The 62596-nt window shown below is 34.4% G+C and overlaps 3 protein-coding genes across 4 annotated transcripts; 2 read left to right on the top strand and 1 right to left on the bottom strand.

Moving 5' to 3' along the window:
- Positions 1–2329: 2329 nt before the first annotated feature.
- On the top strand, positions 2330–37545 carry LOC110094781 (omega-amidase, chloroplastic). Its single transcript, XM_020820107.2, has 9 exons — positions 2330–2584; positions 2677–2793; positions 4406–4630; positions 4863–4965; positions 17879–17990; positions 21551–21566; positions 36647–36727; positions 36823–36905; positions 37355–37545. Exons 1-9 carry the CDS (start codon positions 2357–2359, stop codon positions 37431–37433), a joined length of 1044 nt encoding a protein of 347 aa, XP_020675766.1. The 5' UTR covers positions 2330–2356; the 3' UTR covers positions 37434–37545.
- A 7035-nt stretch (positions 37546–44580) lies between these two features.
- On the top strand, positions 44581–46669 carry LOC110094787 (protein ELF4-LIKE 3-like). 2 transcript variants are annotated; one of them, XM_020820112.2, is made up of 2 exons: positions 44581–44738; positions 46032–46669. In XM_020820112.2, exon 2 carries the CDS (start codon positions 46082–46084, stop codon positions 46418–46420), a length of 339 nt encoding a protein of 112 aa, XP_020675771.1. In that variant the 5' UTR covers positions 44581–44738; positions 46032–46081; the 3' UTR covers positions 46421–46669. The 2 variants fall into 2 exon arrangements, with proteins under 2 accessions (XP_020675771.1, XP_020675772.1); XM_020820113.2 differs by having other exon boundaries at positions 44588–44738; positions 45941–46669.
- A 3481-nt stretch (positions 46670–50150) lies between these two features.
- Positions 50151–51694, bottom strand: LOC110094773 (growth-regulating factor 1). The gene is made up of 3 exons (XM_020820101.2): positions 51138–51694; positions 50783–51065; positions 50151–50618 (listed from the first exon to the last, which is right to left on the bottom strand). Exons 1-3 carry the CDS (start codon positions 51355–51357, stop codon positions 50348–50350), a joined length of 774 nt encoding a protein of 257 aa, XP_020675760.1. The 5' UTR covers positions 51358–51694; the 3' UTR covers positions 50151–50347.
- Positions 51695–62596: the final 10902 nt, after the last annotated feature.

Below are 62596 nucleotides of genomic sequence, written 5' to 3' on the forward strand. Positions count from 1 at the left end.
CAAAGTCTACCAAAATAAATAAATAAATAATTCAAACCAATCATAACAATTGGAATTATCTCCAGTAATCTGCTTCAGAGAATGGTTGCTAGAAATAGTGATCAGAACACTGATTAAATGAATATGAAAAATTGTGGGATAATCATTATATTTATTAGGTTTTATTTGAGACAGTTTTTTTTGCTACTTTTTAAAATAATTTTTAGTAGAAAATTTTCTAACTAACGAAATTTTTGTACTAAAAAGTTATTTTTTAGAAAATAGCAAAAAAAAAAAAAAATGTCCCAAAAAGCATTAGAAAAAAAAAAAAAATTCTTCCAAGAATTGAGATATGATAGTCTCCAACACCATAATTTTAAGCAAAAATAAAGATTGATGTTTTCATTTGGGACAACTTTCTTAATGCTTTCTAAAACAATTTTTTAGTACAAATACTTTTAGTTCAAAAAATTTTGTACTAAAAAATTACTTTAGAAAGCACGAAGAAAGCTGCCTCAAATGTAGTATAAGTTCATCATCTATTGCCTTTGGCCATCACATCCACCCATCGCTCCTGTTGCTCAGACTGCTCTTGCTAATTGCCTATCTTGGCAGGCGATCCATTAGTAAATGAAATGCCAAAATAAAGCTAAAAAAATTGCATATATAAAATAAGATACACATGATATCTTGTTAATAATGACGTGTAGTTGGAGTAATTATTGTGTCCGAACATCGAACACGTCCAGAGACCAATAACAAAGCGCCACGTCACTTGGGTGCTCGGTACCGTGCTCGGTACAACACTCGGTATTGCTCGGTATTCATCCAGATTTTTGATTTTTTGCCGGACGTAATAACTTTTCGCTGGTTGGGACCATGATATGAAAATATAACATTTAACCACTTCTAAAAATAAGTTCAATGAACATAAAATTGAATTCAGACAATATAAAAACAAGCATATTGTTTCCCTAGGCAATAATGAATTTTTTACATCTAACATCAATCATGCTAGGTAATGGAGCTCAATTTTTGTCTCATAAAAAAAAAAAAAAAATTGCCCTACATAAGTAGTTGGTATCAAGCATTATAGGCTACCTCACTAATACTCAAAGCCCCACATAGGGTCCTAGTTGGGTACCCATTGGGTATCCACGCCCACCCATGATGATTTTTAGCATGACGCACCCATCCATACTCATCCACTTTTCATGCTTTTTGAACACACTCTGCCACATATTGATGGTCTCGAGTATGTTACCCTTTATTTTAATTGCAAACTTTTAAATCGCATATTAAAATTTATCGTGGTCGCAACACAATTCAGGGTTGTGCACTGCGTAGTGAGGATTGGGATAACATTCGACATACAATGATTAGCAATGTAAATTATTTTATCTTTCGATGTTAAGGCCAGGTTGTGCACCCATACCTAGCCATGGTGCCATGGACTTACTCATATTCACCCATACCCATTGGGTATGCGTGGGTATCTGGGTAGGTGTGGGCTTTGTTAATACTTAAACTTATAATTAAATTACTTATAGTTATAATTTATTGATGATAATTTAAATTAAAATGAATGAGTAACTTGTATTTAAAATATAAATTAAATTTGAGTTTTTAATGAATAACAACCTTAAATTCTGAATTATATATCCAAATAATTTCACAAGATTTAATAGAATTTAACACTAATGTTGCCGAACAATTTTTTTAGGATTTACTAAATTTGGATTTGTTGGAGCCCCTAAAAGATTAGGTTGTGCATGATATAATTTAAAATTGAATCATATTTATAATTAAATTAAACCAAAATAAATTCTAATGCAATAATCTATATATAAATTAACATGATTTGTTAAGGCTCCGTTTGGGACGACTTTCTTAGGGCATCTCCTTTGCATTTCTTTAATCGCTCCATCGAGCGACATTTTGCCGCTATTTGACTGCCGATGCACAGTGAAAATTAGATAAAATGAAGTATGTGAAAGAATATACTAGGAATATATTTTTGTGTGTTAGAAAATGGAGTTCGGTTGGAGATAATTTACTGCATTTTTGTGTGTATTAGTGCATTTTGGAGTGAAAAATGAGTTATTCGGTTAGAGATGCCATTATACTTAAAGCAACATTTTAGTACAAAAATTAAAAATTTTGTATAATAAAGCTGAAAGCCTAAATTTTTAAAAGAGCTGAAATGGAGATTATTGGGCATATTATATTGTTCATAAACGTTAACCTTTTTTATTACCACCTTAATCTTAATTTCTAATTACAAATTTGGGCCATAGATATGTGAGGATAATTAATTAATTTCCTTTTTTTTTCAAAGGATTATTAACTGGTTTATACACCCAGTCGCTTTCAAGAAATGGGGGTCGTCCTTACCTACGCGCGCACAATCCGTCTCTTGCCGTCGTCTAAACTCCGCCTCCTATCCATTCGTCTCCCTAGAAACCCTAGCTTGCTATCGACAACTCAGCCAGTGTCGACTACTGTTCGTCGCTTTACTGCTATACCCGCCATGGCATCTGTTTTCAAGCCTGAAGAAGCTAGGCTTCCCACCGCTCTCCAGCCTCCGGTTCCTCCCGTTTCCAAGGTCACGCGTGCTTTCTTCTTGATTTGATCTAATGAGATGGAACTTGAGCAGAATTTTCAATTTTGGAGATCTTCTGCTGGTTTTGTTTGCAGTTTAAGATTGCGCTATGCCAGTTGTCAGTGACGGCGGATAAGTCAAGGAACATCGCCCATGCTCGCAGAGCGATCGAGGAGGCTGCTTCGAAGGGGGCTCAGCTCGTGCTTTTGCCTGTGAGCTATACATTGCATTTTATTTTTGTTTATTTTTTTTTTCTATTTGGATGCTAGATCCCTCGCATGCTCGGAGAATCTCTGCGTTGAACTTGTGCATTGTTGTTGATTGTATTGCGGACTTTTAAATGCTAAGATATTACATGTCACAGATTTATGTAGTCGATGTTTTCCAAAACTGTTTAGTTTGTTTTAAGATTGTGGGATTGTTGTGTGCCGGAGGCATTCCTACATGCCATAGTATGAAAAAGATACGCCTTTACCCATTGTATGAAAAGTGTCAATTCCCCTAACAACCTAAAGCACTGACCCAATTCTTCATTATTTAGCATAACTAGCATAAATAAAAGGACATGCATTTTTATTCACCCAACTTGATGCTTTCCATGTGGCAGTTTTTGAGCCATATTGGTAAATTTGATTTCTCACCTTTGTTGTGCTTCGGCTAAGAACTCTGTGGTGACTTGGTTGATTGGGTTCATATCATAATATCAATGCAAGGTTGTTTGCAAAAGAGCCTAATTTGGAAGTCATCATCATATTGTGATGATTTTGAGTTTTAGAGGCTGGAAATAGCAAAAAGCTAAGCAAGATCAATCCTCCAGAATACCAACCTTATATCATGAATGGGTCAACAAAATTTTTTATGGCAATAGTTCCTGATTGTTCATTGATGACAAAATGATTGTAGAGGAGCTTGTTTGGTCAGCATTAAGGCGAATGAGCAATGAAATTTGAGGAGGGTATGCTTGCTTAGCGGAACTTCTTTCGAGTGGAACTCATTTAGATGTGAAGAGCTCTTTGGTAGAGGTGGATTGGACTAAAAAATATGACAAAAAGGCATTGATAAGAATGGATCCACAAGTTTCCCAAAATTTTCTCTTTTAAATCTTCCATCAAGGTATCTCCCAAATGAAATCACAAATGGCCTATTTGCAGGCATTGTCTAGGTTAATTTAGGAATATCATGATGGTTGGCTGATGCTTATGCTTATCTTTAACTAATACGTGTTATTGTCCCTACATCCAAGGTAGAATTGGAAAAAATCTAATTAGTTGTAGACTTGCACATTTTTTGGATCAAATTGAATTGGATTGAACTTCAATTTGATCATTTGTAGTTGCTTCAGGATTGTTACCAGTATTAAGATTTATGAGATTATGAAATTTTTTTTAATTGTAGTGGTTAGCTCAGGTGTGAGGATTTGGTGCTTAGGTCATTATTTTTGTAATCATGAACACCATAGTGCTTGTGAGGTAACATATACATTTATGTTTCAATACATTTTGAAATGCTTGGATACTACCTTACCTTGTTATATTATATTGACCAAACCTATGAGGTTTAAAAGACTTACAAAGTACTTGGCTACTAGATTTTTTTTTCATGGTAATTTATTTTTTAACCCATGCTTCTTTGAAGTTTATGTTTAAGTTAACGTCTTAAATATTATTTATTTATTTATACCGAGAAAAAACTTTTTTTTCCTGGACTTCTCACTACTCATGAATTCAAGTTTTCAAACATAATGGCCTGAAATTCATCATGTTCTATTAGTTGACTGGCGTTCATAATGTATTTTTTGTGAGATCTTTTGATCTTTTATATTAGGAAATATGGAACAGTCCATACTCAAATGAAAGCTTTCCTGTGTATGCGGAGGATATTGAATCTGGTGATGGTGCAGCACCATCATATTCCATGCTTAGCGAAGCTGCTCGTTCCTTGAAGATTACTATTGTTGGTGGTTCAATACCAGAACGTTCTGGTGATCACTTGTATAACACATGCTGCATTTTCGGTACGGATGGAAGTCTCAAGGGTAAACATAGAAAGGTAGTGGTAATAATTTTTTTTGCTTGTTGTTTTTATATTTATCTTAGTGAATTCAGTTGAAATTCCCATATTTCTTTGTGTTGCATTAGTTGTGCTCCATTTCTTTGAAAACTATGCACCGTTTTCTATGAGAATTTTATATCTTAGATCTAGAACAATTCACGAAGAATTTAATTTGACTGATTTGCAACTCCAAAGGCAGACATATTTACATCTAGCAAATTGAATGCAGTTACATCTGTTCGACATTGATATTCCCGGGAAGATAACCTTTAAGGAGTCAAAGACCCTCACAGCTGGGCAACAACCGACCATCGTTGACACAGGTTTATCTTGTCCCTTTTGAATGAAATGCCATGTCTTGATATATATAGATCCTACTCTATTATAGCTATTTCTGAAGTTTGATATGTGATTCAAAGGTATAGTATATTTTAGCAAGTCTTTTTGCCATTCTTGGTGCAATTGCTCCATCATGGATCAAAGCATATAATTTCAAAAGCGCAACATGCAAAGCAAAGGATGTAGTGATTTATGTAACTCTGTTAACAAAGTGATGGTTTTGATAACTAAAGTGCATCCCATTTATACTCTTTCACGATAAGTATACATGTAGCTTAAATCTTGGCAAAATTTATTCTGCTAGGGTAATTGAATTGTATACAATTCCCAAGCTTGCAGTATTAAGACAAATGAAGTAAAATAGCAATATAATCACATAATATTTAACTAATTTGCTCGATACCCTAAATAGTAAATAGAACTTCAAGAATCTAAATTTAGCCTCGGGGAACATCTTAAATTCTATGTCAACACTGAGTTGGAGACCCTGCACTAAATGTGTTTCCAGTGATCTTTGAGCCATGAACAAGGCACTTGGGCTTTCTATTGTACCATATTTTCAAAAGCAAAAAATTGTGATAAATGCTGGTTTTTTGGAAAGATAAAAAAGGCAATGCGTTACTAAATGAAGCTTGAATTGTGCACTTAGAGCTCTTTGTGCTTGAGAATCAAAGTGCGGGCGCTCCGAGCTTGCTTATGCTTTGCTCAACACATCTTTGGGAAAGTGAAGTGCTTTACTTCTAAATTACACGGTTCACTACATTGTCAACGATGTTAGCAAGTATTCAGCTCACAAATGGAAATGCTTTGAAGGTTGCGTGCCTTTCATTGCTATAGATGAGCTGGAATTGTATCTTTTTTTTTTCGGAAGTGCTTGATTCTTGGACCTCTAGTTTAGAAATAGAAGTTGATAACTTAATGAGTTTAAACACATCATAATGAGTTGGACATGCTCAATTATTTATAATTTGCAGATTAAATATGCAATTGGTCTTTATATCTATCGAATTATAAATTTTGCTCTTCACCTAAATGATTGAGCATGTCCAACTAATTTTTATTTAACATTTTCACTTCTTTGGAAAAATCTTCGAAGTTATCAATCTAAATTGAAAATTTATTGAGATCATACTTTCATTGAATATAGAATTATACTTTTAAACCTTATGATTATTATGATAATTATGTTGTAATTGCCTAGAATAATTGCTTACCCAATTTTATTTAAATTGCATATTTCCTTACGTTTTAAATTAACCTAATTATTATATCATGCTTCTAATTAACACAATGATGCAACCTTAAGCTCTTATATCAAATACGATGCAAGCCATCTTAGTTTCAATTATTTTCAATTGCAAACCTATGATGAGATACACAAAATCACACAGATGAAATCAAGATTTATTGTTTACTAAATTTTAATTCAGATAAAAAAAAATTTCATTTGTATGAAAAATCATGTATAATTCATTCCAAATGATTACTTTGCGATTATGAAAATAGAAATTTTGTAAAAAATCTGAGATAAAATAAAATCATATGATGATCAAGATTCACTCCAAAACTAGAGAATCTAGAATCAGAAGAAAATTTGACTAAATTTCATTCATACATGCAAAATCAATCTCAAATTATGTAGATGCAAAGAGCAATTGATATAAATCACCGAATAGAAGATTTGTGTCTAAATTTGCGTGGAAAAAGTTTCCTCTAGAAGTTCTAATCAACATTTGCATTAAACTTGAGGAATTTAAATCCAGCTAACACACAAGTTGAGAGGAAGCAAGAATTTTAATTAAGCGATAGACTGAATTCTTAAATGTATTAATAGCTCTATTAATAATCACAAAGGGCTCAATATTGGCAGTCTCACAAAATTAGGCTAAAAATTACGAAGTCCCAGTTTCCGCAATCTCAGATTCCAGCTAAAATGGTTAGCCTAGACCTCAACAATTCCAATTATTGTTGCAATGCAAAACAGTCCCAAAATCAGAAAGCAATTGAATAGGGAAGCAATGCGGCGGCTATTTGTTAGCGATTTATGGAAACAACGCTGATTTGCGGCCTTCGACATACAATCGTAGTGATGTAATCAGTGTCTCCTTACAAGAATACCATGTAGAATGAAATGGATATACAAATGATTCCATATAATAGGAAATAGAAGATCACAAGCAGGAATCAGGGACACAACAGGTCACAACTGATGAAAATAGTTAGAAAGAGATTGGACAAAAAGTGAAGGACAAATTTTGTTAAAATCGACAATCATAAATAGTTGAACCAAGGAATCCAGTAAGCGCTGAATCAAATCATCTTATAGTCAAAGCAATAAATCAAACCAATTAAGGTTCCCAAAGCATTAGAGAACATATCTAGTTTTCGTAAGTAACATGGTTATAAACATGTTATATCCAATTGAATGAAAATTTAGAAAACTCTAAAATAAAAAGCTAAAATAATATCAGAATTCAGAATGCTGATTACCTTATCTTAACTCATCATGCTTTTTTTTTTTATGAGTACAATATTTGGATTGACATCACCATGTGTCTAATAAAAATATGCTGGTGATTATATTTCCGTTTCACAATTAATAAAAAAATTCGGTATCCTTTATAACCGGTCTGATGGAAGGCTTTGAAGTGTCTCAAATTGAATGTGACGCTGGTCATTTCCATTTTCTTAACTTATATTTTCTACATATTATTTATATTGTTATATATTCAGATATTTATATCATTATCATGCTATATTTTATTTTATATTTATATTTACTATATTTATCTTGTATTATTTTTAGAAAATACTTTATTCCAATTATTGCCACTTATGTCAGGATTACTTAATTGATTATATATTTTTACTTTATTTTTTGATTTATTACTATTTAGTTAACGATATCAATTGTAAATTATTATTGGAAAAAGGATTAAAATGGTGCTGTAACTCTTTATGAATGATCAAAATGATTCTCAACTATATTAAAAGATTATTTTGGTTCCTTGAGTCCTTAAAAAGGAACCAAACTAGTCCCATGGTGAGACTATTTTGGTTTCTCTTTAAATAATTGAGGGACCAAAATTATTTTTTAATATAGCTGACGACCATTTTGATTCTTTTCTCAATTATTATTATTTGATTTCTCATCTTGGTTAGAATAATAAGCTTAATTGTCGTATTACCTATTGTTTTCTCAATTTTTTTTTTAAAATTTTAATTTGTAATAATATGATTTCTCTTTTTTGTCAGATCTAACTAGAGGTGTCAAAACAGGTCAATGGGTGGGTTTCATGTCCGACTTGAAATTTACTCTACCCGAATTTAGTCAACACGAACCCGACCCGTTTAATAAACGGGTCAAATATGTGGACCCAAACTTGACCTGCTAGAAAACATTTTAATAAAAAAATATTTTATTAACATTTTAACCATAAAATTTTGATTAATTAATTAAAAATACAAACAAATAAAAGAATTTATTAAAAAATATTAAACAGGTCATGTTCGGCTCAAAATTGAGTTGGCGGGAGAAACCGACTAATGGGTCGGAATGCACAACCCGAACCAACCTGTTAATTAAAAGGCTCTACCTAATATCGATTTTTTGATCATGTTGGTGGATCGGGTTATTTATTGACACTCCTAGATCTAGCTCTTTTCAGATTTTGTGCTTGTCTATTTAGCTTTTTTTGGTACATGCATGTTTATCTTGAATTTATTTTAGTATATATTATATAAGTGATATTAAACTTCATTGTTTGATTCCTTTTTCTTAGAATTTATTCTATTATTTTTCTATTCTATCTATATTCTTATTTAATAGGAAGTAGAATATATAATTTTTTAGATTTTGAACTAGTCATTCATATTGGACCTGATGATATTTCAATAGAGATGTGAAAATACTTAGGAGATGAAGGAATTTCTTGGCTTATTAAAATTTTAAATATTATTTTGAATCCTAAAAAGATGCCATAAGCCCATATCTTTTTGCTTTAGTCATGGATGTTCTCACTAGACATTTGCAAGAGGATGTACCTTGGTGTATGCTTTTTGCTGATGATATTCTTCTTGTTGATAAGACTAGAGAGGGAGTTGAAAGTAAACTTGAATTATGGAGGTCAACATTAGAGACTAAAGGTTTTCGCTTGAGTAGATCTAAAACGGAATATATGGAGTGTAATTTTAGTAGTAATAGACCTAGTGAGGGGATTGTGACTTTGGGCGATCAAGTCATTAATAAGCGTACACGTTTTAGATATCTTGGATCTATTGTTCAGAGTGATGGTGAAATAGATGTGGATATTATCAGCAGAATTCAAGTTGGATGGTTGAAGAGGAGGAATGCATCGGGCTTGTTATGTGATAGAAATGTACCCCTCAAACTTAAGGGAAAATTCTATAAGATGGTAGTGAGGCCTGCAATGCTTTATGGTGCCGAATGTTGGCCATTAAAAGAGAAGCATAATAATAAGTTAAGTGTGGCAGAGATGAGGATGCTCAGGTGGATGAGTGGCTTTACCCTTAGAGAAAGGATACGAAATGAGCATATACGTGAAAAGGTTGGAGTAGCTCCAATAGAAGATAAGATTAAAGAAAGTCGCCTTAGTAATAAATATTAAACATATTTGATAATATTAATATGATAATATAATAATTCTAATGACTGTAACAGCCCTCCAAACTCATGATGCTACAATAAGAAGTATCAATAGTCTGAGTGCAAAAACTTTTCCTAACCGATTGATGCTAGAATGAAATGTTACTAGAGAAATCGAGGACAACTGAGAGATTGATGTTGGGCTATCCATTGCCAAGATTGAAGGTTAACTAAAATGGCAGAGAAGATTTTCACAAGATACTCGAGGCATTTTTGGAACAGGAGATGAACTAGAGAGAGTGGCGCATGCTAGATCTTCAGATTTGAATGTGAGATCTGAGTGGTTATAAGACCTTTGAACAATAAAGCAACGAACCTAAGTGCTCATAGAACAGCCAACTAGAGAGTGCCCAAACAGATCAACAAGCGGATCAATAAACTACAGAGCCCTTGTGTAGAGCAATGAGTGCATATGCGGACCAGGGATCCCTCATACAGAGCAACTAGTGAGATCTACACTTGGGGATGTGATCATCAGGAATGAGAAAAAAAAATGAGAATGTCGAGAACATAGAAGAATGAGAACAAGTTATGTGCTTGGGAAAAAGACGATAGAAATGAAAAGCATCAAACTAGAGAAAACTGCAAGGACGCGCCGAAGATGATTGCAAGTGAACTGGAGAAAGCCATGATTAATGAGCTCAATATTGAACAAGCTAGATTGTGATGATCAAAAAGCTTGCGGGTGAGCATTCTCGAGTATGACTATGTTCTCAAGCAATTAGACAAAACATATGATCATGGCTTTAAAACAATGTCAGAAATCATAAAAAGATTACATCCTTGATTATAATGCTAATATAAACATGCCTATATAAAGATAAGACAATAGAGCAATAAAGAAAGTGTACTATGAATGTCCTATAGAATGAGGATATATAAAATAATATATATTTATAATAAATATTAAACATATTTGATAATATTAATATGATAATATAATAATTCTAATGACTGTAACAGCCCTCCAAACTCATGATGCTACAATAAGAAGTATCAATAGTCTGAGTGCAAAAACTTTTCCTAACCGATTGATGCTAGAATGAAATGTTACTAGAGAAATCGAGGACAACTGAGAGATTGATGTTGGGCTATCCATTGCCAAGATTGAAGGTTAACTAAAATGGCAGAGAAGATTTTCACAAGATACTCGAGGCATTTTTGGAACAGGAGATGAACTAGAGAGAGTGGCGCATGCTAGATCTTCAGATTTGAATGCGAGATTTGAGTGGTTATAAGACCTTTGAACAATAAAGCAACGAACCTAAGTGCTCATAGAACAGCCAACTAGAGAGTGCCCAAACAGATCAACAAGCGGATCAATAAACTACAGAGCCCTTGTGTAGAGCAATGAGTGCATATGCGGACCAGGGATCCCTCATACAGAGCAACTAGTGAGATCTACACTTGGGGATGTGATCATCAGGAATGAGAAAAAAAAATGAGAATGTCGAGAACATAGAAGAATGAGAACAAGTTATGTGCTTGGGAAAAAGACGATAGAAATGAAAAGCATCAAACTAGAGAAAACTGCAAGGACGCGCCGAAGATGATTGCAAGTGAACTGGAGAAAGCCATGATTAATGAGCTCAATATTGAACAAGCTAGATTGTGATGATCAAAAAGCTTGCGGGTGAGCATTCTCGAGTATGACTATGTTCTCAAGCAATTAGACAAAACATATGATCATGGCTTTAAAACAATGTCAGAAATCATAAAAAGATTACATCCTTGATTATAATGCTAATATAAACATGCCTATATAAAGATAAGACAATAGAGCAATAAAGAAAGTGTACTATGAATGTCCTATAGAATGAGGATATATAAAATAATATATATTTATAATAAATATTAAACATATTTGATAATATTAATATGATAATATAATAATTCTAATGACTGTAACAGCCCTCCAAACTCATGATGCTACAATAAGAAGTATCAATAGTCTGAGTGCAAAAACTTTTCCTAACCGATTGATGCTAGAATGAAATGTTACTAGAGAAATCGAGGACAACTGAGAGATTGATGTTGGGCTATCCATTGCCAAGATTGAAGGTTAACTAAAATGGCAGAGAAGATTTTCACAAGATACTCGAGGCATTTTTGGAACAGGAGATGAACTAGAGAGAGTGGCGCATGCTAGATCTTCAGATTTGAATGTGAGATCTGAGTGGTTATAAGACCTTTGAACAATAAAGCAACGAACCTAATTGCTCATAGAACAGCCAACTAGAGAGTGCCCAAACAGATCAACAAGCGGATCAATAAACTACAGAGCCCTTGTGTAGAGCAATGAGTGCATATGCGGACCAGGGATCCCTCATACAGAGCAACTAGTGAGATCTACACTTGGGGATGTGATCATCAGGAATGAGAAAAAAAAATGAGAATGTCGAGAACATAGAAGAATGAGAACAAGTTATGTGCTTGGGAAAAAGACGATAGAAATGAAAAGCATCAAACTAGAGAAAACTGCAAGGACGCGCCGAAGATGATTGCAAGTGAACTGGAGAAAGCCATGATTAATGAGCTCAATATTGAACAAGCTAGATTGTGATGATCAAAAAGCTTGCGGGTGAGCATTCTCGAGTATGACTATGTTCTCAAGCAATTAGACAAAACATATGATCATGGCTTTAAAACAATGTCAGAAATCATAAAAAGATTACATCCTTGATTATAATGCTAATATAAACATGCCTATATAAAGATAAGACAATAGAGCAATAAAGAAAGTGTACTATGAATGTCCTATAGAATGAGGATATATAAAATAATATATATTTATAATAAATATTAAACATATTTGATAATATTAATATGATAATATAATAATTCTAATGACTGTAACAGCCCTCCAAACTCATGATGCTACAATAAGAAGTATCAATAGTCTGAGTGCAAAAACTTTTCCTAACCGATTGATGCTAGAATGAAATGTTACTAGAGAAATCGAGGACAACTGAGAGATTGATGTTGGGCTATCCATTGCCAAGATTGAAGGTTAACTAAAATGGCAGAGAAGATTTTCACAAGATACTCGAGGCATTTTTGGAACAGGAGATGAACTAGAGAGAGTGGCGCATGCTAGATCTTCAGATTTGAATGCGAGATCTGAGTGGTTATAAGACCTTTGAACAATAAAGCAACGAACCTAAGTGCTCATAGAACAGCCAACTAGAGAGTGCCCAAACAGATCAACAAGCGGATCAATAAACTACAGAGCCCTTGTGTAGAGCAATGAGTGCATATGCGGACCAGGGATCCCTCATACAGAGCAACTAGTGAGATCTACACTTGGGGATGTGATCATCAGGAATGAGAAAAAAAAATGAGAATGTCGAGAACATAGAAGAATGAGAACAAGTTATGTGCTTGGGAAAAAGACGATAGAAATGAAAAGCATCAAACTAGAGAAAACTGCAAGGACGCGCCGAAGATGATTGCAAGTGAACTGGAGAAAGCCATGATTAATGAGCTCAATATTGAACAAGCTAGATTGTGATGATCAAAAAGCTTGCGGGTGAGCATTCTCGAGTATGACTATGTTCTCAAGCAATTAGACAAAACATATGATCATGGCTTTAAAACAATGTCAGAAATCATAAAAAGATTACATCCTTGATTATAATGCTAATATAAACATGCCTATATAAAGATAAGACAATAGAGCAATAAAGAAAGTGTACTATGAATGTCCTATAGAATGAGGATATATAAAATAATATATATTTATAATAAATATTAAACATATTTGATAATATTAATATGATAATATAATAATTCTAATGACTGTAACAGCCCTCCAAACTCATGATGCTACAATAAGAAGTATCAATAGTCTGAGTGCAAAAACTTTTCCTAACCGATTGATGCTAGAATGAAATGTTACTAGAGAAATCGAGGACAACTGAGAGATTGATGTTGGGCTATCCATTGCCAAGATTGAAGGTTGACTAAAATGGCAGAGAAGATTTTCACAAGATACTCGAGGCATTTTTGGGACAGGAGATGAACTAGAGAGAGTGGCGCATGCTAGATCTTCAGATTTGAATGCGAGATTTGAGTGGTTATAAGACCTTTGAACAATAAAGCAACGAACCTAAGTGCTCATAGAACAGCCAACTAGAGAGTGCCCAAACAGATCAACAAGCGGATCAATAAACTACAGAGCCCTTGTGTAGAGCAATGAGTGTATATGCGAACCAGGGATCCCTCATACAGAGCAACTAGTGAGATCTACACTTGGGGATGTGATCATCAGGAATGAGAAAAAAAAATGAGAATGTCGAGAACATAGAAGAATGAGAACAAGTTATGTGCTTGGGAAAAAGACGATAGAAATGAAAAGCATCAAACTAGAGAAAACTGCAAGGACGAGCCGAAGATGATTGCAAGTGAACTGGAGAAAGCCATGATTAATGAGCTCAATATTGAACAAGCTATATTGTGATGATCAAAAAGTTTGCGGGTGCGAATTCTCTAGTATGACTATGTTCTCAAGCAATGAGACAAAACATAAGATCATGGCTTTAAAACAATGTCAGAAATCATAAAAAGATTACATCCTTACTTGATTAAAATGCTAATATAAACATGCCTATATAAAGATAAGACAATAGAGCAATAAAGAAAGTGTACTATGAATGCCCTATAGAATGAGGATATATAAAATAATATATATTTATAATAAATATTAAACATATGTTATAATATTAATATGATAATATATTAATTCTATTAACTCTAACATATATCATTCTCATATAAGGTGGTACTGGAAAACCTCACTCAAATTCCACCATTTCTTATATTACCTGCATGATTAGCCTTTAAAAGTAGGAATGCCTAGGCGGATGGATGGGTATGGTTCGGGTCTAAACTGAAGTTGACAAGCTTTGAATATGCTTGACCCAAACCCAACTCTTTTATTATACGAATCAAACTATTCGACCCAAACATGCTTTGACTTGAATCTGATTGGTCTAACTTGTTTGTTATATAGGTTTGTTGAACCTGAACTCGAACCCAAATAGTAATTATGTCAGTTTTGAATTGATTTTGGATTGTTTGAGTCAAACAAAGCCTATCTAGATTAATAATTGGGTCTATAATTTAGACCCGAACCCAATTCTAATATTAATCGTATCGACATAAGTTTGGATTTCTTCAGTTGGATTCGGGTCAGGTTGTCAGATCGGTACATTGATTGACTCCGCTACTTCAAAGTACTTTATGAGACACATACATCATGTATTTTGGGCAATAATCTTGGTATCCTATTTGGGATCAAATCTTGCATGATATGACAAAACCATTATTGCCTATGCTCCTTGGTGACTATCACTAGAATATATATATTTAAATGCATGTATGCATCATTTATGTACATGACACTCGTGGGCATGTACATCAACATGTTGTCTTTTATGCATGCATGGATTTATGTGTATTTGTGTCTGTGATTGCACGTCCACATTTACATATGTTTGTACTTTACTGGTGGTTGCATGGATGGATGGTTGCATGAATATGCATTTGGATTTAGGGATGTTAACTATCTAATTTTGATTATATAGTGGCTCAAGGTCAACTTAGAGCCATTTGATCTAATATCGAGCTGAGCTAGACCTGATTATGAGCTTGTTTGATCTTACTTTTGATTGATCTTGAACCTTCTCATTTCCAAAATATTATTCAATTTTCCATCAAATTTTTATCTTCCAAGATAAATTGTTAGTCCTATGAGCATTCATCCAGGCTTCTTCATATTAGCATATATAGATGCTTGAATGCTGATATTCATGAATAAAATATATATGATTATATCTAGAAATGTATTAATACATGCATACTTGTATTTTTCTGTCCATGTTGAACTAGCTTTATTCCTGACTTAATTCAAGTTTGATTCTAGCTGGTCCTTGATCATTAGTTGGTTTTTGTTTTTGATTTGAGCCTAAAATTGATATGATTTTCAGGCTATTTTTAGCAAATTAAGTACTTTTTGTTTATTTGCATTATTTATTTATATATTCTATGCACTATGTGCTTTTTTCATTGTTTAATGAGCGCATGTGTTTAACCAAAAATCATGTTCTATGCTGGTCACATCTGATCGACTGATTCGGCTATGCTTGAGCTCAGTTCAACCCATCACGATCTACTTCAACAGTAATCTAAGCAGGTGTATGGACTCATGATTTCTAGTCAGAAATATGGACTTGGCATAGTGCATGCATACCATAAGCAGGTGTATATTAGTTCATATAAAAGTTTACTTATACATCTAAACTTCATAAAAAAAAAAAAAAATTACATCTAAACTTCATAGTCTGCAACTTCTATTGAAGTTGGAACTGGCCTATTTTTCCATGTGCTTGTTCAAGCCTGACCCTATTAGGCAAGGCAGTTTGGGCTTTTTTTTTTTTGACCTGGAGTTCAATTCATGTCTGCCTTTTTATCTTGATCTGGGCTGGTCCGCCCATGCTGTTTTACTAGCTGGGCTACTGTTAAGGTGGGTCCAAGTGAAGCTATCTGGTATATGCTTATTCATTGGATAGTAGACAGTGCTTGGTGCACATGCAATATACTTCCTATGTATAAATACAATTCTCATTTAGATCACCTCCCAGAACTAACCATCACTGTTGATTAGTTTCAAGGCATATGCGTTAATTATGAATATTCTAGACATTGTCCTTTGCACAGTAGCACAGTTTGATTTCAATTATGTTTTTGTTTGCAATTCAAGCTTTTTCAACTTTCAATGTGGTTTTAATTATGAATTGGAGCATTTCATTTTAATGACTAATTAATTTTAAAGATAAAATCATGGCCGGGTACAATCTTACTGAACAGTATTCTACAATCATTGTGCGGTTATTCATCTTTATATCAACGCCACATTTATATCATGTTAAAACTAATTAATTTGTAGGATTAGTCTGTGAGAATGGTTTTACTCAGATTTGGTAAGAAACTAGCCTTTTATTTTCGTGGCTTTACCAATATTTCGAAATTTTTGGGTGATTTGTTTTGTATGGTGTAGGAAAAAATAGAGTCGAAAACCTTAATAATTTATGGGGATTGATTACAGCTTTTGGCTACTCCAGGGGAAGGGCAACAAGTACAAATTTAGCTAGAAAAAAGAGGGCTGACAATATATCAGCTATCAGCAAAAAATAAATCATAGAGTAGAAAATAATAAACCCTATTACCCTCTCACACAGCTTAATTGTTGGATCTAAAGTTTGAAATACTTAGTTTGATATGAAACCTGTTCTTGTAAACATTAATTGTGTTGGCCAGTTCAGAATTATTGCGTGTCTTTGACCTAGTATGGAAGCAACATCAAAGTCTTAAGATGATGTTATCTTAACTTAATGTCATTTGACATTACTTTTTCTTGACATCATGAACTTTCATATCTTGGGCATTATTACATTATATATGTCTGAGTCTATATATTCCATCATCCATGACACCAGCCACTAACATGAATGTTTACCACTTTTTTGACTCTCATAACTCTCTAATTTTATCAGCATACTTTGAATATTTTGAAATTCTTTTATCTCTTAAGCCCTTGAAAGAAACATCAGAAATTGTCAAACCTAAATGAGAAACTGAAAATTAAATTTCTTATACCACAAAAAATAATGCTCCAGTACAAAACTTGAAAGTGAAATAAACCATAGTTTAAAACCCTGTTCATTGGAAAAAAATGTCCATTAGCTCATGAGAAAAAAGCCTAATAGCTATTGCTTTGCTATGGTTACTCCTTATAGTATATAGCTAAAACAGGTTGAAACCTATCCAAGAGGGAGCTGCATGTCTTATGACTAGAATGAAAAATGGGCTGGCTGATGCCTCTTTTTATTTATATATTCACATAAAGAGAAAAGGCTGAATGTGAAAGCTAACATCTGACTGGTGATCACCCGCAAGCCTGAATAATCCTTCTCGATTCATAGTTGGCCAAGCCAAAGTTGAGTACATTGGCATTGCATATTACGCTTTGTTTGTCATGATAGTTCATGTTCAACAGTTTTTTACTTTTATACTAATTTCCTTCCTTGCTATGTTTTTTTTCCCGATTTAATTGCCTTAGCATTCAGCTAAATCACTCCTTGGCTTTCATTTTGAGTGCAGAGCACTATGGTTCTAAATATTGTTCTAATGGAACTCTATTTCCATTGTTTAATATTTTTGATGATAAAATATTTTGTGAAATTCTGAATGGTTATTGATGTTTCGTGGATTAGGTGCTCATTTAATATGCTATCCTGGGGCATTTAACATGACCACTGGTCCCCTTCATTGGGAATTGCTACAGAGGGCAAGGTAATTTGATTACCACAATAGAGGTTGATGCTACATTTTCATTTTTCTCACTGGTCTTTTTATGCACCAACATGCCATCTGAAGATAATGAGCTATGAGTGGTGTAATTTTTCGTTGATTAGTGATGTTTGTGTATGGCATTTAAGTGTGTAAGATTTCTAATGCATCTTAAGGTGTTATGTAAGATTAAAATGAAAAATTATCTATTTGGATGTTGCGAATTCATAGTTTTAACAAAATTTATTACTTCTAGTGCAAGGACTCCAATTATGTTTTATTTATTTCAATGGATAGTTTAACAATCGGCTAAAATTTGAAACTCTAGAAGAAAATAGCAACAAAAAGTAAATTTCAGCAATAAATCAAGTTCACATTTCAAAGAAAATCCGATATGTATCTCACATGACATAATTGCAATCACCCTAGAAAATCAATGACTTATCTCTCAAGAAAAGGTTTGAATAAGGATGAAAATAACAAACCCTAAACCCTAAAAGAGAAGAACCAAGCCTCAGGTCGATACAAAGATTCTTCCTTGTAAGTAGTTGTCAATAATTGTGGTTTACTCAAAGAATCATATCCAAGAATACACACAGGAGTAGCATTTGATGAAAATATATATAATCGACAACTAAGTGTTACTAAATAAGGAATGTAATGGGTCATGGATTCATATGCAAATAAGGAAAGAAATGAGCTAAGGATTCATGTGCTAATCAAGGAACGAGGAATGCTACATATTACTCCCTAGATGGAAAATTTTAGTGGCTGCAAGGGGCCACAGATGCTGACTAAGGAAAGAAGAGTGTCATTGATTGATCTTTAGATGAAAATTTTGAAGTCAACAAGGGGTGGATTGCTAGCATGCCCGAAGCAATAGTTTTTTTTTTTTAATATTATATTGTTGTAAATTAAATGCTTCTTAGAAATTGTATGGTTTCCAATTATTATTTAGGCACCCATTGAATGAATAAACAAATTACGTTTTCTGTATAGTATCAGACCCAGATTAGGGCTTCTTTCATTCTCCTCTTATCCATGCCCATAATTCTCGACTTCACCTCTAAAGAGTCAATTTTCATGAATGAAGGAAATCAGATTAATCCTATTAAAGGAGAATTCGAGGGGTTACAATCCTCTTTATCATTTGAACGAAATAAATTACCTAAAATATTTTCATATTGTGAAAGCCTAGTGGAAGGAAAAGAAAAACTCCACCACCTTGTTGGTCCTCCTCTGAATCCAAAAGACCCTATATTTACTTCCTGGGATGAGAAGATTCTGTGATCATGCCATGCTTATAGAACACCATCTTGTTAAAAATTAGTGGACTCTACATATTCCTTATAATTGCAAAGAAGTTTGGGAAACTGTCAAACAAACATACTCAAAGATTAAATATTTTGCTCTTATCTATGAGATTTAAGGTGAATCTCTCAACAAGTAAACAAGGTCTCCTTTTTGTCATTGAATATTTTAGTGCATTGAAGGTTTGTCGATTATAATTATTCTACCAAGATCTCAGGATGAAATGTTATTATGATGTTGTGGTTCTAAAACAATATGTAAACAGAGAAAAGTCTTTTGAGTTTGTTGCATGGCGCATTGTTAAATTTGATCAAATTTGTGTTCAAATCATGGGAAAAAAATCATACCATCTCTAAATGAGGTTTTTTTCTTATATGCTAGCTAAAAAAGGAAAAGGATGGTTTTGCTTGAAATGTCCATCTCTGAATGGAAACAACAAAAATTGATGGTAAATGATTTATTGCTATTGTATATTCTTTGAAGGACAGACAAAAATCTCACCCTAAAAGCAACTTATGGTGCAATTACTGCAAGAAAAGGGTGTATCAATTAAAAGGGCAAGCTCACTTAACGGAACCATAAGTGCTTAACTTTGAAGAAATCAATAAGCTAAGAAACTTTTCTAACTCCCTAAAAAAGCCATTTGGGCCATTCTCTCTAGTTCGAAATGATAAATTTTTTAATCCTTGTATTTTTAGTAGCTCAAATGGATCCCAACATCCTAGATAATAGATTCAAGAGTATCCTATAATATGAAAAACCATACCAACCTTCCAAACTTAAAAAACCTATCATAACAATAGAAAAATAAAATAGTTAATGGATCTTTAAATATTATGCTATATTCTTATTTCCCCTGCATTTATGCTAAAAAATATGCTACATGTTCCTAATCATGTTGTAAACCTTTTATCTGATCATAAAATTACCCATTATCACAATTGCAAGGTGATATTTTTTACTTATCATTGTGTATTTCAGGACCTAACTATGGGAAATATAATTTGATAAGCTAGAGAAAAGGATGTGCTATACGTACTTGAAGAAATAACCAATTATCCCGCTTCTTTAAATTTATTTTAAATAAAGACATTATTTAAGATCATCATTATAAGCTAGGACATTCATCTTTTAAAATCCTAAAATATATGTTTCCTTCTATTTCTAAATGTTAACATTAAAACTGTAATTGTGAGAATTGAAAATAAATTTTCATCATCTACCCCTTTTATAGTAATCCTTTATGAAATTTGGGGAATATAGAAATATTTAATATTTATGGAGCTAAACAATTTACGACATTAATTGATGATTTCAATTAGACGATGTGTTTATTTTATAAAATAAAAATATGATGTTCGTCAGATTCTTTCAAGTTTTATGTATATGATAAAAAATCAATTTGAAGTTAACATTATAAAAATAGGACATATAATGCCTGAGATTTTTTTAATCAATTTATTTTCTCGATAAGGAAGGTGTTATCCACTAATCTTCCTTCCTCGACACTAAAAAAAATTATTTGCAAACAAGAAAAATGGACATCTCCTATTGGTTACTAGGACTCTTCTCTATCATAATCAATTATCTAAAGGATATTGAGGAGAAGCTTCCTAATGTCCATAAATTTAATTAATAAAATACTCTCAAGTGTGATTGGTTTTAAAAGTTTTCTGAACTATCTTGTTGAATTTTTTTCCCACAAACTAATTTTTCAAAAAAAAAAAAAAAAGAATCATTCGAAAATATTTGGTACTATATTATGTTCACATCCATAAACAATAAGGGAGTAAGCTTGATCCTAGGTACTTAAGTGTGTTTTTCATCATTTATGTGTTTTTCTAGCATGCTTGAAATACCAATTTTAAAATTTTAAATTGTAGTAAATGCTTCTTAGAAATTGTGTAGTTTCATATTAATTTTTAGGCACCTTTGTATATAAATTGTCATTGGATGAATATACAAATTAAGTTTCCAAGCCTTATATATATATAGATTGTAGCCTGAATTTTGATATGGTTGCCTTGATAGATAGCGTGTTGGGGGCTTGAAACCTAATAGGTGCAGTGAGATTATCTTTTCTCACTTAACAAAAAAAAAAAAAAACACGAGTTAGCGCTCCTTTATGAGTACATATTTTCTGCATTTTCTTAAACTGTAAATATTATGCAATCTGGAATATTGCAGTCTAAATATCAGATTCTCTTGTCGAGATGTGAGAGTTTATGATATTGCCCTATTTTTCATTCCAGGGCTGCTGATAATCAGGTGTGTGAAGCCTCTCCCTCCAGCTCATATTTTAGTGAATATAATGTTGCATAATTTTTTGGCAAAACTTGGTAAGATTTTTCGTCTATATATATTATATCCAGTTCATTCATTTCCTCTTTCTTTGTTTATTTTGCCTTAATCACTAGATGCTATTTGGTTGGATGAAAAATGAATGCAGATTAAAATGAAATACAATTTAAAGGAAAGTTGTGTAGTTGAAATGTTTGAAGTTTGTTTCGATGAGTGTAAAATAAATGTAAATGATTACTTGTTTTTTTATTGTTTGGCTTAAAGTAAAGTGAATATAAGTGTAAAACCCAACGATAGTGGTGGTCAGTGGTCGGTGGCCTATGATTAGCAGCGACAGCTAGTAGCAAGGTGGGTGGAGGTTGGCAGCGCGGCGATGGATAGCAACAATGATAGAGGATCTACAATGTGTTTGGAAATCGGCAAATCTAATAACTTTCAAATACACTAAGGAGCTATTTAGTTTCTTGGAAAAAAAGAATGTTGTGTAAAATGAATGCAGTGTAAAAGAAATATTTTGAAGTTTTGAATTGAGTTTTCCCTGTTGAAGATATCTTCTGCACAGAATACCCTTAAAATGGTTGAAGCCTCGACTTCTTGCCATTTGTTTTAGCATCTACAATCTCTTACCAACCTGTTCTTGACATGATCCTTAACATTCCTGAGGCTTGTGCTTATACTTTTATGATTGCATGAGTATTTCAAGAGCTTGTTTATCTACTATCACAAGTTATTTTTACCTCAAGGATACTCGTACATTAAATGTAATCATATTCCTCCTTGAGGATTTAGCTTGTTTCTTGGCTATGCAGCCTCGTGTCTGCCCACTTAGCCCCTCTCTTAGCCTCTTAGAGGTTCTGGGTAGTTTGCTGAATTCAAAGTTTAAAATTTTTGTTTTTCTTCTGCCTATTTGCGTTATGGTGTATTGCTACATCCAAATGGATTCTAATTGCACTTGCTCAACCATACTTCAAGGTGAAGATATTGTTGACGATCATTCTTGAGGTCTTTTCTGAGGATAACATAGTGAAGTCAGCGGATTTGATTTTGAGATAGTTTATTTGTTGCTGTAAAATGTAGTTGCATTAGCAATGATCAGCAAGCGCCACTGATTGCGGGGTTCTTTTACCTCATTGGTTCTATCTTTTTTATAATTGCGGCCTCCTCTAAAGAGTTAAGCCAATCGAGGAATATGTAAAGTCATGTTAGGAACCACATAAAGTTACACATGACATTCTTACAATTGAATAATTTTCAAGAAAATATTATTCCCAGTTATGCCATGATTCTTTGTTTACTCCAGCGTAAGAATTTTTTTGGTATAATTTGCCCAACACCTGAAAATATAGATTATGTTTGTTGCTTAATGGAGTTATGTAACTACTGGTAATAACTTCCTGAAAACCAGCTTGTCAAATCTTCTCGTGATGTTAAATAGCCATGTTCTCTCATTATCAGTTGAAAAGCACTTAATGGGTGGTTTCTCATTTTGTTTGTGTCAGGATCTACGTCATTTTAGTTGAATAATTTGAGAATTCCTATATCATCTTAAATAATCTTATCATATCCATGTGGACCCCTTGGCATTTTTCCTTCGCAAACTGTTAGGGCTGTGGGCTTAAAAAAATTGAGCTTTTGGGGCCCCGGCCTCTTATTATATATTTGGCGAAAGTTTTAATTGATTATGTTTGGGGAGAAATTTTTGGAAGGCAGATCAGATAGAAATAAGACACTATACAGAGATTTTTCCCTCTTAACGAGGACTTTACGATCTGAGATCTGGCTTTCTATATGCTTAACTTCCTATAGTTAATCACCCCTTTCGATAACGAGAGAGCACTTTTGATTAAGTTTAGTTGTTAAATAGGTACTAAGTACCTGATGTATAATAGCAACATATTTATATATGTAAAATTAGAAATTCATTAACTTGCACTTAAAGTGGATGACGGGGAATGATGATGAACTCGATTAAGATCCCATGGTTCTGTCATCTCGGGGCATCATGGTCCCTAATATAGTTAGTTAGAGAAGATAGTTGACCCAATCTGACCGAACGATTCTTATTGGCAGCCATGAGTTGCTTTGTATAAGGGTACTTTATAGACTTGAGGTGAGTGTTTGTTTAAAGGATGAATTCAAGTCGACCTTAGCTTACAGAGGGTTTTGTGCCATATCGATTATATTCTATAATTCATTACTCAATGATAATAAGCCATTCAGGAATATACGTGCTTTTAACCATGAATTTAATACAATGGAGTTGATCAACGAAGCCACTAGTTCAGAGGATTGCGGTCATAATCATTTATCATGTGGAGCCTTCTTGACCAAACCACGAGTTCTTTGTGGAGTTGTCTGGCCAAGCCACTAATTAGAGCACCAAATATAATCATTTTCTGCATAGAGCTGTCTGACCAAGCTATGGGTATTATGGAGCCATTTAGCCAAGCCACTGATTAGAGGACAATTGCCACGTCCTTTTTGGTAGGATATTATTTGAGAATGAATCTTAGTGATGTTATTGATTTTGATATTCGCTCTTTGTGAGCTAGAGTTATGTTTGAGTTTATTACCATCGCCAAACAGTTGCAGAGAGGGGATGGATTTTGTTTATAGGTAATTAGATTTCATTTTTTGAAATATTAAAAATTTAATAGATTTGAAGTTTTTTTTTTTTTTTTTTTCAAATTTTACCGGTTGAGATTTACATTCAATACGACCATCATCATGGTAGTGTTACAGTCACTTTAAAATATATGTATTTCATTGATGTTTGGAGGTATTTAGAAAATAGAATCCCCTTTGTTTAATATTAATTTTCAACACGACCATCATTGAAAATTTGTGAAAAATTCACATTTTTTATTGTTTAAACATTGTAAACTCTGTAGGCCCGCTGCAGAGGATCGACTTGACAATTGATTATCATGCGAATGTTAAGAATTAGAGTTAATATGTTTATGATGAGTTTTATTTGAAAAGCCTTTGAACGCTTAATGTGAAATTAAAAAATATCTCGGTAGATTTCTAATTTGTTGTTTGTTGTTAATCAAAGTCGTGTCGACTCCAGTCTTTTCAAAAAAGATGATCGAACTTGAAAATTTAACTCGCGCAATATTTTCAAACCTTTGTATTTAAGAATCCTATGCGACGGTCGAAGCACATGTGAGTAATTAGTTTGAAAATAGGATTTTAAATTAACGAGCTTTTAACCCTGTGCAACATTCTCAGACATTGGCTTTTACAAGTTTAGCATATTTGTCAAAGCACATGCGGGGATTTTAAATTTCTTTTTAAATTAATATGCATGCTTGCCGATGCGCTCATGTGATGCACTTGCATGCATCTTGGTGCATTTTCATATCACGTTTGCATGCTTTTAATACAGTGCACATTATTTGATTGTACTTGCTTCTCGAGTTAGTGACTCGTTTCTTAATGTAGTAACACTCTTCTCAGGGCTTGTTGGTTGCTTCTCAAGACTGCTACATGCTCCTGGAGGTGTCAGCATGCTTCTCGATGTGTCACATTTAAGTTTAGAGAATTATTTTTTAATGCAAGAGGGAGAATTTTAAAATATTTAAAATTTAAACATTTGCGTAAGAGTTCATTATTTGAATGCACATTGTTTCACTTTAGAGTTTAAAAATAACACATTGTGTCCGCTTGTACGAGTGCTGCAAATCTGGTGGCATCGATTTCATTTTTGAATCTTATATGAGGTTGCCTTTTGCCTTCTGTCCACTTTTAGATTTGTGTGGTGGATTCGGTGTCATCAAGGCAAATTATGTTTCAGTTATTGTATATAGAAGAGATGTTTAGTTCATTTTGCCTTATTCTAGTTATCATTTAACATAGTTCAAAGGGGATGTTTATTCAATCGACATTATGAGATCGTTCTTTTGCTGATCAGTGAGCTATGAATCCCTTATTATCACTCGTAGCAGGTTAGTTCAATTGATACGATCCCCTTGTTCTCGCTTGTAGTCTAGTTATTGTGTGCACTACGAAATCCTTGGTCTTGCTCATAGGTTAATTGTAGTGTTCATTATAATAGGTCCCTTGTTGTTTCTTGTAGGAAGATTATTGTGCGTTGCAAGTTCTTTGTTTTTGCTCATAGGCGGATTATTGTGCATATTACAAGTACCTTGCTCATGCTCGTATGCAAGTTGTTTTGCCTACTACAAACCCCCTTGTTTCTTGCCCATAGGTGAGTTGATATGTTCGTTTGGGGCCCTTATATTCACTTGTAGTTAGATTGATGTATGCATAACAAGTTTCCTGCTCATGTCTATATGTAGACTGCTATGAGCATTGCAAGTCTTTGTTGTTATCTATAGACAAGTTGAAGTATTCATTAAAGGTATCGTGCTATTGCCTGTAGGCAGGCTATTGTATTCTTTACAAGTTTGCTGATATTATATGTAGGCAAGTCATTTTGCACATTACAAACCTTTGTTTACTATGAGTCCCCTGTTAACCCCCATAGGCAAACAATCATTGTGGGCTTCAAAAATTCGTGCCTTGGCTTCTCTGCGCCTTTTTTTAGTTAGGAGAGTTTTAACGAGTTTAGTTTCGGGGTAAATTTTTAGAAGACATTGGGTTTTAGATAAGACACTACTTAGAGATTTCACCCTCATTTTGCGAGGACTTTATAATATGATGTCTTGTTTTTCACATGCGCAAGTACTTATGGTTAATTAGTTCTCCTGATAACGAGAGAGTACTTTCGATTAATGTTAGTCATTATAATAGGCACTTAGTACCTAGCGTATAATAGAAGCATCTTTAAGAATTTTATATTTTGAATTTGTTGAATTTAAAAGTTGAAATTTATCATTGTATGCTTAAGGCGGGTGATGGGGAAATGATGACGGGTTTGGTCAAGATCTTGTGGTTTCACTGTCTCGAGCTATTGTGGTTCCTAGTCTACTTAATCAGAGGATGTAAATGATTCAACTTGACCAAATGATTCTTGTCGGCAGCCATGGGTTGCGTTGTCCAAGGGGATTGTGTAGACTTGGAGTGAATGTTTGCCTAAAGGGACATATTTGAGCCCATCTTAGCTAACAAAGGATTTTTTTCCCCTATCGATTATACCCAATTAATTAATTACTCAAGGATTTAAAGTTATTAGGGAACATACAAGATCTGTCCGTGACCGTAATTTAGTTGTACCATTGACGACAAAATCATTGGGTCAAAGAGCGTTGGTCATAACCGTTTACCTGTGGTGCGTCATGTCATCTCCGGTCCATTTGAGGTGGATCGGACTTGAGCTTAAGTTAACTTTCGACCCACACAACATTCTCAAACTTCGAGTTTAAAAATTGAGAGTGGTGGTCAGTGCACATGCATGTAGTTTAAATTTTATTTTAAATAATATGCATGCCTTTCAGTGTACTAATACGATGTATTTCTTATGCTTGACAACTTATTTATTATTTCTTTAGTCTGTGTAGTATCCTCATTCGTCATGTGTATATGTTATAGTAGTCGGGGTCCATGAGGAAAACATACTATGTGGCGACTATTAATGCAAATGCTCTTTCGTAGAAACATACATATTTTTTATTTTTTTAAGGATAACTACCGCACATATTTACATTTATTTACATGTATTTTTCTCACTTGCAAATATTTATAGAATACAAAGCATGACTTTTAAAATTACTTCACACATTTTAAACATGGGCCCTAGGTTGGTGTGGCCCATAAATGTATCTTCCCTATTTTTTATCAAAGAGATCCTAGACTGGTGGAACACGCAAGTGCACCTCCCCGTCTTTTAGCAAATGGATCCTAGGTTGGGCTCGCAAATGGTTTGAATTTTATGTTAGAAATAGGAGGGGAGACTTAGTTCATTTATCACATTCCATTTTACAAGAAGAGTGTTGCTGGGGGATTTAGGTGTGCACGAGCAAAGCAGAAGCTAAGGGCGAAGGTTTTAGTTCATTCTTTTTGGAGAACAATTATTTCTCATGCTAGTTTACTTTTAAGCTTTATTAAATTACGCTTTAATTTTTGTTCATTTTTATTTTCAGTGTTTAGAACCTAGGATGCCTTACATTTTTTTTATTTTATTGACTTAAGAGTTTGGTTAGATTTTTTTTTTCTAAGTTTCCAAATCATTTATTTAATTGTAAATTTCGGCAGTACCATGACATTGTTCCAATGTGGGGGCTACATTAGAGTGTGGTAGGCCTTCCCGTCTGCCAAGAAAGACAGTCATAATTGGTGTCAGGTGACACCATGGCCGAAATTTCTGTCAAGAAAGGCCGTCGTGGGTCTTCAAGCAGTTGTTTACAAAGCATAACATTTTCCCGCCTATCAAGAAACACAGTTACAGGCACTTAATTTTTCATATATAGTAAATTTTTTCACCTGCCAAGAAAGATAATCATGGGTACTTATTTTCATGCATAACAAATTTCCCCGCCTACCAAGAAAGGCGTTCACAAGTATTTATTTTCATGCATACAAATTTTCCCACCTGTCAAAAAATGTGGTCACAAGTACTTATTTTCATTTACATATATATATTTTATCCTTTGCCAAGAAAGGAGATCATGGGTATTCATTTTCATGCATTGCAAACATAAAATAATTAGTGTTAGGGTTATACCTTAGATGCGTGGAGGCAAAGGCAACAATAGCAGGATGACGGCGATGATGATGATGCCTACGATGCATGAAGAATTTTAATTGAATTATTTTTTTAATTAAAATTTTTATGGGGTGGAGGCCAGAGAGAGAAAAGGAAAGTTTTTTCTATTTCTAGAGAGAGTGGAAAGAGAGGGATAAGCTAGGTTTTGGTGGAAATGGTGTAGGAATGTGATGGTGGTAAGGAGAATTATGTTATAGAGAGAAAGAGATGATTTTTCTCTCTCTAGGAAGATAGATAAAGAGAATGAGAGTGGATTTGAATGAGATGAATGCTGGAGGAGATGATTTTGAGGAGAGGATGGATTTTCTTTGTTTTTCTTGAAAGAAAAAAAAATCTCTTTAGGTCTAGAAAAAAAGAAGAGATATGATGGGGTTTTTTTGGTGTAGAGGGTGTAGGAGTTGTTAAGGAGGCTTTTTTGTGAAGGGAGGATGGCGGTTTGGGGGGTATGGAGAGATAAATTAAAATTTTAGGACTAGGGTTAGGGTTAGGTTTTGAGGAAGAAGAAGATGGGGTAGGAGAAGAGGAAGAGGAAGAGAAAGAATGGAAAGGGAAGAAGAAATGGAGGAATGAATAAGAAAGAAAGAAAGGAGAAGGAGAAGGGGAGGGAGAAGGAGAAAGGAGAAGAGGGGGAAGGAGTTTACCTAGGTGGTGGCGGCAACAGTTGGAGACTAGAGGCAGGAGTTGGGCATGAGAGAGCAAACCGAGAGGGAGAGAAGGGGCTGTGTGTGAGTTTGAGCGTGAGCCATGGGGGGTCGGTTGGAGGATTATGAGAGTATAAGGGGTTTAGTGAGGGTAATTTAGGTATTTAGGGATTTTTTAATATTTTGATTTTAATTATAAAATTGAGAGTAAAATTTTCTTATTTATGGTAAATAATTATTTAGATTAATCGTGTTTCGACTCGTCATAAGATCATCGTTGTCATTCGCTCATGTCAATGTCGCCTCGAGCTGCTCAGTCAAAATTTTAATTTTTGGCGATCAACAACTCATCCAATATGGGTGTTGATCTTAGCTTTTTCAGCTATCTTAGACACCATGGCGTTGTCTGTTTTGTGAACGAAGGCCATTTTCAAGATTTGAGTTTTCGATTGACATGTGTCGGGTGGGTTTCATGCGGCGCTGCGTTCTTTTGCTTTCGAAACTCACCGTGTGCAGTCGACTCCACCCCAACACTAGTTTTAAGGTCAACAATCACATTGTAAATTCCATATTTTTTCTTGTAGGCAAGCTATCACATTCATTTGTAAGTTTCTTACTTTTGCTTGTAGGTGAGCTATTGCGTTCATTATAAGTCCACAATTTTTGTTCTTAGGCAAGCTGCCAATTTCATGAAAAAGTCTCTTGATTGTGCCTTTTAATTTTATAAATTTTATTTAAATTATATATTTTTTGTTTTAAAATTATTAGCTTTGGTTAGGTTCCCTATAAATGCTCAGTGTAAAGTTCGACAGCTTATGGACGTCTCCCCCTTGTAGGGGGAATTTTAGGGAGAGCTAAGGCCTTCATGACTGGAAATTATTGAGTTTGGACACCGGATACAGCTTACAGTCCAGAGACGAATCACGTTATCCAGTACCGTGCTCGGTACCGAGTAGGGGGTGATGTGGCACATTTTTATTCGGCTCTGGACGGCGACCGGTGTTCGAACCCAATAATTTCCCCTTCCCGACACGCTTATACCGAATCGGGACGGTTGGTGTTAGGTGACACCGCGTCTAGGGTTCTTCTTCCCCAACATGTTTATCAAAAGCACGTGGGGTCGTCATTACCTGCATAAACAAATTTCCCTGCCACATTGGAACAACGCGAATTAGTGCTTAAGATTTACAGATGTTCCCCATCATGCTGGAACGATGTGAATGGGTCCTTAGCAAATTTCCTGGCCTCGCTAGAACAAATAGAACGAGTACTTAAATGAGCAAATTTCTCCTTCATATTGGAACAAAACCAATGGGTACTTATTTTGAATTTAAAAATTATACCTACAGGGGTGATGTGGCACATTTGTATTGGGCTTTGGACGGCGACCGGTGTTCGAACCCAATAATTTCCCCTTCCCGACACGCTTATACCGAATCGGGACGGTTGGTGTTAGGTGACACCGCGTCTAGGGTTCTTCTTCCCCAACATGTTTATCAAAAGCACGCGGGGTCGTCATTACCTGCATAAACAAATTTCCTTGCCGCATTGGAAGAACGTGAATTAGTGCTTAAGATTTACGGATGTTCCCCATCACGCTGGAACGATGTGAATGTGTCCTTAGCAAATTTCCGGGCCTCGCTAGAACAAATAGAACGAGTACTTAAATGAGCAAATTTCTCCTTCATATTGGAACAAAACCAATGGGTACTTATTTTGAATTTAAAAATTATACCTACACAAGTGATGACGACGAGATGATGAGGCTTTTGGCAAGGATTAAAACACACAATATTCTCTCTTTTTATAGCCTCTTTTGTGTTTTCTGATTCTCTTTTTTTTTATACTAATAACGATAATAAATATACTAACAATAGAGTGGGGAACTAATCTGTCTGTTAGAGAGAATAGGAGAGGGAGATGTATGTATGCTGAAGGCTATAGTGTTTGGCTGGTGTAGGTGGGATGAGGGCTGTTTTCGTGGGAGATTGTAGGTTGCTTGAGATCTGTAGTTGGTTTGAGGCTTTGGAGGAGAGTTGCAAGTGGAGTTTTGGGTGTTCGGTAGAGTAGTCGCTATGAGGTAGAAGCTATTTGGGTGGTTTTTATGGCTTCTCGGGACTGGGAAGATGGGGAGAGTTGGTGTTTGGTAGCAGCTGTAGTCGATGTTTTATTTTTTATTTTTTTATTTTTTATTTGATACTAGCTGTAGTTGGTGTTGGGTGAAGTGGCTAAGAGTGGAGATGGGCTGATTGAGCTTTTTTCATGAATTGCAAAAGTGGGCAGTGAAGGCAACAAGTTGTGTGGCTGGGCTTGCTTGAAGAGGAATGGGGAGATGATTGCTATAAAAGAAGGTGACAGCTTTGATGGCTGTTTGGTTAGCTATTGGAAGGAGGGTTGCAGTCTATTTGAGAGGGAGTGGAAGGAGCAGCAGGCTGGAGGAGCTGTAGGAGAGGCATGTGAGCTGGTAGAAGAACTGAGAGATGTTGTATCGGCTTGAAGGAGGAGAGTTAGTTGCGGCTGTGTGGAGAGCTGGGAGTAGAGGGAAGAGGAGCTCCTTGTAGTTGGGAGATTCGGAGCCAGGAGTGGAGAAGGGGGACTGGAGATGAGGAACTAGGGAATGGGAGGAGTTTGAGTGGATTTGCTTGTGCAATAGAATAGTGAGTGGAGTCTGTTCTAGTTTATTAGATTTTTTTTTTTTTAATTTTATGCTCACTGAATTGGCAGATTCAGGATTGGGCAGCTGTAGGAATTTGGGCATGGATTAGATTGGGCAGAAGATAGGATTTGGATTTGTTTATTTTAAAGTATATTTTATTGAATATATATTTAAATTATATGCGAACGGAATTAAAATAGCCTAAAATTAATTATCTATAATGAAAGAGAGACGTGGATTGACCCTCTCATGTTTTCTTCTCGATTTTTGTGCATCTCGATTTGTGTGCAATCAACTCGCGCATAGATAAATTTCGCCTCTTTCGTTTGTGCAACGACCCAGGCAATATTACAGCCATTTCCGGGTATTGTCGACATTCTGAACTCAACAATGAAGTATGTTTCACGAACGGCGATGTTCGGGCAACGTCACACTACGTTCTTGATTGGATATGCATTCTTGATAGAAGAAAGAAGATTCTACTAATTAAATTGGTTCGATTTTGATTTTTGGGTTGCCCCATAGCATCTTGAACACAAATTGATTTTTTAAGTCTCTTAATTGTTGACTGAATCCGAACTAAATCCTACAATGATTTTCTCTGTCTCAAAATATTTGTGTCAGGTTCGATTCATATTATTCGAGGCAATATTGACACCCATTAGAGAGAGCCGCCATAGGTGTGTGTTATGTAAAAGAAAAAAGAGAGAAGGCTTGAAAAGAAGAAGAGAGAGGGAAAGAGTGAGTGAGCTGAAAAAGAAAACATCGGATGAGAAAAAGAAAAAAAAGAAAGGGCGAGAAAAGAGAAGATAGAAAATTATTCTGTTCTTTTGTTTTTGTCTGCAATGAACTACCTCAATGCAGTGTAAGCATAGTGGCGTTGATGCAAGTATGTTAGTGCTGTAACCAAGTTTGGTGAGGTCATAGTTAGGCATGATGCTGCCAAAACAAGTGTGCTAATACTGGACCCAAGTTTGGTGTTGTCAGGGAATGTGACGAGGACATCAGAAGATCAACGGCTGAGATCTAGAGTTTATTTTAATTTTTGATGTCTTATGTACTAGTTTATCTTATATTACTGTTTTTCCCATTTTACCCTTAGGAGTGATCAAGTAGTGTTGTAGCCCGAAGGGACATTTTAATCTTTGATATTTTTCTTTTCATGAGGCCTATTTATAGGCTAGCTTTCTTGTATTGAAGGATGATGAATATGGAATGAAATTTTGTTTTCTTTGCTTGATCTCTAAGTGAGTTCATGGGATGAGAGACCCTAGGTGGGTGAAAGCAATACATGTCAACCTTTGGAGGAGTCCAAGGTTCGCGGTTTTACGATCTCTTTGTGAGTTCTTAGTTCTTTATTTTAGTTTTCATATTCCCTACCCACCTTCCTCTCCATACCCGCCGTCCAACAACCGCCCTCCTATCGAGCTCCACCACTGCATGCACCCCGACTCCAATCCTACCTTCTAAAAGCACCAAATTCCCCTCTCTAACTGGCGGATCAACTCTCCCCTCCTCACACCCGATGTCATCCCCCAAGCCCCCATTGCCGCCGGCCTCCCCATTGGATCCACCTCAATTATGACGATTTCAATCGTCATAATTCCCTTCCTAAATTAGCTCCATGGAAAAGGAAAGCAATGACCCTTGTTTGAAATTTGAAATTCAAATTTCAAATACTTTCCTTATTTGGAACTTTGCCAAGAAGGAAAGTTTTTAAATTTCAATCTGATTTAATTTTAAATTAAAGAGGGTTGTTTATTCTCTTTCCTATGTGGCAAACCTCGTTTGGAAACTTATTAAAATCTTCCCCATACTCGTCCCTCCCCTCATGATGCCGCCGGCCACCCATTAATGGGCTAAATCATATTGCTTCCTATTAAGGCTCCATCCCACTTGAATTTGAATTTAAAATTCAAATTAAATCCCGTCAAATCACCTTAAATCTGAAATAAATCTCATATTTAATTCCCACTTGCAATTAATACCTTGTCCACATTCGTGGACACAATTTTTTTCCCTCTCTCTCTCTTTCTCTCTCTCCACTTTCATTAAATGCTCCCAATTAAGACTCCGCAATCACCTCCCCATGCCGCCTCCCCTCTCCCCCAATTTCTCTCTTCCACTTTAATTCTCTCAATTTGAATTTGAATTCAAATTCAAATTAATCCTGCCAATTTCACTTAATCTAAATTTAATTAGATTGGCCACCTAAGCTAGTACTGGATCCCAAATTTTTCTCCCACAGCTGCCCACGAGATTCCCCACTAAAATCCCTTAGTTCCTGTGCAACCCGGAGAGGAAAGTCACTGATTTCCCCTCCTTCCACTTGCTGTCCAGAAATCTGGATTGGTTCTAAGTGTTTCCCTGAGATTTAAGACCTAGAAAGCTATTGTCCAGGGCCTTCTGATTGCTTTCCAAGGAGTCCAAGTTAGGTTCGCTTGCTGTCTACCACTCAGAAGCTGCCAAAGTTGTTGTCTAAATTTGTTGTCCACATAGTTCAGCAGGCTCCCCCCCTGCACCACACCTTCAACGGGAAGGCCCCCAACTGCTGCCAAGAACTCAGTCATTCTAGATTGTTGTCCTAATTTTGGAGATTAATGAGGTTGTTGATATGAGGCTTCCAACTACTACCTAGTGCTTGATAATGGTGAACTCTTTCCCTAGTCTCTTATCTTCATAGTTATCCTACTGTGTGATTTAATTGATTAATAAGAAGCTTGTTAATTACTCTCCGCTAAATCTTTAGAAATTAGAGAGTTGGGTGAGCGATTCTATCATAGTGACTAATCTTGTTGTTAATATAGGGAACTCTCGTTAAAACCTTCCATGTATGCATTGTTAGATTAAATTGGCCATTTTACGATCTTAACTTCTATACATGTAATTTAGCCTAAACTTGTCTTACCGCTCATTGTGTTTTCTTTTGTTGTTCAAAATCAATGCAAAGATATAAGTATTATGCTCTAAAAATTAAGCGTGCAAATTCATTAAGAAAGTCATCTTCGCATGTACGTTTCACATCATTTTAGTATCAGAGCATGGTTGCCCGGGATGCGAATTCGACGAAGTCGAGCTCTTTTCCACCCCGGGAGAATGATGCGGACATCCGACGGTGGACGATATTCAAAGGAAGTGTCGAAGATCGACGGCCGAGATCACTCCGTTTTATTTTAGTTTATTAATTGTATTTTGATTTAATTTTGCAATTTTCTTTTTTTACCCTTTTTATTTATGAGTCTTGTCTTATGTAAGCCCAAGGGGAAAATTTGTCTTATAGTTTATTTTGAGACCTATTTATAGGAGAAATTATTACATCCTGTGAAAATACCGAGCAATACCGAGCATACCGAGTGTATCGAGCGCGCTGTATCGAGCACGATACCGAGCACTTAAGTGATGTAGCGTTTTGTTATTGGTTTCTTGATGCATTCGGTAACCTGACGGAATAATTACTCCTATATATAGAGGCCTCTTCTCATGTATTAGGTATGATGGAATTATAATAAAAATTTGTGTTATGCATTTGTGTTCTTGTGGGAGGACGATTGTGAATCCCTATGGAGGGAATCGTAGTTTCATCAGTCGCAGGATGGTTCCGGGCTCGTGGCTTGAAGTTCCTTGGTGAAGGGCAACGCATCACCCGTCAGTCTTCGGAAGAGTCCAAGACTCGCGGTTCTATTCCTTTTTTTTGTTTTGTTTTGTTTTTTCTTATTTCCCTGAACTGGCACCTCCTCAAGCCCTCTACCAAGACGTCGATCTTCTCACCCCATCACCTCCATACCATCGGCCTACACTAGCCCCTCCCTTCCTCCTCCCTCCCCTTGGTCGAAATCCAACAAGTCTCCACCCACCTGCCGGCCACCTCTTTGCCTAGTATCATTTCCCTCCAAAACTCCTCTTTCCTTATTTAGGATGTCATTACTTTGGAAAGATTTCAAATTCGAATTAATCTAATTTGAATTTCAAATCCACCCTCATTAATTATATTAATTTTGAGAAGTTTTTTTTATTTAATTAATTAATCAATTCTAAAATTGATTAATTAATTAATCTCATATCCAAATTTCAAATGCTTTCCTAATTAGTACATCTATTTTAAGAAGCATCCTCAATTGATGCAAATCTGAAATTAATTCAAATTTGAAGTTATCAATCAACATTCAATGGAAATATCCACATACGTTGAATGTGGTTGCTCCCCTCTTCCCTCCATTGGCCGGCCCACCTTCTCTTCCCTTCTCTAATTATTTATTCCTTAATTTACGGCCTAAGATTAGGGAATATTAATTACCTATTCCCTCCTTTATTCTTCTTTTTTTGAAATTCGAAATTGTTAAATCTCTCACACCAAAACATGCAATTAATTTCAGATTTTAAAATTATATCCCCTACCTCCTCGCGTTCTACATCAGAATGTCTTATTTTTCTGAACAGGGAATACAACTTTCTATGTTCTTTGATATCTTGTCGTCCAAGAATCTTATTTTATTGCTTGACAATTTTATTTTCTTTCAATATTTAGGGTGTTGTGGAAGAGAAAATTATAACATATCATTAATTGTTATTATGGAGTGTTTTCCTTATTCGGCTGTGGACATAATAGATCAATCAGTCTTGTCAATCCACGTTTTTTTCTGTTTTAAATTTTTGTACTTTATTTCATCATTATCATCGCACTTATGGTTGTTTATACAACACGCCTCTCCTATGCTGGAGAGATTATTTTTTGCGGACACCGGACAGGAGAACCGTCCGGTCCGCGCTTGGTACCGAGCGTCAGTACCGTGCTCAGTACACTTTTGGGATGATGTGACGCTTTTTTGTTGGTCTCTGGATGACGTGCGGACTCCACACAATAAAAATTCCCTCTGCTGATATGGAACAGTAACATGCTCACTTCACACAATATCTTCAATGAGGAGCCTCAATTCTGAACATCCTGTCTTTGTTCGGAGGGAGCAGAGTATAGAACTACTAGTAGACGTTCTGCTTTTCTTTACTTCTTTCTTAGTGAAAATTTGATGAAATAGAAGTTAAGTCTTTTATATTTTGTTTAAGCTCATTACATATATATTTTCAGCTATTTGTAGCAACATGCTCCCCAGCTCGTGATGCCAGTGCTGGATATATTGCTTGGGGCCACTCCACTCTTGTTGGTCCGGTAAGTGTAATATTGAAGTATATGAAGCACATTTCTTAGACATTGAAGTATATGGAAAATTTGAACCATAAACTGCTTGCTTTCTTTTTATTCAGTTTGGAGAAGTCATTGCAACTACTGAGCATGAAGAAGCCATCATTGTGGAAGAGATTGATTATTCACTGATAGAACTGAGAAGGTAATAAAAACTGAAGGAACATATTCAAATACGGTAACTGTAATCTATACAATTTATTCAGCGAAAGCACAATTTTTTATTAAATTGAAGAGAAGTTGGATTTATATGGATCTTTACTAATGTCTTTATTTCAAATTTGAATCTCATTTGGAAAATGCTCACCTAAGAGCAATTTTGGTTGTGGAAGTTAAATTTCTTTGACATTATTTTTATGCTAATTTAATGAAAATCATGATCTTGTTTGATCGAATCCACACCAAATAATAATAAAAAAACTTGTTTTCACTCGATCAAGTTCAATGAATTTTAGGTTTGATCAGAACCTTTTCATTGCATGGAGATGAGATCTAAAAATCATAATTTTACAACTCTTCTTCAGATCTGAATGTCAATCACAATTTTCGTGTTAGTTATAAATTCTTTATTTGACCATGATCTTTTTTTTGTAGGTCCAACCTCCCATTACAGATTCAAAGGCGTGGGGATCTCTATAAGTTTGTTGATGTGCAAAGGGTCAGCCATCACTAGATAATTATCTTGTTTCTTGAAAAAAGTTGTAGCTTCGTTGTGCTTCTAAAAAATCTGATTTTTTCCGTTTACATGAACTTTAAATTAATAATTGCAAGTTGTTCTTGATTTATCAAGCGTTACTTCAAGAAACACATAAAATAGGAGGATAGCCTGTAGTCCATGATTCAGTATTTGTTAAGTAGTTCAGTTAAAACTCCCATTGAATCTCTAGAAAATATGATGGAGATATTCTATTCATTCTAAATATTGGATTAATAATTGAAAAAAAATTGTTTTGATCTTGTTTGTGGCTATGAGATGATGAGATCCATGATTTAAGTTTGCTTTCAGCATTGCCTAAAAGATGGGACAATATTTAATGACTAGCAACATTTTTTATAGATCATCTACCCTGAAGCTCAATCTTTAGAAATCTTAGCCTCAGCATGGATTTTGATGATGAGAAAAAGGGGAATGTACATCATCCTTTTTTAAATATTGATAATAGAAATACATAAAATTAGTATGCGAAATGAGTATATACGTGAAAATGTTGGAGTAGCTCTAGTGTCATAGAAGATTAGAGAAAGTCTCCTTAGATGGTTTGGTCATATAAAATGTTGACCTTTTGATGATCTGGTTAGAAGGTAGATAGGTATATTGATTTGAGCTATGTTAAAAAATGTATAGGTAGACCCTATGATGCACGGACACTGACACGGCATCATGGAAACGTCACGACACGGTATATTTTTTGTTGAAAATATAGGACAGGGGTACGACGTGGACGTGATATTATAATTTTTTTTTATATGTATCATCCATTATCTCCCACAACTAAAACATGGTGATGATAAATAGATCAATGCTATATGAAAGTAATAAACTTTGAGCACAAGTAAATTGATGAACTCTACACAAGAGCATTAAATAATAATCTCAAAAATGACATTAGAATTCCACTACCAATAGAGAAAGTCCTTTTGCTCTTTTGGTTGACAGAGAAACTTTTAAAAGTACTCTCCTTAGTAGGTGAATATTACTCAATATACCACACTTTCGTATTAACAAATTAAAATAGACAACCTTATTTAATAAAATTTAAAGCGTACATTGTAAACTAACTTCAGTTTGGAGTGTTTGACCTTGTTGAAGGTGCTTACATTTGGCCATTTATCGACTAGAATAATGCTTAGAAATTTGTGGCTTCATCTAAGCCGGCTTCATCTAACCCGCTTCGCTGCTACCGTATTTTTGAAAAATTATTCTGCACGGATCCGGACGGTGTCCAGAGATCAACTAGAGTATGCGACATGTCATTTTTTTGCTTGGTATTGATGCTAGATATTGGGTGACATGACACGTTCTAGTTGATCTCTGAACCGGCCGGTGTCCAGAATAATCTCTTTATATTGTTAAATAATATCACAATTTGGACCATAGTGGTGGTGTGAGTTGTTTTCTGTGTCAAATAATATATATATAGGAAGAAAAGAAACAAAGTTTGGAATAAAAGAAAACTTACTGGTTTTCCGCAGTTTTAAAGGTTCAAATTCTTCATTCTTGTGATACTCTGCTTTACTCTGCTTCTTTTCCAATCAAGCTTCCGAAGCATATCGGATTTCTGCTGCTTGGAATGAATGAAATCTCGTTGTATTTGCATGTCGATCATCGTTCTCGCAATCTGATATTTTTCATGTTTGCTGTTGGGGAAAAGCGGATACTGAATTGCAAAGTTTGTTGTGGTAAAGATTTGGGGCTTCACGATGTCCTTGCGGGGGGAAAATATTGGGTTAGGTCACGCGACGTGTTTGGAGCCCAATCAAAATATGTCACATCACCTTCTTTTCGGTGCTGAGCTTGGTGCTGAGCAGTACCGAGCTCGGTACTCGGTACTAAGCTCGGTACTCAGTATTTCATAGTATCGAGCTCAATACTATGAATACCGAACGTAAGCTATATCCGGTGACCAGACCCAATAATTTCCCCCTTGCTGGAGACCTGCGGGCAGTGGTAGGATGGAGGTTTGACGGTGGTTGCCAGGCTGAGGCCCTACGGTGGTGGTGGAAGGGTTGAGGTTCTTTAAAATAATTTAAATTTTTACATATGTATATATAAATAAAAAAAATATTTATTTTTTCTGCGCCACTGTATGATATCTCGCTACTCTCTCTTTCAATCTGCTCCCACGATAAAATGTTTCAGAAAGCCCCATAAAAATATTAAAAATTAATCATTTATTTGTTTTTTCAAAATTCACATCGCCTTTTTCTTTTGGATTTTATTGCTTTTTCCGAAATGGGCAGTTGTTGTTTCAAGAAAAAATGGCACAAATTTCTCATCAAAATTCAGTCCCTTTTTTTTTTTTTTTTTCCCTGGGATATTTAGGCTCATTAAGGCAAGCGCACACAAAACGCTTATATGCCAAACTAGAATTCAAGATTTTTTTTGTTCATAGTCAAATCCCCCAATCAATTTGGGGTGTAGATGAGTTGAATCGAGTCGAATAGTGGCCTTACCGAGCTCTGCTCGTCAGTTATAAAATTAGCTCAAACTTGAGTCAAGTTTAAACTTGACTAGTCCCATTGTAAATGAGCTCAGGCTACTCACAAGCTTCCAGCTATCCTGGCTGCCTTACTCATCATCAGTTTTTCGCGAACGAGCTATCCTTTGCAGTCGTCCGCCTTTCGAGTTTTGAGCTTCAACAGACTTACATGCGTGCGGTCCTCCTTGTTTTGAGCACCAATAGGCTTACAAGCGTGGTCCGCCTAGTTCCACAATTTTTTTTTTTTGGGACATTTAGGCCATTTAAGGCAAACTCACACACACAACGCATACACATAAACTCGAACCCTGAACCTCTTAATTTGAAGCCTAAGCTCTCAACCAATAGGCCAAGGAGAGTTGTGTCTAGTTCCACAAATCCACAAGCGGAAATTTTAGAACCACAGGTGGGAGTTTTACTAGTGCAGGTGGGATTTTCAAATTTAACAAATAAATAAAAATTATTTTAAAAAATATTAATAATAATTCGAGTTGGCTTGCGAGCTCACGAGCCAAGTTTTATTAATCTCGATCTAGAGCTCGTTTAATAAATGTGTTCGAGTTTGAGCTCGAGCTCATTGCTCAATAAGCTCAGCTCGTGAGCTCGTTAACGAGTCAAATTAGAGCCAGCTCGGCACACTTAGCCCTCTACAATCAACATCAGTGTATCAAAATTCAGTCTTTTTGTGCTATCTAATCTCCAATCATGGTCCAAGTAATTCACATTCTCTTCCTTTTTTCTCTTTTTCTGTGACCTCAACTGCTCCTTATTCCTTATCTTTTCCATCCAAGACCGCTTTTCTTGATTTCTAGTACAAGTAAAAAAATAGGTACAAATTCTGCTCTCCCATTCCCTCCACCAGAATCAAAAGGTCTCATCTTTATTTTTATTGACGTGGCTTTTTGCAATCTATGCTTTGCTCAATTGTTTTTACTTTTCTCTTTTACCATTCTCCATTTGAGAATGACATCTTTGATGAGAATTTAACCTAAGCTGTAAGGGAAATAATTCCTCTTAATAGAATTGGACCAGCTTTTTAAAGTTAGATTTAGGCTTCGTTTGGAACGACTTTTTTATTGTTTTTTAAAACGGAGTTTTAGTACAAAAATAAAAAAATTTGTACTAAAACTCCGTTTTATAAAGCAATAAAAAAGCCGTCCTTAGGCTTCGTTTGGGACAGCTTTTTTATTGCTTCTTGAAGCAGTTTTTAGTATAAAAATTAATTTTTTTTTACAAGAAAGCTGCTTCATTAAAAAAGCTTTCCCAAACGAAGCCTTAGACTTTGTTTGGGACAACTTTTTTTCCTGCCTCTTAAAGCATCTTTTTGGTACAAAAATTAATTTTTGTACTAGAATGTCATTTTAAGAAACATTAAGAAAATCATATCAAAGGATGCCTTAAAAGAAGCCATGGAAGCCATGATTCATCTCGGTCCATGAATCTCATGCTTCTTCATGCTTGTTACCAATCCCAATGCCTAGATTCCCTTCTCTCCCCATAGCTTTATTTTTCTTACTTTTTGTTCCTCTAAAGAAGGAATAATTATTAGGTGAGGAGTGCAGACGGGGAGAGCACCGTCTGCACAGATACAGGGTACCAAGCGGTACCTAGTGGTACCCAGTGGTACCGAACGGTACATAGCTGGATTTTTTACTAGTGTGCAGACGGTTCTTCTCGTCTGCACTCCGCACCTAATAATCTCTCCTAAAGAAGATAGTTTGGTGCTCTATTATTTATCTAATCTATTATGCCAACTTTGTCTCCATTTGCTTTACTCGTTGATTTCACAAAGCTGGCCAGATAACTGGTTGAATTATTTCTAGTATATTCTAGAAATCTAGGTCTAAATCATGAAGAAACCTCAAGAAAGTTAATGTGGTTGATATGCCCTTTGTGTAACTGATTTTTATTTTGTTCTTCCCCTTTCTTCTCTTATGAATGATGATTTCATGTTTAATCTCATTGAATGATGATTTCTTCTATTGTCTATGGCTAGATTAATTATTATATGCGGACACCGAACGCTGTCTGGAGAGCTACCAGAATGCGCCACATCACCCCTTCGTTCGGTATCACGGTTCGGTACTGCGGTTCGTACCTGCGGCTCGGTACCACTGACGTGTCGCATTCTGGTTAGTCTCTGGATAACATTCTGCGTCCGGTCTCCGCATAGAATAATTTTTCCGCATGTTTTTGCTTTTATGTATCCATGTAATGAAATTGTTATGTTTAGAATGCCGGAAAGACCTTTTTTTCCACACATGGATTCAAACATTTATTTCCCAAATAAAAAAGTCTGCAAAGTTAATGTGCTTATGAATATATGCCCTTACACAAAAGAGAGCCACTTTTACTGAATTCTTGAGCTCCCAATCATGCACACCACAAGACTAGTCTTGCAGATAAGGGCATTTTGAGCTTTTTGACCACAAAACTGTTTCAGCCAATGACATTCTTCTGAATATTCTTTTATGGGTGCTATAAACAAACAATGTTTGGTAAAGGGATGACTGACAATAACAAAAGCTATGAATGCACAGAGGTCTTCTCCATCATGGTAATGGGACCCTTCTATGGGTGGAAATTACATCAATGCCCAACTTATTATTATTATTATTATTATTATTTGGGAATATTTGGAGCCTTAGCCCATATCATTAAAAAATGAAAGGAGTACAAAGTAAATGAAAATCATATGCCAACACACAAAAACGTGGTGCAAATGACAAAATCAGCCAAGGCTGTTGAACAAAATAAAGCAGGTAAAAAGAAAAAATAATGCAGCAAAATCAAAAGAACTCAGGATGCAAATTCCTGAAATTCTCGAAGGCATCAAAAATCATCTAAAGAGATGATAAAAACTCCCCTGGTTGCCGAAGAAGACCGTCCGAGGGGATGTTGTGTGAATAATGCAGCAAAATCAAAAGGACCGTTTCATTTTTATTTTTTAGGGTTTATTTTGATTTTAAGTCATTAGAAAGAGTTATTGAGAGAAGAAATAGACACCCAACGAGACAACTCAAGAATATATTAATCAATTTTTATTAGAATAAATTTTAAAATTATTAGATTTATGTTTATAAGTTTACTTTGTTAAACATTCTTTTTTTAGCTGATAAAAAGTCCTCTTAATCAAATATATTCATCTGTTATCTTATCATCATTATCATCACCATCATCATCTTGAACTTTGCTTATAACACCTTGTTGTTTAAGCTCTTTCAACATCGAATGCATGCATGATTTCCTCAACCTCGTGCCATGCGACCAATTGCATTTCATACACGACCTCGAAAGTTTTCAGTCTGACCTCTACAGTCATACATGTAACCCGGACAATCTCCTTTTATCTTCCATCCTTATAGAGTGGGAGCCTTCGCACTATATTTTTTTATTATAATTATCTCATATTTTTCCTACATAAAATTGAATAGATATTACACATTTATAATGCAACTATTTTCTATAGTTTCATGCACTAAGATCAAACAAATAGAATAATAATTAGAAAAGGATGGGCATGCAACACAAAAGGGGCCACTTTTGGCTTGAAACAATAAATCCAAAATGAAATCTATCAAGCTCTAAAATATCTATCATCGCAACAGTCTCATTGCATGCCACGTGTCATATCACATGCCACATGATGTATTGTGGGTCCATTCAGGGTATGAAATGTGGTGAGATTACCATAATTTGAAACCAATTAATGTTTGGCTTTTTTGTTTAACCCCACCTTAATCTTAAAATAATACTCGTAATTAACTTTTTTCTTATGTCACCTATTTACAAGGAGAAATTATTCTGTGCGGATATCAGATTTTTCGGAGATGAATCAGATTGCGCCACGTCATCCAGTATACAACAAAAAATGACGTGACTCGTCCTCATTGACTTCCGAATGACATTCGATGTCCGCACAGAATAGTTTTTTATTTAAAGAGCTGTTTGCTTAGATTTTTCTTTGTTATTTATTTATTTTTTTCTATGGGTGAAAATGGAAAAGATTCCAACCTAACCTTCATAGTTATGTGCATGCCCATTGGGTCCCTCACTCCACTAATGAAATCATTTTTATTAATATATTCTTTTTCAAAACCATATTTATTATAAGAACTTATTTAATTTATTGATTCTTGTTATATTAAAACTATGCTTATTTAAAAAAAATAATACTTTCCTAAAATTATTAAGTTTTTTATTAAAGGTTTGTTTTGAATAATTTTATTGTAATTCTATTTTTCATATTACAATTATAGTATCATTTGATTATTATTTTCTTATTATTTGTTTATTATTTTTTTAAAAAATTTGTGTTGAAAATGAAAAAAAAAATCATTTTTTACAGCTATGATTGCTAATATATGATAGTTAGCTTTAACAAAGCTGGTGTTTGATTTTTGTAAAAAAGTTGATATTCATTATATTGAAAGTAGAAATAGAATCAAATTTGGATAATAAATGTGAGCAAAATAATTAAAATATTTATTTTTTCTTAAAAAAAAAAATCCAAGTGAACATTCCTGCTTCAAGTCTGGAGAAATAAAAGACGGTGAAGGGTATCTTAATGATTTTTGCGGTGACCATACCTACCGCCCCTTCAATAAAACGACCTGCGCTCGTCCGCTGCAGAAGAAATCTTTTCATTTATTTTATTAATATTATTTTTTTTTCAGTTTCAGAAGTCATACCTTTCTTACATATTCGATTAACCGGGGAAAGAACGCATCGGTTCTTTCCACTCGATCGAAGCCGGATAAATGCTTGAGATTTCTAAGGTAAGCCCAAGAAAAAAAGAGAGAAAAAAACTATACTTTTGGTTCTTATTCCTTGTTCTGTACTGCAGGAATTTGTTTGCTTGCTGTTGTTGATAGAAACAATAATGATCCTCAAACTTTTCTTCGATTCTTTCTTTAAATAGTTACTATTTGTTTTTTAAGATTATAAATAATTCGGCATCAAAATCAGTTCTTGGCAAGGGCAGTGTTTGAGCTCTATTATGCCCATTTCAGCTATTCCTATGAAAGAAAATCGATGAATAAGGTTCTTTTGCTGTGTAATTTCTCATAGTTTGAGCAATAGGAACCTCTTTCTGCTTTCTACAGTTCATAAAATTTGAAACTTTTTTCCGTCAGGATGGATGTGAGATTTCTAATGTGTTTTTGTTCTAAAGAAAGGGGTTTTCTTTCCATTTCAATGAATTGAATCAACTTTTTTGTCTTGTTAATTGTGCTGAAAAGACTCCATCTAATCCTAAGTGACGCATGCTGAAACCAAAGAAGAAAGAAAAACTATCATTTTCATCAAAAACAAATATTCTTTTATTACCTTTCAAAATCCTTTGATGTCCTATCATTCCAAGAACTGTTTCTTGACTGTTCCTTCAGAAGTAGGTGAGAGCTAACTTAGTTGGTAAAGATTCCTTCTGAAGCTCAGTTGCATCTCATTTCTTTCTCTCTAATGCCTCTGTTAAGCCATTCTCGGTTTTTCTTATTTGGTTTGCTGTGTTTTGCGGTCTTTCAATGGATGAATTATTCTATGCGGATGCCGAACTCCATCCAAAGCCCAATGAAAATGTGCCACATCACCCTTACTCGGTACTGCTTCATAGCGAGCTCGGTACTGAGCTCAGTATTGGGTGATGTGGTTGCACCTGATTGGCCTCTGGATGGTAAGCTACGTCCGGTGTCCACACAGAATTATCTCTCCTTTCAATGATGCCTTTTTTAATATGAGAATGACATCTAGGGAGGTTTTCTCTTGTCTATTTTCTGTTATTATATTATTCTTAATTATTGGTTTGATGATAAGTTTGATTTTGTTCTTATTTTGTTGATATTATTGTTTGTCAACACAACTATTGATATTTTAAATAGAAATATTTATATATAATACTTGTTATATTCAGAAAGAGAGCTGGGGAGACCGAAATGTTATATTTAGCATTTTAACTAATTGCATTATCTGATACTTTTATCAGAATGGCAGGCAATGTTATCCTGATAACATTGAACTAAACAAATCCTACATCTGAAGTTATCTTGAAGTGTTTCTGTTCTGTCTCTCTCCAGCTCTATTTCTGATTCTAGTTGAGATTGAGCTCAAATAAAGTACCCAAATAATGGAGGGAGATACATTATCCAGCTTTGGCAATGGAACCCAGATTGATAACAAAGTAGTGCAGAACTTTCAGAAGAGCTTTGTCCAAGTACAGAACATCCTGGATCACAATCGTCTCCTCATCAATGAAATCAACAAGAACCATGAGTCCATGGTTGCAGACAACCTCAGCCGCAATGTCGGCCTTATCAGAGAACTCAACAACAATATCCGTCGAGTGGTTGACCTCTATGGTGATCTCTCTTCCTCTTTCACCAAGTCCATGGAGTCCTCATCCGACGGAGACTGGTTCACTGGCACACTTCAGTCTGACACCAAGAAGAGAATTCGGTCGAGCTGAAGATTCTATGATGACTGTGAAATTCAAATCAAAATTCCTTTAGCAAAGAGGGGATAATGGCAGGAAGGATTGAAACCAGTGAGAAAAACAGGAAGAAGAAAAGGATGTGTGAGAGACTAGCAGCTCTCTTGTGCTGCAACATAATAAGTGTTTAATGCTAAGTAATTGTTCAACTCTTTCTTACAATCTTAATTTGAATTGACTTTATTACTTTAGCTAATGGAATTGCAGAAGAGCTTTTTGACTGCTTGATGATTGTTGGCTCCTTTAACAAATACATATTCTTAGAAGTTCTATAAAATTATATGCCTATAAGAGTTTAATAACTCTATCATCACTGAATAGTTTTTTCAGAACAGCTTTTGTTTGCTTTTCTTGCTTCTCTTTCTCCATGTTGATTTCTTCTCTATTTTGTCTCCTGTGGGACAAACCCACTTTCATTCTGGCAGAAGATTTGATCTGGTGTGATTTTCTCATGAAGGATGCTTTGGATTTAGAGAATCTATGAGGAAATGCACAAAATCTCGTATGGTTCACAAATTGTTAATTTAAACTAAAAGGGCAAAACATCTTGTCATTATTATCCCTCAATTAAAAATAATACTTGGAACATTGGAAGCATTAAAGCTATAGAAATATTTGACTGAAAATATGCCATTACATAAAACTAGCTTGCACTGTATCAGATTAAACTTTTTGTTTGAGACGACTTTCTTATTGCTTTTTAAAGCAGTTCCCAAACGAAGCATAAATTAGCTCATTAACTAGACATCAGAGAATAGAAAGAAAATGAATCTGAGAGATCTCTTAGTAATAAAATATCAAGCCTTCTTAAAAATCTTTATTTTCAAAATGCACTGGGAGAAGGCTTGAAGAAAGTGCTTTCAATCTTTATTTTCATACTGTTTCTTAAAATAGTTTTTTAGCACAAAAAATTTAATTGTTGTACTAAAAAATCATTTTAAGTAGCACCAAATAAATCTTTAATCAAAAGTAAAATCATAGAAGAATGTTTTACACATATTTCAAATTCACATTCTCATAATCACAAAATCATTAAAATTTTATAATAAAAAATGAAATAAATTTGTTTCAAAATATTATGATGTGATTTGAATAAGATTAAAGTTGATTTAAGCTGAGATTTGTGTTATATATATAGAAGAAACTCCAAAGATATATGTGCTATTACAAAGTGATATGAGAGCAATATACTAGTTGAAAGATGTGAACTAGTGTTATATTGGATAAAAAGCTATATCATGGGAACCACCTCTTGAATTCGATATGGGACAAAATGCTAAATGGTGGGAGCCACCACTTGAACTCGTATGATCCACCATTAGAATTTTGGTGGATGATTTTGGGACAAGTGAAATGACAAGGATGTCAGTTAATAGAATGAGAGAGATTGTAAAACCCCTCAAGTCAAAATAATCTAAATTGTTAAACATCGAAGAACCTTCTGGTGTAATGATTGAAATTTCATGAAGAAATTCAAAAATGAAGTGTGCTCGTGCTAAAGTTAATCAACGGAATAAAACCGTAAGTTCATTAAACGAAAGCGGACAATACCTCGACAAGTTAAGAATTTGACAAACTTCTCAATCATAAATTTATAAATGTAAATTCAAGGTCTGAACGAGCTCCTTCCAGCCTTTTATTTTAGCAGTAGATCTGTATAATTTAGAGTATTGACATAAAACAAAGAGTATTATATAATGGTTTATAAGAAAAATTGCTGTGATGATACAGTAGCATTAAAGGTCAGAATGTTATAATTTGATGAATGTGATGATTTGTTCGCTTTATGTTTGTTTTATTTGCATTAATTTTTCATTTTATTGTAATTACATTTTCTCTTTTCTTAAATTTATGTTGAAGCATCAAATTTCTTATGGAAGGAAATATACGAGTTTTGGTGGATTATTTGAATTTTGATGATGAGCAAAAATAATTAGTCATTTAAATATGGCATTTTTATTATAAATTTGTACAAGATATTTCTAATGTGTATTTTGTATTTTATAAATATTTTTTTATCTTTTATCACATATTTACCTCATTCTTATATTATTTAAGAAATACTTTAAATTTTCTTACAACAATAACAACAACAACATCAAGCCTTTTATCCCATTGCTACACGAATCCTTTTCTCTCCATTTTGTTCTGTTAAGAATCAAATTCTCATTTAAATTTAATAGAGAAAGGTCATCTCTAATATTTTCTAATCAAGTCTTTTTAGGTCTATCTCTACTATTCCTAACATAGGTCAAATCTAATACATCTACTCTCCTAATAGGGTCATCAGAAGGTTGTCGTTTCGTATGACCAACCATCTAAGGCGACTCTCTCTAATCTTATCTGTCACTAGAGCCAACCTTTTCACGGATATACTCGTTTCGTATCCTGTCTCTAAGAGTAAATCCACTCATCCACCTGAGCATCCTTTTTCTTTAAATGCACCAACTGCTTTCATTAATTCATATTATTACCATTAAATGTCTAATCCATACATATTCTCTAAGAAATGTCAAACATTTTAGATGCTAAATTTGAAATTAAAATATTAAACTTCTAATTTTATTTCTTTTTTTTCATGGGTGAGCTCTCATAATGGGTATTGATTAGGCTCTTATTTTAGCATCTTCTTGGGCTCTTGTTCATCCTAAGAAAAAGTAGGTGCATTGAACACTAGATTACATATTGTTAATGATATTAGAATCAAGTAGGAGGGGATTTTGAATGGGGATGATTTTTGTTAAGCACAAGGAGTTTAAAAAATTCAACTTCATATTTGAATTATTTTTTGACTCTATTCAATTTCACAATTCAAGTTTTATCTAATTTAAAAATCTAATTGAAAATTGAATTTATGTACCTATGATATTAAATTAATTATAAAATATAGATATCATAACTCAACTATTTTGGATGTATTAAACTTCCTACTTAAACATCATGTAACAAATGAATTTATTGGAGTTAAGTCTTTTATTTATGACATGCTAACAATAAGTTAGCATTTTGGAAGAAAACTTATGGCTTCGTTTGGGGAGAATTTGTTTGGGGAGAATTTATTCTATGCCGCATTCAAATGGGAAAAACCGTCTGGATCGTGAATGTACACACACTGATTTAACATACATTGTGTACAAATATGTACATGGTGTATACAATCACATATCCGAATGATTCTTCAGGTCCGGATGCCGCACAGAATAATTTCTCTCATTTGGAGCGGCTTTCTTATTGTTTTTCAAAACAGCTTTACAGTACCAAAATTTCCAATTTAAAGATTAAGCTTGGCATATCATTGAGCATAGTTTGAAAAAAAATAGTTTAAAATAACTTTTCAGTACAATAACTTTTAATTTTATATTAAAAAACTGCTTTAAGAAGCAGTAAGAAAGTCATCCCAAACAAAGCATAAATGTCTTTCAAACAAAATAATTTCGACTAAAAGTTCTATCCACCAAGGGTTTGATGAAGTCGCTTGTCAATTCAAATCCAAACTCTATCAAAACCAAGATTCAATCAGATCTTCCTGCCATTTTCAAATCCCGATTCAAAATCTCAGTCCCAATGCCACTTCAATTTTCAATAATTTGCTCAACCGCTAAAAAACAGTGCATAGATAACAATTATAGTTTCGATCTAAAAAGTCATAAGAAAGCTGTTCAAAGCGAAGCATTTATTATCAGCTTAGAACAAAACATGGAAACCATTAACAAAGCAAAATTAGCTCTTCAATCCTATCTGAAAATATTCACATGAAACTCAGCACTAAAATCAGAACAATGGAACATGCCAAAGGAAAAACAAAAACAAAAAGATTAATCTATTCACCCCAAGAAACCCAGAAATATTCCAATTTGAAGAGAAAAACTAACTAATAATTTAGTAATGAAAATACAGCACTAATCAAACATTTAGATCAAGTAATACAGGCAAAGGCTCTGGAATCACAGATCCAGAACTGGTTAAATCTTCTGCTCTTTTCAGTGATTTGCACTGAGAGCTCCGAGCTCCATCATCCTCTGCAATCTTCTCTGGCCTTTCATCAAAGAAGCAATGAAGAGAAATTGGCTTATGGTTTCCTCCCTTCTCAGACTCCACAGGTCTTTCTAATCTCAAGTCTGAACCCAATACAGAGCAATGATGGAAAATCAATCCAGAGGTTCCATGAAAGTACCTGTTGAATTCTTCATCAGTAACAGAGACAAGGAGAAGGAGAGAAACAAAAAAGCTTTAAAGGGGATTCTTTTTTAATCAATAAGATAGTTAATTTATTAGATAATTTAGAACATTTACTAGATCAAATATCTGCTAAATTAGGAATTATTTCCCTTAACTCACCTGGGCTCTTTACAGGCTGTGTCTTTGCTTTTGCTGATAGGAGGAAGAAGAGAAAGAGGAGAGCAAGGGAGAACTGAGGCAGCAGAGCTTTCATGTTGAAGAGAGGCATCTTTATGCTTCCTCAAACGATTCTTTCCCCTATGAAGATGCCTTTCACAGTACTTGGAATCTGGGCAAGCCACTCTCGAACATCTCCACTTCTTCCCATCAGTTCTTCTACACCTCCCTGGCTCTAGATCCTCTGCTCTCCCGCTTGATCCCAACTGAAAACAACCCCATCCCACTGCAATAACCAAGCTCAGCCAAATCAATTTCATGAAAACAAAGTTGAAATAAGAATCAAGAAGAAACTTACAAGGAGAGTATGGAGGAAAAAAGCCCGGCTTTGGTTGAGAGTATCTGCTTCTTCTGAGAGAGAGAAGGAGATGAGTTGGTATTGGCAATCCTACTGCCATGCAGTTGAACATGATAGCTTGCTCCTCCAGTTCTTGCCACTGAGAAGGAGTGAAGGGGCAAAAAGATTTCCCAGTGATGACATTGCCATTTCCCCTTCCAACTTCCATCATCATCATCATCTTCTTCTTCTTCTTCAGAGATGAACGAGCTAGTCCGTATCAAAAGAACGGGAAAGGTGACTGTTTGAGGCTGCGTTTGTAAGCCAAATAGCAGTTTTTGCAGGTTGAAAGTGGGAACAGCTTTTGCTCTTTTGTTGAGATAAAGTATGGTGAGAATTGCAGAGCGCAGAGGAAGTGTCACTGAGCGAGGGAGCAGAGTGTGGGCTGCAGAATCTTCTTTTGTAGGATGTATGGATGGATGGATTATGAGCTGAAATCAGAGTGTGGTTCAGCTTTAACTTCGTTTCTCTGTAACATTTCATCAATGCGCTCCTGCTTTTGCAGATAAAGGAAGTGGGCTAAAATTGAATTTGACTTTTAAACTATTTGTTTCTATGATAAAATAATGTTTTTTTTCGATTGAGATAAAAATATTTTTCTTACAATATTCAAATAGAACTTAATCAATTTAAAAATCTTAAACTTAAACCATTCAGATCACTCGATTAATTAATGAAAAATTCAAAGCTAAAATTAAATTAACGTACATTACTTTTAATAGATTTGATCTTATATGAGATACTCTGTGTATAATAAACTTTTATTTATTTATTTACAATAATGATAATGTTTAAAATTAATTTTCCAACCTATATATTTTATCTCTATTTACAAAAAGAAAATAATTACAAATTTATTAATTAAAATTTGAATAATAATATCATTTGGAACGTAATTAAAATATTTATTTTAAAATTTCAAATAAAAGTTTTTAATTAGAAAATTACTTTAATAAAGGCTCCGTTTGGAAAGTTTTCTAAATAAATTTTTAATACAAATTTTTAGTTTAAAAATTTTTAATAATAAAAAAGTTATTTCAAAAGATGTCTAGATAGCATAAATAGCCAATTTTATAATTCAATTAATAAAATTTATGAATAATAAATTAAAAATTATTAAAAATATTTTAAAATTAATGCTACATAAGCTTTTAATTTTCAGCATTAATTACCTTATTATAATTTATATCCAGGAAACAACTTAATAAATTTTTGGAGTGAGGGAGACTGAACTGATGAGAAATTGGTGTGAAATTATCAGTAATGTACAGTATCCTTCTTTTGAAACTGAAAGTGTCAGAAGTGCGCAGGTTAGCGTCGAAGCCTGTAACAGTGGTCTGCTGGGCTTATCACTTACAGAGCAGCAGCAGCAGTTTGGCTTTTGCTGCTGCTGTCTCAGGTCTCAGCGTCAGAATCACACTGTTGATAGCTTTCTCCGCTGGCTTTTGCTCGCTGAGGGACCAAAAGGCCTTGTTTTTGCTTTCTCTCTGTCAGTCTCTCAACCACTAATGCTCCAGCTAAAATAACTGAGACTACTGTTGAGGGATGGAAGACTATTTTAAGAATATAATTGTATAATTCAAAATCTCTTAATTGATTGTTGAACAATTTAAGAAGACGAGTATGTAGTTCTCAAATTTAGAAGAAATTATTCTGTGTGATCACAGAATGATTCATAGTCGAATTAGAATGCGTCGTGTCATTAGTACCGAGCGGTACACATCAGTGATACATAATAAAAAATTGATGTGACGCGTTATCATTCTCCTCTGGAGGCCGTTCGAGGACCGTACATAATAATTTTTCCAATCTTAAATATGCTTCTTTAAAGTATGCTTATTTTAAAATGAAAATGCTAACATATTTATATCATTAATTGTGGGAATGATCACAATATACTATGGGCTATTATATATTGATTAATAAAGTTAGTTCGCTTTATTCCAAATTATAGGGCTTATCTTTTTGAATAACTTTCAAATCTTTTTCGAGATGAATTCATTTTACTCTATGTTATTCTCATTTCAATAAAATAAAAAAGATATGCTTTAACTTTTTTTATTTTATATTTAGTTTAATTAATACAAATTCATACACACATTGCATACACAAACTACGAACACAATAACTCTTGATTGGAAGCAAAAGCTCCTAACCAATAGATCAAGATGAGCACCATGATATGCTTTCTACATGAGAAGACTCTGCTATTGAGAATGATCATGACCTATTTTAGATTGCTACAACTTTTTGTAAAGATGATTATAAAATTATTATAAAATAAATAAATTTTTAAATCATTGTGAACAACAAGCTTCTAGTAGAGAGATTTTTAAAAAAACAACACAAAACTAACAGCAAAATTGAACTGTAATGAGGCTTCGTTTAGGACAATTTTGGACCCCTATTTTTTTTTTTAAAGAGATTTTTGTTTCTAAAAAGTAGCTTTACAAAGTAGTAAGAAAGTGATGTAAGCATAGAACTACGATGCTTGCAAATGATTTTAATAACAACTTGCATAAATTCTTGATTAGAGAAATAACAAAGAAACTTTTAGAAAATAAAACAACGAATCAAAACGTAAGAGGTGTCACTTTCGTTTAGGCTAAGTTCCACATCCAAAAGATTTGAATCTTCATAATATCGTAGAAAATAAACATTATTGCCCAAGTAGTAGTTTTCAACAAAATTCCTAGTCTAACAATAATGTTAGTAAAAAATGAATGTACTCAAATTCTTATGTTTACTAAGCTTTGCAGAATCAGGTGAATGCGTCCTTCGTGACTACAATTAAATCACAAGAGAGGTTAGACTTAAGAAATATGAGAAAATGAGGAATAGAAAACCTTCGTTAAGGATTGACGGCAATCCTCCACTCGACGATCTCCAATTGCTCTTCGATAGCTTCAACTAAAGTGTATAAGATGCGTTCTACGTGGTCCTCCACCGTGTGACCGATCCTCGGGTTGACGTCGAAGAAGGTTGAATGAAGAATGTGCACGAACCGTGTTCGTCGTAGACAAGTCCGTAATCAGTTTCGGGGTCGGCCATTCATGGATGCTAGATGACGATTTCTTCCCAAAGATTACTAGTCATCTTGAACTCCGTTGAAGAGAAAAAAAAAATGTTTCTCTTCTCTTTGAAGTGAGGATGAAGAAGAGGTGGCCGGTCTAGGGAGGAGAACAAGGTTAAGGTTTTGAGTTCAGATTTTGGGAAAAAGAGGTGGAGGGAATTCAAGTTCAACACTTCCTAATTGGCCTCTTGATTGGGACTGATTAAAAGAAGAAAAGGGGGGGGGGTGATTGGGGGAAGGGATTGGGGGTTTCTTATTTGGGGTTTAGAGATTATGAAAGATTTAAATTAAATCCAATTTGATTTTGAAATTCAAATAGGATTAATTTAGAAACTTTTCTAAAATAGATTTTATAATTTAAGAAAGATTTTAAATTTCAAATTGAATGAATTCAAATTCTGTCCAAATTAGGCAATGGAAATCAAAGAGAAAAGGGGGACTAAGGCCGGCGGGTTGATTGGATTCGGGTATGGGGGCCGGTGGCTGGGTGGGTGCAAGTGGAGCTCGGTCGAGCAAGGGGAAAGGGCTTGGGGAGGGAGAAGGTCTTTGGTGTGATGATGGCCGGTGGTGGTGGTGGGAGGGGGAAAAGAAAGAGATATGAAAGAAACCACGAACCCGACTCCTCTAGGTTGGTGGGTGTTGCGCAATCCTCCCTCTCCTAGGGGTCTCACTCCAAACTCTCAAGCTCTCATGAGAAGTCAAACAAGAGAAACGAAAATTTTATTTGATCATTCATTCCCTTCGAAAGAGACGTACATAGGACTCAAAGTAGAAAAGACGAAAATGCCCTCAGGGCTTACATACAATATCCCTTAATAAAAGGGTAAAACGGGAAATTAAATAAAACAAATACAACGACATAAGAAAATACATAAAATAAATCAAAAGTACAATGACTCAATCGTGGTCGTATATCGGCGGCCATGCCTCTGATAAACCTTCCATGATCTGATGTCCCCATCAGTTGTATGCATAGGAGAACCTTTACACTTTATACAAATATGCCTAGCTATAAATCCAAAACATCCAAATATGCCTTTCACACCAAAATCATGTCATGGATTTCCTCTTTAGCAACCATTCCTTTCAACCATAAGCCCATGGTTCTATACTTCCTTCTATATCACCTATGGGTTCCAATAGTTGCCATAGTCTTTCCAATCATAGTATTTGAAGCGACTTGGAAGCAAAAATAACAAATTAGATAAGAAGAAATTGCAATAACACAGGTATGGGGGATGATTTTTTATTACTCCTCCAACAATAACGAAAGATGCAATTGATCTATAATGTAAGAGCTAGATCGGCTCTCCCACAAAACCTAGCCAGCATTAGAAACAACTTCAAAAAAGAACTACAGCAAACACAATCTCAAAATGAAAGTAAAACAACAATTAACCCTAATATAATCCTTCCTACTTCCCTCCCAAATCGGAATCCAAATCAGCACTCTTTCCCTGAATAAAACATTTCCTAATTCAAATCAGCCATCTTTTCCAAAATTAAAACCTTCCTATTCCCCTTTAATTCCTCCTTACATAATGAATAATAGCTCCCTTGGATCCTACAAGAAGAACCAAACTTCCCCCTCCTGCTGCCCTTGGTTCCGCCCAGCCACATGGCTGGTTCGGCCCGGGTAGGGTCAACCGACTGGGCTGGGCGTATCAATATTACACCAAAGATTAGTTTGAAGTCGATCACTTTTAATATTGAAAACATAAATCCATATAAATAATAATAAAAATAAAATATATTATATAATATTAATAAAATTAAATTTAAATATATTTAATATTTTAAATTAAAAGAGGAACTTACGAGCTGAGCAGATGAGCTCGTTAAAGGATCAAATTTCCTCGTTTATTTTGCAGCAGCCCTTTTTATCTCTAACGAACTCTCATTGGTAGATTTGGAAGATTGCCTTTTTTGAGGTGGAAAAGGTGTGGTCTGCTTTTGGGTCGGTTTAGTGGGCAAACTTTAGGCATGCTTGTTTTCCAACAAGTTTAAAATGATTGCTTTAGCACTTAGTACTTAGTAGTGATGCCTTTTTTTTTTTTTAATAAATTACTATATATGGAAAAGGGAGAGATTAAAAATAAAAAATAGGTGGTTTTCACTCTATTTAAAAATAATATTATCTTATTATTTTGATATTTCAAAGTTTTTTTTTTTTGGGGTAAAATTGAGGACAAGGCCCATTTTATTAAATGAAACTAAGTACATGTGAGAAGAACAAAAAGAGCTCAACTAACAAAAAGAACAACAAAAAATTTGATCCGTCAATGTGTAAGACTATACAAATAAAAATCTGGAGAATAAGAAGGAAATCAGAACAATCTACCGAAGAGGTGGTCGGGCTCAGTCAAAATGAATTGCCGCCAAGAAATCTTTCCCCTGGTTGCAAAGGGAGAAGCTGTTGTATTTAGAAAATAACCAAACTCTCTGTCGTCCAAAGGAAGGAGAGGCAATTCACACATCATTGCCCTGCAATAACAAGTTCTGCAGCCAAAAGAAAAAGAAAAAGGCAATAAAACTGCTCTAGCCTTGCAAAAAATCTCAACCTCCAGCCAATACCAGATTACAACAACTGATACAGAAGTTCCGAATTTCTCCATTTGGTGATTTTAGTGAAAACTGAAAACTGCCCTTCGAATCAAATGGCAAATTGTAATAATGGAGGATTGAGAATTTTGCCAAACTTCCTTTCATTACATTCTTTCTACTATCTTATGGCTTGATATTTCAAAGTTTCTCTCATAGTTATTTATTTTTTCAATTTATCTTTATTTTGTTGATAGGTTTAACTTTTGATGAATATATATAAATAGTTTTGTATTCCATTGATAATCAATATTTTGTAATTATGAAAATATTTAAAAATAATTTACATTTAATTTTTATTATTTTATTTTCATTTTGCTAGAATATAAAATAATTTTTTTTATGGCCAATAAGGCATCAAATAAAAGAGCAAATTTATCTATATCAGCAAATATTTTTTTTCCTAAATTTGAATGGTTTTATTTTTAAGTGATGATGCAGAAAGGCAACTACAAAAACACTTTTTTTTTTTTTTTAACAGATTCATTTGCTAGGTGATAATTCTCTTTATACGAGTTGCAATCCTAAGAAGCAAACTGGCTGTAGGCAATAACCAAACTTTACAAATGAAATAAATATATTAAAAGGATATACTTATTTAAATTCCATTAGGATGGATTTTATTTCATCGAATTTGCACCAATCTTATTGAAAATACTTTTGCTTTATTTGATTGAGCATATCATAAATGAAGGGCAAGAATATTAGTGCCGGTAAAGTAAGAGTCTTTAGTCCTAGCGTTGTACTAATACCCAACACATAAACAGAGAATTTAGAAATACCAGGATTTTTATGTGGAAAATCCTAACAAAATGAAAAAAAAAAATCACGGGGTCATGCACAGTTGAAACGATTCCACGGTTGTTTGAATATGTTATGAAGATTAACATGTTCCTAAACTTGAGGGCAAACAATTTACAATAGTCTAAGAAGTGGGGTGTGAATTTACAATGATGACGGTTAGGCAGTAGTCCAACTGTGGTATAACAAAAGTTTGAAGGCTGTATGGTAGAAGACCGGCAACAATCGGTGGCCCGGTGGAAGTCTGGTGACATTCGATGGTTGGGCAAATCTCCGGCGACGGTCAGTGGCCAAGCGGAAGTTTGATGATGGTTGGTTGCAGGGCAGAAGTCCGACGATGATTGATAGTTAGGTGGTGGTCGAGGAGGCGTCTGGTGGCAACGGAGCTCCCATATTTCTCTTCCTCTCTTCTCTTCTTTCTCTTGCTTGCTCCACCCTTCAATGAAGAATGAGGTGTCTGCTTATTGTTTTCTAGGAGTAGCATGGCTAGTAAATGGGTAGAATATCAAGAGCATATTGCGAGTGTTTTGATGGGCAGCCAATATTAATTCCCTCGATAATAGACTATTTATCAAGTATTTTAGTATCTTAATGATGTCAAAAATCGGTGATCTTAAGCTCGTTGGATTCGTCTCATCGAGTCGCTGGATTCGACTATAAGCATGTCACATATGAATATCATTTGGTCATCTAATTTATGTTTCAAAATGCGCTTCGGGCCATCGATAACGACCCATGTGAGCTTGGATTGGATCAATAGGTGTTGTTGGGTTCGTTTCCTTGAGATGTCCAATTTGACTATAAGTTTGTTGAAATTAAAGTTTGGATGGCTTCATATTAATTTAATTTTGGATGTTTCCTATTTAATTTTGCCTCGAGATTCGTACTCGATTAATATAATATTTTGATGATATATCATATATGATATATTAATGGAGTTCATAATTCGGCTACCACCACCATCAGCTGCCACCTATCACCTTTGATGACTTCAGTGACCAGCCGCCAATTGCTCGTCGCACACCACCCCATATCTAGTCTCCTTCCCCAATAACTCACCATCGTCGTTGACCACTACCGATCACTGACCACCACTATATTTGGAATTTACATTGTATTCATTTTCTTCAAGCCATACATAAAAAAATATAATTATTTATATTTATTTTACACTCATCCAGACAACTCGAAGTATTTCAAATATACTGCATTTTTTACATAATATTTTTTTATATTACATTCTATTTTCAGCCAATCAAACAAACAGTCCTTATAGATTTTAGATGAGATATCCTGATTATTTCTAGTTGAATCATAGCTCAACATTGATATTGCATACTACAAATTTGATGAAAGTTGAGTTTAAATGATTTTGAAATTTTTTTTTAGTATTTTTTAACTTAAATATATAAGAATTAAAATTTCATATTTTGTATTGTCGCGTAAATTATTAATATTGAATAGTTTACAAATAAAATATACCTTTTACTATATATTTGAAATCCTTAATATAATGAGCCCTTTTTTACTTTAAAGATGGAGATTTTCCGTCATCATCTCCACTAAATTTTAGCAGATTAAGATTTGCTTCGGCCTGCCTTTTGTTTTTCTTTTTTTCTTTTATGATTTGATTTTCATGTCGTCTACTTTTTAGGGAGGTCAACGACCGGCAGATGCGACAAAGGATGGGGATTTACTATTTTGAGAGCATTTTTTATTAAGATTATTACAGTTTAGAAAATTTATAAAGATAAAATAAATAATTTAAGTCTTAATTTTTGCATGAAAATCAAACACATTTTTATTTTTTGAGATATTTAGGCTAATTAAGACAAAATAACACACTCACATGACAAATGACGTCTAGCACGCGCACCCGCGTTCGCTTCCCGTGTCGGGTTTGTCAAACCGGCAACCCGCCAGATTGGGACCGGGTGGGTTTGAATTTTCGACCCATTTACCTATCCGAGTCGGGTTAGCGTCTAAACCCGAGCCCGACCCGTGACCTGGTTTTGACACCCCTAAGTCAAATGCAAGTTATGACTCCAAAATCTCTTTCATTTAGGACTTTTTTAAACCATTATTTTTTCCCTTCTTTTAAAAAGTTTTTGTACTAAGAAATAACTCTACAAAGCACTAAGAAAGCTGTTCCAAATAATGAGGCTTTTTTTTACTGTTTCTTAAAGTAAATTTTAGTACAAAATTAAAACTTTTATACTATAAATTTGTTTTATGAAACAGTAAGAAATCTATCTCAAACAAAGTATTAGGGTTCATTTGGTACAGCTTTCATACTGCTTCTTAAAGTAGCTTTCTAATATAAAAGTTTAAATTTTTGTACTAAAAAGTTAGTTTAAGAAGCAGTAAGAAAATTATCCCAAACGAAGTCTTAGGATTCGTTAGAGGTGGCTTTTTTACTGCTTCTTAAAACGACTTTTTAGTAAAAATATTTTAATTTTTATACTAAAAAACTGTTTTAATAAGCAGTAAAAAGCTGTCCCAATCGAAATCTTAGCTGATAATCAAAGCTCCTATCAAAAAATCAAAATGAGTCTAAATAAAATAGAATAAGCATAGGGGATACTAAAATTAGTAAAATATTTAATATTCAAACTTAAAATAAAAGAAAAAAAATCACGTGGATAGACTCAGTTGATAATTATTAAAGATATTATTTATATATAATTTATATTTATTTTTAATTATATAATTGTTTACTTAGAACCTAATCAAATAATTCAAATATTTATTGGTCAAATTGAACTGTAACTTAACTATCATTAACAGACATGCATTTATTAAGATGGGAGATAAATGAGGAGGCATCACTTTACTCTATAATTTAAAAATATAAATGAATTCTAATTATCTAGAGAGAGGAAAAAAAAGCAGGAGCACATGATATATATTATATAGAATAGATATCATCATATTAATGTGTAGGGGTGTCAATTTTTGACACGATCCGAATCCGATTTTGAAAAATTCGGGTTCGGGTCAACCCAAACCCGAAACGGGTCGGGTTCGGGTTGAACAAATCAACCCGTTTTAAAAATCGGGTCGGGTTCGGGTTGTACCAGTAACCCGAAATTGACCCGAAAGTGACACGAAAACTCATATTTGACCCGAAAAATCGAGATTGACCCGTTTTGACCCATTTTTGTCCTGAAAATTGAAGATTGACCCGATTTTTTACCCGAAAATTAGTAATTTTGGGTCAACCCTGGGTCATCTGTGTCAGGTCGGGTTGACCCGGATCCTAATCGAGTCAGTTCGGGTCCGGAAACCTGACCCGTTTTTCAAAACTGGTTGGGTTCGGGTTGACCCGAATAGTGTCAGGTTAGTTTCGGGTTCGACTCGAATCCGACCCGTTGACCCGAATTGACACCCCTAATATTAATGTGTGATGGAGAAACCAATTATACAAGTGTTACAACGTTGGCAACGGCTAAAAAATTTAATAGAATAGCAATACAATAACGCCATGCATAAAATGTATTGGGTATAATAACAGCGATTTAGGTTCCGTTTTATATAGGAAATTGTAAAACTACTCAGAAAGAGAAACTTTATAAAAAAAAAAAAGTAGAAAATAACTTTCTATTGCAAAAAAATTTTGAAAGCAATGAAAAAAAAAAGTAATTAACCAAAAATTATGATTATCAGAAAAGGGAACATGTGGTTTAAGGTTGATAGGGGTGTAGTGTAAGTGAGCCAAGCCGGTTCGATCGAGCTTGACTCGTTAACAAGCTCACTAGTCAAGTTTATCAAACCACGTGTTCGAGCTCAAGCTCGAGCTCGAGGTCGAGCCTATACTCGATCAGTCGAGCTTGCATATTAAATGAGCTCAAGCTTGGCTTGGCTTGGCTCGGATGCTGGTTTAACTTAAAATATATTTAACATTTTATTTAAATTAGCATTATATAATATATTTTAACATCTCAAAATTAGTTTCATATAAAACAATTCTCTTCTTTTTTTTTGAGAATTTTAATTTAAAACTAAGAAATCGAGCTCAACAATCAAGTCAAGTTCTAGCTTATAGTTTTTTTTTAAAGAGCCGAGCTTGAGCTTAGTAAATGAGGTCGAGACGAGCTGGAGCTCAATAAAAACTAAGCTTGAGTATGAAGATACTTGACTTAACTTGACTCATTTATACCCCTAAAAGTTAAGATTAAGTCAAATTCGAGCTTGTATTTCTCCAATTTAATTTAATTTTATTTAATTCTACTTGATTAATCAGAAATAACTTGCATTAGAGTCGGCCCAAAATCAATTTTAAGTTTCTCATATAGTTAAAAATATTAAGAAAAAAAAAATCTCAAGATATCTTCAAGTAATTTTCAATTAAAATGGGTCTGAAAAATATTGAGTTTCTTTAAAATAAGTGAAATATAAATTCATATATATAACACTAATTTCAAAGCAAATTTTATATAAGTTGCAGCACGAATTCATGATTATATAAGTATTACTGTTATGATATGATTGCAGATATGCATATTACTTCTTTGTTGTGCTTAAAGTCAGTTATAGGATTTGATTATTTGCTGGACTCTTGAGCTCATTATATACGATTAAATGATTTTAAGTCAAAATAATAGAGCATGAGTGTGAGATTCACCAGTATCCTTCAAGTTCATGTTCCTATTATTTTAGCTATTTTTCTGTACTCATGACAGCTAGTTGTGATATGATTGTATAGATTATGAGTAGTGCACATAAGTTTTGGAGATATATATATATATATATATCGGTATATCTCGGTGAACATTCATAAAATTTTTTTTATAAAGTATATTTAGAGAAGTGTTGGAGAACGTTTATGTGCTTTAAACATGAGTTTGCATGGGTCCAAGTGTTATATTGTTTTATGATTGGTTAGAGTGCTTCCTTTGAATTTTTGAAAACGAATTTGGCATCAAGGAATCTTTCTTTCCGCTTT

The sequence above is a fragment of the Dendrobium catenatum genome, unplaced genomic scaffold, assembly GCF_001605985.2.
Source record: "Dendrobium catenatum unplaced genomic scaffold, ASM160598v2 fragScaff_scaffold_659, whole genome shotgun sequence".
Taxonomy (NCBI): domain Eukaryota; kingdom Viridiplantae; phylum Streptophyta; class Magnoliopsida; order Asparagales; family Orchidaceae; genus Dendrobium; species Dendrobium catenatum.

Coding starts and splice junctions, on each gene's coding strand:
- LOC110094787 (XM_020820112.2), top strand. CDS start 46,082: ATGGAGGGAGATACATTATCCAGCTTTGGCAATGGAACCCAGATTGAT.
- LOC110094781 (XM_020820107.2), top strand. CDS start 2,357: ATGGGGGTCGTCCTTACCTACGCGCGCACAATCCGTCTCTTGCCGTCG. Junction 4,966..17,878: donor CGTTGACACAGGTTTATCTT/GTCCCTTTTGAA, acceptor ATATTTTGTGAA/ATTCTGAATGGTTATTGATG. Junction 36,906..37,354: donor TCACTGATAGAACTGAGAAG/GTAATAAAAACT, acceptor TTTTTTTTGTAG/GTCCAACCTCCCATTACAGA.
- LOC110094773 (XM_020820101.2), bottom strand. CDS start 51,357: ATGATGATGATGATGGAAGTTGGAAGGGGAAATGGCAATGTCATCACT. Junction 51,066..51,137: donor TTTTCCTCCATACTCTCCTT/GTAAGTTTCTTC, acceptor TGGTTATTGCAG/TGGGATGGGGTTGTTTTCAG. Junction 50,619..50,782: donor ACAGCCTGTAAAGAGCCCAG/GTGAGTTAAGGG, acceptor AGAATTCAACAG/GTACTTTCATGGAACCTCTG.